Below are 70869 nucleotides of genomic sequence, written 5' to 3'. Positions count from 1 at the left end.
GCAGGGTCTGTGGGCACAACGATGCTTGCCAGCCTCTCCCAGGCACAGAAACTTCCTGGGCTGATGGGACCCAGCAGCTTAAGCAGGTCCTGGCTCAGGGGCCAGGAGGCGGCTGCAACTCCTGGTATGGCTGCCCTGATGCAGGGAAAGCCACAGACTCAGTTTCTTTGTGCTGGGTTCCCTGATTTGCAAAATAAAGCAAGGGTATTCTGCAAGTGAGTGCGTCAGGGGAGAGAATTCAGGGAGCAAGACTAATGGCATATGGGTCTAGAATTAATCGTATCTCCAGAGAAGAGCAGGGAGAGGGCTGAGCCATGGAGGGGGGTGGGGTGGGGCGGGGGAAGCTGGCTTCCATCACCCTGAACGCACAGCATCGTCAGAGCCATAGGAGCTCAAGCGTGGAGCGGTGACTCTCTGCCAGGCGCTGTAGGAAGCAGCTCACCCTTCTCAACCTCCCTAAGCTCTGCTCTCAAGTCTGAAGGCACGGCAGCAATGCCGGTGTGCAGGGATCACATGCTTTCCCAGCCCAATATTGTTCAGAGGTCACAGCAGGAAGAACAGGGACTCAGCTGAGGAGAATGTCCTGTTTCTCCCCGAAGGGCAGAGCGACCCTGCGTGAGGGACTCACAACTCTGGTCGGTTACCCCTGTCCCCCACAGCCCTGCAAGGTCGTCACTGTTTTTTTCCTGTGGTCACTGATTCAGAGAAGCAACGCTCCTTGATGTGGGCTTGGCAAGCCAAGGAGTCAAAAGAAAGATTTCTTGGACTCTCCAGGTCTGGCAGTAGCGGTCCTTTATTCCGAGAATAGCATGCGGACAGGACCCATGGGCAGTGAAGGGCTGCAGCATGGAGACAGGACCCATGGGCAGTGAAGGGCTGCAGCATGGGGACAGGACCTGTGGGCAGTGAAGGGCTGCAGGCATGGGGACAGGACCATGGGCAGTGAAGGGCTGCAGGCATGGGGACAGGACCTGTGGGCAGTGAGGAGCTGCAATGTGTTGAGGGCAGGGCTAAATTTATAAGGCATAGGTATGTGAGTTATTTCTTTAGCAGACAAAGGAAAGATCATGTAAAAAGTCGTTAAAATGGTGTCAGTGCAGGTGGGGTCTGTTATCGGGTGGTCCTATAACTTTGGATGGGAGTCAGGTCAGGACGTCCTATGCTCCCGGAGGACAGTATAGATCGGCGTGTAGGCCTGGACGCCTGGGCTTCTCTCCCTAGGGCAGCCTTGACTCTCATCTCTCCTCACCTCACCAGTATGTCTTGGAGCCCCAAACACCTTGGCCCTATTTTACAATCACAACGAAATACCAATCGTCCAGGGATGAAATCACTGACATTCTCGGCTGTGTGGCCAGCCGCCCCTGAGCAAGAGAAACAAATGACTCAGCGTCCCCTTTGGCACACGGGTGGCAGACGTTTTGATTTCTGCATTCCTAACCCATGGTTTGTTTTGATTTTTTTTTTTTAAAGATTTTATTCTTTTTTCCTTTTTCTCCCCAAAGCCCCACAGTACATAGTTGTATATTCTTCGTTGTGGGTCCTTCTAGTTGTGGCATGTGGGACGCTGCCTCAGCGTGGTTTGATGAGCAGTGCCATGTCCGCGCCCAGGATTCGAACCAACAAAACACTGGGCCGCCTGCAGCGGAGCACGTGAACTTAACCACTCGGCCATGGGGCCAGCCCCTTGTTTTGATTTTTTGAGTGGAACCCGATGCCCTGTGGGCAGTTGGACAAAGGCATTGGGGTTTGGGAGACAAGAGTTGAAGCAGGGCCCGGCCTCAGGGAGGTTTTCCTATGGAGAGATTCTCTTCTGTCTTCTAGAGTAAATAACTCATCCTCTCAACCTCTAGATGCTGCGTGGAAGTAAATCTCGAAGGATGTCCTTCGTCAGTGCTTTGGCTGTGGCATTTGGGGTAGAATCTGGAGGATGGGCATCAGGGAAACACAGCTAGCACGAAGGTTCTATGGGTGGACACTTCCAAATGCTGTTCTAGGCATCACCAGGTCTGAAAGGGCCACAGTCACAGAAGGAGGGAGGGGAACTCTATCTAATTAATGAGACTCTCAAAAAACCTCTAATTCCCACTACTGCCCAAGATTCTAGATGATTTCCGTCCTGGAGAACTCTGCCTCATCACATCTCAGCCATGTGCAAGGCTGCAGCAAAGCCTGTGGTTTATACTAAGGAGTGAATGACTGACAGAGAGCAAAGCAATCAGAGAGATAAGGAGGTCAGTGTGTACCCCAAAGGGGATGGGAGAGGTCAGTGTTGAGGGTGGGTGGGGAGAACGCCATACGAACGCCCCAGCCATCTTCCTCCATAGCCCCAAGGCATTTGAGAGACAACCGGGAACTTCCACTTGGGGGGCGTTTTCTCCCAACAGCAGCAGGTGAGACTCCAGGGTGGGAGTGACACTGGGCGGGAGGGTTTAGGGTCTGCACTCTGAGAAGCGAGCCGTATGCCGCGTGGGATCCTGGATGGGACCAGACAAAGGACAACAGTGGAAAACCCAGCAAAGTCCAAATGAAGCCTGGAGTCTGACTAATCGTCACGTCCCAGTGTCAGCGTCTCTGTTCTGACCAACTTACCAAGGTCACGGGAGATGAAGACACAACTCTCAGAACTATCTTTGCAACTTTTCTGCAAATCCAAAATTATTCCAAAAGAAGAAAATGTATCTGGTAAAAAAAAAAAAAAAAAAACAAGCCACATGTGAAAGTGCCAGGAGGCTGGAGAAAGTGGAGCGGGGCAGGTGGGGTGGGCAGAGGGCAGAGGGTGGAGCAGGGGCTGGAGAGCACAGGCTACACATGGTGGAGAGGGACGTGCTGTTCTGTCTGCGGGAGGTCCGGAGGCCACCAGGCTCTGGTTCTTCCCTCACTGGGACGGAAGAGATGATAATGTTGACAGTCAGGATTATAAGAACGCAACTGGCCTCTAGCCTGAGCACTTGGCAAGGGGGTTCCTCACCTGGCAGGCAGAAGGAAGGATTCATTCTGTGCCCACTTGTTTTCAGAACAGTTGAGCAAACAGTAATTGATGGGTTTCCATGGACACCTAAAGACATGGGTGATGGTGACACCAGGGACTGCAAACGTCCTGTATCTGGTTGGTCTCCTTTTCCCCCGGTGCTGCTCTGTCCTTCTGCATTCTGAGAGCCTGGCAGACTCCACCAGGGTCCCAGGGCTCCAGCCGCTGCTCCTGTGTGCTGTGCGCATGCGTGTGAGAACCACAGGCTCCCCTTCTTCCCTCGATTAGTCCTGTCTGTGAAACTACTGCTCAACCTGCACTGAAGGCCCTCTTAAAACACAAGGAACAAAAATGCAGCTTCTAACACATTATACTTGTCTGAGAGGTAAGAGTGAATTGGGAGAAGTCACTTTTCGAGCCATCTCCATCCCGGCCCCCTCACGGCCAGCCTGCAGGTGAGGCAGGGCAGCAGGCTGCACGTGATGCAAGGTTAGCATGTCGTGCCTAGCCCCGGCTACGCCATCTGTGTTGAAGGGCTGACGTCTAGTGGCTGGCTCTGATATTGCCAGGCTTGGTGCTTCTACCAACTTCTAAGCAGTGTTGCATCAGCCAAGAGAGCCTAGGAAAACTGAGGCCTGGCCGGCTCTGGTCATGGGTGACCCAGGCTCACCGCCACCCCAGAGGCACCTCTGAAGACTGCTGGGTTATGAGGGTGTGGGCGGTGGGGGAAGCTCAACTCTCAGGCTCCTTTTTCATTGTTGTGGGGCCTGGGTTCACAGCCCCGTAGCCCTGGACCTTGCTACTGGCCATGAAAGCTAGTGATCCACTAGGACCATGGCACTGCCCATCACCTCTAACCCAGGCCCTGGTCTGCATTGACCTCGCAGCCTTCTGCCCTTTGCCCACGTCCTCAGCCCAGGGAAGGGTCAGGTCATCTCTGTCTCTGCAGTGGCCAAAAGGGGCCCACCCTGTTGTGCTCTGGCCATCTGGAACGAGGACCAAAGTGCTCTGATGCTGATAGAAAACAAGACATCATCTTTCACTCTCAATAATATTATCACCAAGTAATGATTGTTATCACCAAGTAATGCATAGGACAGACACCTTCAAGGACTCTTCCTAGTCAAGGGTCGAAGCTGATCCCTTTGTGTTGTTCTCTCAGCGTTGCCTGTGTTTCCAGGGTCCGCTGATGCAGAATTCCCCTCTGCCCACCCCAGGCCTTCCTTCTCAGGCTAGAGCAAAGAATAAAAGGGAAGAAAGGAGGCAACCAGGCAGGGAAATACGAGCTAAGAATCAGTGAGAGCTGACACCAGATTTGTTAATGGGGACGTTAAGGATCAGGATGAAAGGTTGGCAATGAGCCTGTGGGGCCTTGCGCGGTCAAAGTCGGCTCACAGGGAAGACAGGCTTTGCATCTTATTCAAAATGCCTCAGAACTGGCTTCTCTCTCATTCTATCAACTGTAAATTTATTCATCGGTCCTGCATCCCTCTGCTAGGTCCTTCTAAATCTTCGTTTTTATCGCCCTGGAGTTTTGATTTTAAATGTGTGTGGTTCTCAGTCTTTGGAAATGGACGATCTGTCTACACTATATTATACTAACTAAAACATTTGACCAACTGAACTGCTGCCCTCCTCTGACCATGCTGGATAAACGTTCTCTGGGTCCCTTTTTGAGTCACTCGGGGACTTTACTCATTCACCATTTATTCATAATTTATTAATATTTAAGCAATAGTGCAGGATTCTTGTCCTGGGGATACAGAAGTGAATAAGACAAGGCCTGAGGGGATTAAAGTCTAGAGGAAGAAAGATAGAGCACGTGGAGCATTATGATGCAATAAGTTTCTAGCATATTCTCGGGACCATTAGAGGAAATGCGTTAATGGGAAAATCTCGGCTTACCTGGAAATCAGATAGCATGAACACTATTCACGGCATGTCTATTGGCAACCCATAACCAATTCTCCAATGCAGTTTCCATGTGCCTCTTCTCACATACCAGACCGCAGATTCTGATGTGGAAGTCTTTGCACTTCCCCTGCTTTGTACTAATTGCATCATTTACAAGTGGGCCAGGAACAGGAAGACGTGGTTAGGTCTGCGCCCAGAATGTAGGTTTCAGAACTGCTCTTGCCCAGAAGGGGTAACACCTGGCATCCTCTAGACGGCCTGACATTGGAGCCAAGTGGATGAAGAGAGACAGAAACGAGAATTAGGAGGCTTTAGTGGACATGATCTATTTTCATAGTCAGGCAGCTGGAAGTTGAGGGGCTACTGCTATGAACCCTAAGACTATAGGATGACTGGGCTAGAAAACCGAGCTGGTTCCTGAGTCAGGCAAGATTAAATAGCCAGATGCTCAAAATAGTGACATTATAGGGATTTAAAAAGTCAACTTATCTTAAGGACCATAAATATTTGGTCAAGAAATTTTACAGCATGACTCGATAAGCAGTGCGTAGGGCCACGCCAGGGATCTGAACCCGTGAACCCCGGGTGGCTGAAGTGAAGTGTACAAACTTAACCACTGTATTTTCTCTAGTCTGTTGTTTCCGGTCACCACAGGCAGGAAAACTGACTTTGGGCTGTGTTTGGTGTCAAAACTGACTATAGTGGAGCCATTTTAAAACGGAGATGGAGCTGCCTTTCCAGAGAAACTGCTTTGCTGTCTTGAACCTTATGGACTGGGCCATAAGAGCAATAATTTTTACAAGCAATTGTTTGAGACATCAGCAGGAGAACGGACGTCCTGATCACAAAGACTGAGGATGGTAGACTTTGTGAAGATGGCATCGATAGTCAGTCAATGGTTACCCAAGACGAGCTTCTGCCTCCAACTCAAATTAAAATTCTTCGTAATACAACCTCCTTTCTTTGCCTTTAAAAGCCCCTGACTTTTACTCCCTAGAGGGATGCTATTTGGGTTTCTACCCGAGTCTGTACTCCCTGAATTGCAATGCTTTGAACCCAAATAAATGCCTCTCTGCCTCTCATTTTGGCTTTTTATTTTTAGGTTATCATTGGGTGAGTTTAGGGGACATTCCTGCCAAGAAACAGACACGAACCTGTAGGCTCACAGGGGTAGAAAACAAGGCGCATGGCCTCACTACAATCTGCCAGACAGGTGAGTGGGACGATAGCACAGATCTTTGCTCAATATTAGTCAGTAGGAAATTCCGCCAATGCTAAGAATGGTTGTGTGTGGGAGGGAAGACTATGAGAGACTTTCTGGTTTTCTTCTTTTACGTGTCTGTATTTCCCAAATTTTAAAAATTAGCATATATTAATTACACACTGAAAAGCACCATTTGAAAAATGAAGCAATGCCATAATACAGTATAGACTGCATTATTTGGACCAATCCTCCCATTCAAAACAACTAAAAGATGCTGGATAAATGTTGAAACGAGTCTTCTCAAAGGCTTTAGAAAACTAACATGGAGTAACAAATCACCAAATCAGAACCTAATGGAAAGTAGAAACAAAAAAAAAAATGGGTAGAAACTGGGCTCTGGGATGGCATTTGCTTCCAGGCATGAGCAAGCATTGCGACCTTTGACTTTGGTTTTGACAGCCTCAAAGAGCAAGGGAAAAAATCATCCAACCCTAGACTGCCCCTGGTGGGATCTAATCGTCCAATCCCAGGCTGCCCGAGGTGGGATCTAATGGTCCAATCCCAAATGCCTCCGGTGGGATCCAATCATCCAATCCCAGGCTGCCCGAGGTGGGATCTAAGAGGAGATCCCCTGCAGGTTAAGCTGAGATCCGAAGAGCTGTGCCTGCAGAATGAGGGTGAAGCAGAGTAATCCCACCCCCAGGCCCTTGGGAACCACAAGGAAGTTACCTCAGTGTTGAGCAGGGTGGGAAGACACTGTAACCGCTTCCCAGCCCTTCCTTGGATTGTCAGCCTAAATTTGCATCCCTTGGATTGTCCAAAAAACTTCAGCCACAAATCTGGACTCAGGGTGTCACGAACTGGCAGTGCCCATGGTTGTCTACAGAAGCAAAAGCAATGCCCCTCTGGAGAAAGACGCTTTCATTGAAATCTTTCAAAGGATGTTCACAAGTAGTTCTCCAAGAATAATGAACAGCATTATTGCAGCACAGACCGATTAAGGGACTTACTTTAAGGAATTAAAAGACAAGCTTGAAAATATCTGCAGGGAACAGGAAGCTATAAAAGTGACCTAGAGAAAAGAAACAGAACCTTTGAAAATATACTAATCATAATTAAAAATTATACGACGGATTAGACAGATTTGATGGGGCTGAGCAAAGAATCCATGAACTAGTAGATAAATCAGAAAGAATTATCCAGAATGCAGCACAGAGAGACAAACAGAAAATGAAGAGAGGTTAAGAGATCTGGAAGAGGGGCTGGCCCCGTGGCCGAGTGGTTAAGTTCGCCTGCTCTGCTTCAGTGGCCTGGGATTTCGCTGGTTCGGATCCTGGGCATGGACGTGGCACTGCTCATCAGGCCACGTTGAGGCGGCGTCCCACATGCCACAACTAGAAGGACCCACAACTAAAATATACAACTATGTACTGGGGAGATTCGGAGAGAAAAAGCAGGAAAAAAAAAAAAAGATTGGCAACAGTTGTTAGCTCAGGTGCCAATCTTCAAGAGAAAAAAAAGAGATCTGGAAGAGAGAATGGGAAGGGATATCATGTATTTCATTGGATCTCCAGAAGCAGAGGAAAGAAGGGAGCAACAGCATTCTCTGAAGACATGATAAAGCTGCCATCCACAGCTCATGAAGATTACCAATTCCCAAGCAAGATAAACAAAAAGAAATTAATATCTAAATATATTTTAGTGGAACTGCAGGATAATAAAGATGAAGTCATAAAAGCAGTCAGAGAAAAAAAATTACTTTCCAGAAAGATCTTTGCAAAATCTCCAAACATGTGAAACAGAAACTAACACATTTCTAAGTAACCCAGGGGTCTGAGAAGAAATCAAAAGGGAAATTAGGGAGCACCTCAAAGTGAATGAAAATCAAAACACAACGTACTAAAATCTGTAGAACGCCACCCAAGCAATATTTAATGGGAAATTGAGAGCACTAACCTCTTAGATATCTCAAATCAATGAATTAAATCAAAATAAGTACCAAAAAGATCTGCAAATAATTGGAAATTGAACAGCACACTTTAACCTCAAAGAGGAGAGAATTTCACTTTCAGCCACGCTGGAGCAACAAGACTGGGTTTACCCTTTTCCTCATACAACTAGGCAATCGGACCAAATATGTGAAATAACCGTTTGATTTCACTTTCTCCTTCCTTCCTTATGCCTTGCTTCATTTCACAAAGCATTTGAGGAACATCATTGTGTTTGTCTCATTAGAACAAAACCTCCTGGAAGCTGGTGGCTGGGTCTTCTGTTTTGTATCTCGTGTGTTCTGGTACAATGTTCATGTGCTGTAGCATCCAATTAATGTTGGTAAATGAAGTGATCACCAGCCAGTTCAAAATCATGGCCTCAATTCACAGCACAAAGACTCTCTTAAATTTGTATCCTTGTTTTTACTTTTCTAAACTTTTTCATTATTTCATTTGATCCTCCCAAGAATTCTGTGTGGTAGGTGGGCAATTTTAATATTCTCACTTTCCAGATGGGAAACGTGCAAAGAATCACCTCATCTGTATCACACTTGGAAGATCTTTCCAATTAAACGGATTATTTCCAGTGAGGGTGATTAGAAGTTAGGTGGGCCCGTTATTAGTATTTTTATTCTCTTATGGATTTCAACTTGAAGACAGCAGAGGGCGCCTTATCACACAAAAGTACACTGAAAGTGAATGATACATCACATTTAAGATAATCCGTTAAAGTTTCAAAATGTGAATTTCATGAAATAGGACCCTGTGCTTAATCTTTTTACTATTTTAGGATTCTGGTCTCATTGTAAATGTTCTATTCTCTTTCTTTCTGGCTAATGAGAATTTTAACCTTACGTAAATCACCGTGACACATATAATCCAAGAGCCTTCCAATTTAGCTTCAAGATTCTTTTGGATAATAAAAGTACTAAGCCTGCGTCTACTAGATCCTTCTAAATCTTCCATGGGGAATATGCCCCCCCTTTTGCAGCCCTTGAGAAAGGACCACTATAATGTATTGCAGACAGACGCACTATGACTGAAGGGCCATTTTACCTCAAGTGCATTGTCTCAAGGTTACCCAGTATTCTCAGGAGAGTATAAAAGGATTAGGTATGTTCTTAAAGCCGTATGGCACTAGAGGGAAAGTAACAATTTCCAGGGCAAAAGTGAAGACTTGGACTTTCATAGCTCATTGTTGAAGGCAATTATGTCTGGAGGCTCAGGACCAGGTTTCTGTGAAATTCTGCAGCTCCTTTCTGATCAGCTTTTAACTGGTTCTTTTCTTCCTATCATCACATATGTTCTCCGATTCTCCTGCAGGCAGTGCTGGAGATAGTGCCAGCTGAATCCTATTCTACCCTTTCTTCCCATAGTTTCCCCAAATTTTATTTTTCTTCTTAAAGAACTAGGTTTCTGGACAAGGCCTGGCGTTGGTTGGGAAAGCATTTCTCCCTGGCTGCTCAGTGATTAGTAACTGACTGGATCTAAGGTAATTTCTTTAGGGCTGAGCCCTGTGGCAGTTGACTTAGAAAGTAAGAAACTAGATCATTTCCTGATTTATGCTTTCCTTTTGCCAAACTTTTGCTTGTCCTTGTCCTTCATTTGTCCTACGTCCTTGACTAGAAGCCCAACTATGACATCTTCTAATGATAAGCATTTTCACTCCATGTCCTACAAATGTTTCCCCCATTTATTCCCATTTATTATGTTACTTGGTCAAATCCTAGAGTACAATTTCCTAGCAGGCAGTTTTTGTTTCTCAGGCTTAGGAAGCCGATTACCCTTGGAAAGGGCGTCATTAGCCCTGTTCTGCTGATGAAGAAATAAGTCCTCTAACAGAGGACATCCGAGGACAGTCACTAGAAAGTGGAATGGCAGGACCGGTTTTCATGTTGTCGATGAAAATAATCCATAACCAATCTATAAATGAAAATTTGGGAGAGTTTATTCTCAGCTGAAATCTGAGGACCATGGCCCGGGGCCTTTCTTCCCAAAGGAAGAAAGGGCACCAAAGAAGTGAGGTAAACAGAGTGGTTATATACCCCCAAACAGGACGTTTCACACATGATTGAAATGTCCCTCCCACAATAGTCACAAGATTGCCCTGTCGGCACAGCGCTTGATGGACACAGCAGGTAGTGGGTCTGCTGTCTCAGAGGGCGAAGCAGGAGGCAAGTCTATTGTCTCGAGCTGGGCGGTCACAGGTGAGGGCAGCAATCAGTTTCTAGCCTAAGGAAAGATGTTTAATCCTTAAGGAGATGCCAACGTTGGGAGGGGGAGGGAAGTTGCCCCTTTATCTCAAGGGCCTTTGTTCTTGCCATAGGGAATGTCTAAAGCAGATACAAAATGCATGCTCAACAGCCACGGTCAGGCCCTTTTGGAAAGACAAGGTCAGGCCGAATTAGATTTATACCAAATGGCTTCCTCATATTCTCCAATATATCCTATTGCTTGCCATTTTTATTTGTCAACGTTCAGCACAATATCCTCAGTACCTAACACAGCATCTGGCGCATTTTGTGTGGGAGAAGGATTGTCTTCACTGGCGGTTTGCAAATCCTTGATGTGTATGAATACCTTTCTGGGGGATGAAGCCACAGCAATCATTTAATTTGCAAAAGGGTCCAAGGAAAAAAGCCAGGGGTCAGTCCACATAGGGCTAAGTAATTGCCTAAATACAGCAAACACTGCAGCCGGCCTTCCTGCCCAGGTCGCTCGGAAAACCACAGGTGCCGCGTCCCTTGGGACGGCTGAGGAAGGGCCGAGAGGACAGGGGTCACAGCCCGGCTACGTTCAAGCGGAAGCCACTCAGAGCCAGAGGACCCCAAGCCCTCTTGCACAGACCCCGCAAGAGAGAATCCGGGAACCGAGGCCTGTTGCCCGGGAGCATGCGCGGGTTGGGCCGGAAGTGACGCTATCTCCGCGCGCCCCCACGAGGACGCACTTCCCGTGGCCCGCTCCCGTCTCTCCGTCTTGCCAGGAGACTCCCTTTGGAGCCGTCGCGATGGGCAAGAAGGGCAAGAAGGAGAAGAAGGGCCGCGGGGCGGAGAAGACGGCCGCCAAGATGGAGAAGAAGGTGTCCAAGCGCTCGCGGAAGGAGGAGGTGAGCGGGCTCGGCGGACAGGCCCCGTGCGCGCTGCGCCGCTCCTCTCGGCGCTGTGGCCTTGGTCCCCGGTCCCTCTCTCTCTGCAGGGTCCGCAAATGGGTCGGTCGGACTTAGAGTTGAGCGGTCTGCTTTCTGTTGACTGTTGCTCGCGTGCTCCCTAGCCTGGGGCGATTTATGATGGTTAATGAGTGTACCAGGCTCTGTGCTGGCTGGGCTCTAATCCTCACACTAGGTGAGTTGGGTAGCTTTGGCGTCTACATCTGGCAGGAAACCAGAAGCTAACAGGTTCCACAGGGCAGGGTCACAGCGCTGTGAAGCCGCGTGGAGCTGGAATTAGACCAGACCTCCCCAATCCAGAGCTCTTGACCACCTTCCTTTGCCTTTTTCTTCCTAAATATAAATGTCTCCATTTCCTCATCTGTCAAATAATGGGGTTGGGCTTTTCCTCCCACTGTCTCTGGGCTCTAATGTTCTCAGCTTCTTGACCACTTAAGTGCGTGGGCTTTGCAGCCACTGGGTGTAGATTGAATCTCGCCTCTGCCACACCTAGCTTGCAGACCTCGGAGGAGCATGATCTCTCTGTGCCCCGGTTTCTCATGTGTGAAGTAGGGGTAGTGACTGCACGTTTGTGGTTAGGGTTGTGGCACAGGAAGCCAGTTAATCTATGTGGCATCTTTAGAACAGTGCTTGGCACTTGGTCAGCACTCCGTAACTAACTGTTCATTGTGATTTTCACTCATCTTTGTATCTCCCTGCAGTGCCTAGTACCTGGGTGACCATAATGGTAGCTTCCCTGTGGGGAGAGCCTATCAGGTCTGGGTCCTGGGACTTTCCATGTTATCTCCATTAATCCTCAGAACAAACCTTTAAGATCACTGGTCATCTGATTAGGTCAGCAGAAGATAATCTCCCTCTCTTAAAGCCGGCTGTGTCATGGAACATAGCTTGATCCCGAGAGTCCTATCCCATCATTTCACGTCTGGGGGACTAAGGGGGTGGTTTTGGGGACAACTTGCAATTCTGCCTCCCACAGAACTCATGTCTCAGATGTGTGTACGTGGTTGACACCTTTGCTTGGCTGTTGCACGGATTCCTCCCCCTTCTGCACTGTCTGTGTTGAAGCTCCTGTTCTTTTTTTTTGTCGAGGTAATATTGGTTTATAACATTACGTAAATTTCAGGTGAAGTCCTGTTCTTCATCCTGGCCTCTGCCTGCCTCTCCATCTCTGTCTCCTCGGGCTCACTCCAGCCACACAAGCTTTACGTTAGTGTCTAGTGTTATGTTAGTGTCTCAGACATGCCAGGTTCTTTCTACTTGGGGTCCTTACCTCTCCCCCAGCCACATTCTTCTTGTGACTGGCTCCTTTTCATCTTTCAGCTTATTGTCACCTTGGAGAGGCTTTCACTGACTAGGCCACCTGTGCCACCAGACCCCGCTCTGTCCCAGCCCCCCAGCTCAGTAATCATGACGCCCAGCTGTGTGAGACGTGCTCCTTCAGAGGAGTAGGAGTGAAGCTCACCTGGCTCACAGACCTAATTATGGTCTGGTGAGAATTTGTTCAACGTGCAAGGCATGTGGAGAGGCTTCTGGATTAATTGGCAAGAAGTGGAAGAGGTGGGAGTTGAAACAGGGTGCCCAGTGACAGAGCCCATGTTCCTAGTGAATGGAGCAACCAAGCCTGCTCCCACCCTAGACACCCTGGAAGCCCCCGTCCTCCTGTGACCAGGGTTGAATGCTTGACGGGCCAGCTTAGCCTGGTGGGCGTTAGTGCCAGCTTGCACCGGGGCTGATGAAACAGCTCTCCCTTCAGACCTGCTGTTCCCAGTTCCGGCCACTTCTTTCACCTACCTCATCCGCATCTTCCCTTCTGCCTTAAGGAAGATAATTTCTCAGGTGAATGATAGAGGATCCGGAGCTCTGAACTAATTGCGACTCCAACAGTCCCTTCTCCATGCAGGTCTTTCTGTGACGTTTCAGTCGCTCAGTAATTTGTCCTGAGTCCCTAATGCGGCGTGCTTTGCCTTAGGGATGTGGTGGTCAATAGGACAGCTGTTAGGCACCTACCATACAGAAGTGGCAGGATCTCGGACGCTTCTGTGAACTGCTGTGAGGGTGAAAATTGGTAGAGCCACTTTGGACCCTAATTTGTCGCTAGAAAAGTGGAAACTACAGCCCAGCAGTTACACGCCTAAAGGTTTCCCTTGGAAAAACTGCCCCCAGCTACACAAAGACAGGTACAAGAATGGGCATAGTAGTTTTGCTTGTAAAAACAAAAAATTGGAATTGACCCAGATGTTTTTCAGCAGGAGGGATAGAGAAGCTGTGTGGGGTGGTAGCTCTGCCACAGTGCAAGCAAATGGAGGCAGAGCATCAAATTGTTCATTCGGCAGTGCTGAACAGAAAAGCAAGTTGCAAGAGCATATGCAGTATGAGACCATTTACGTGGAATTGAAAAATGTAAAACTATATATATATTAGAGATATGTAACATGTAGTAAGAGTATAAAGAAATGCTTGAGAGTAATGAGCACCCAGTTCCAGACAGTGGCTGCGTCCGGGGAGGTGAAGGGGTATACACGAGGTGGGGGCAGGGGGAGAGCTGTGAGTGGCTCTTCAGTCTGAGGGGATGTGGCATTCTGGCTAAAGGAACTGAGAAGCCAGTGCAGCTGGGAGAGTGAGGAGGTAGGGTGGGGCATGAGGCTGCAGAGGGAGGAGGAATGGTCTGGAGGTGCAGGAAGGACATCTAACCTAGCTTCAGTGCAGAATGTGGAGCCAGGAACCCTCAAGGGCTGTGTGCATGTGAGAGAGGCAGGGGCAGGGGGAAGGCAGGCGGCGCAGATCCCATGTCAGCCTGAGCAGGTGAGGGCAGTGAGCATTCAAGAAGAGAATCAGGAGAGGAGCCTTTCCCCGTGACAGGCAGGTCATCCGTCCCTGGGGGTGGAGGAAGGGTCACTAGCAAATGAAGGGAAACTGCCACTGAACTGGGGGTAGGAAGACCAGGTTTCACTGCTGCCCAGCCAGGCAGATCAGTGGGCACCTTCACTTCTAAATCTGTTTCTGCAGTTGTAACAATAGAAACCTCCTTACACAGATTGGCTGAGTTGATAATTGCCAAGCCCCCACCGAGCAGGTGCTCTTCTAAGCAGACTGCCAAGTCTTGCTTGGAGCTTATATTTTATTATTTTCGTGGGAGGGAGGAGGAAACAGAAAGTAAACAAATAAATGAGCAAGAGAAATATCAGACATTGCCATGCCGACAGCACAGCAGGCTGGTGGGGTGGCCTAGGCCTGGGTTTTTGGGAGGTGGTCAAAGGTGCTGGCCCGAAGTCAGGCTGGGCTTGTCTAAGTGGAAGACGGTTTGGGGGCAGTGTGAGGGTTTGGAATGAGCCGATTCATGCAGTGTGCATGCATCTGTACTTCCAAGAAAACTGCCCGTAAGGTCAAGCTTGAGTGTTTTTCATGGGTCAGATTCTGTGTCTTTGAAATGTGATTCTGTGTCAGCGTGTTCGAACTCACTGATGTGACTGGACCCCGGTCAGGTCAGGTGGACAGTGGAAAAGCTGACCCAGGCTTTCCACGACGTAATAGGGTTTAGGGACGTGTCTCACCTGTGACTGCTTGTCTGCCCTTAGGAAGACCTCGAAGCTCTCATAGCGCACTTCCAGACGCTAGATGCCAAAAAGACTCAGGTCGTGGAAACGCCCTGCCCTCCACCTTCTCCAAGGTAAGCGAGCACAGACTCTTCGTGAGAGCTTCTGTTGGTTTCCTTGTATAAACTGGAAAACTGCTTTAAATCGGCACCACGTTTTCATAAATAACCAGGCACTGGGGAGATTTTCATCATTAAAACCCATTCCGGATCAGCTCCCACGAAACTTTTTTTTTCCTTTTCTGAAGAAGGGGGGCGAGGTTATTCAGCTTTATTATCATGCAGAAACATGGAAATGAGGTCTCAGCGCAGCTGCTCATCAGGGACATTGTGCCAGGTTTGAAAGTTCTTCAACTGGTGACACTTTGTGAACTCAAGTGTTGTCCCAAGGAGGTTTTCTTTGGTTCCTAAGGTTATTTTAAGAGTGCCTATCACAGGTGGAAAACTTAAAGGCATGATAACTCTTTGCTGTGTTCGTTCATAATGCTTTTACATTCTCATGTGAAAAGTGTGATTATTAAACATAATTTGTGTATAAGCCATTTTAAAGGAATTTGTAAATTATGTGAAGAAGTCCAAAGTCTTGTAGGATTTCAAGCACTTGTGGAATGGGCTGAAATGAGCAGGCTTTGGTTTCTATCTGACTTCTTATTCCTCTGCTTCATCTTTGCTCTTGGCTTCTGAATTTCCAGTTTTTTTATAATTTGATTTGGGGCTTTGTAATTTTTATATTTGCTGCTGAATAGAGGCAGCACACCTAGGAAAGGCTGGATGACCCTACTAACGAGATACACGGCCTTCAGAGAAGGGGAAACATTAACTGCACAGGCATCTGGGACTGTGTTGTTTAGTTGAGAGATGATTTGCTTTGTTTCCCTTCTTACTGGCGCTGTCATCAGCCTGAAGGAGGCATGGGGTCCAGCGCTTCAGGAGGGGGCTGTTATAGTGCCGCCTTGCTTCAGTGAGGTGCGGGTGATGGCTCTGCTCCTGAGTCCCGGCGACCTGGGTCACGGGATTCGGTCACTGTCACCGCCTGTTCAAAGGAAGGGAGCAACGTGATTGGCCCCTGAGCCCAATGAGCTGACACAGCAGCTTTCCGGCAGCTCCCAAAGTCGGCAGTCTCTCCTGTTCTTCATTTAATAAATCCCTCTAGGAATCTGGTTTTATTTTCCCCTTTATTTGGCATATTGTCACTAGGACCAAGTTCCACACGTTGTAGCTGTGCATTTTTGTTTGAATTGTTGGAGCGAGTCCATCCTTCACATCCTTAGGCTCCACACGCACAGCCCTCTTGAGGGAAGCCACTTTGGACGTGGATTGATTTCTTAGGGTGTGATATTGCAGAACTTTTCCTAAAGTAATGTTGCCCAAAAAGCCAGGTTTAATGCCATGATATAATTTGAAGTGTTGGCTGTTCCCTGGGTCAACTGGGAGTGCTTTCTGACAGAAGGGAGCAGTTTGTGGAGCCCAGATATAAAAGGATTGAGACCTTTTGGTCGGTGACCGTAGTAACGTCTCACCTCCTACCTCTCCATCACATGATGAGGAGGAGACCGTGAAGTTGCCCAGATTGGTAAGTGTGTGCAGCTCCGAGTGTTGCTCGGGTGTAATTTAACGGGGAAGGTGAGGAGACGCTCAGCCGCGTTGGTGCTTCACGGGGCCTGTGTATCTGTGACCCAGGAGAGGTGGCGGACGGGGTCTGGATGGAAGTGACCCTTGGGTACCCTGGGCTGAAACTGGATTGTTGTTTCTCAGGTCGTGTTCATTACTTTTCCACAGAAAATTAATGAGTGTTAAGTGAAAACAAGATTCAAGGTCAAAAAACTTCGGTAAACACTAGTTTCCTTTCTTTGAATTGTGGTAAAATACATATAGAATTTGCCATTTTAGCCATTTTTAACTGGAAAATTCAGTGGGATTACTTAAATTTACAATGCTGTGCAACCGTTACCACCATCTATTTCCAAAAATTTTCTTAAGCCCAGGTAGGAACTCGGTGCCCATTAGGCAGTCACTTCCCATTGCCCTCCCCCAGCCCCTGGTGACCTCCCCTCTACTTTCTGTCCTTCTGACTTTCGTATTCTAGATGTTTCATGTAAGTGGAGTCAGAGAACACCTGTCCTTTTATGACTGGCCTCTTTCACTTAGCATAATGTCCTTGAAGCATTTGTCCGCGTTGTAGCGTCAATCCGAAACTTCATTCCTTTTTAAGATTGAACAATATTCGTTGTATGGATAAAGCACATTTTGTTTGTCCGTTCATCCTCTGATGGACACCTGGGCTGTTTCCGCCTTTGGGCTGTTGAGAATAGTGCTGTGATGAACGTTAGTTTGCAGGTATCTGAGTCCCTGTTTGCAGTTTTCTTGGCTGTATACCTAGGAGTGGAATTGCTGGGCCATGTGGTAATTCTGTGTTTAACTTTTTGAGGAACCACCAGACTGTTTTTCCACAGCAGCTGTACTATTTTAACCCTGATTTCTTTACTGCAAAATTTCTCAGCCTATAAAATGTTTCTGTGTACAGTAAATCCCCAAGAGAAAAATAGAGTTTTCAGATTTCCCAAACTTACTTGACCGTGAAACCTTTTCCCTTTGGAATGAGCGTTATGGGATGCATCTTGGAGGACGCCATTCTAGGGGAGTTGGAAAGAAGTGGGCTTTCCAGCTGTTGCCCTCGCAGTCACCACCTTTCCCTACATCCTACTGAAGTAGTCAGGACGTAGTTAGAATTTCCTTCTAGCTATTCTTTTGTCTTCACGTGTGAAATAAGTAGAAATCATTTGCATTTCTGGATGGAAGGTATCTGGGATGTATTTTGAAATGCTTAAATACTGGACTTTGTAGATGAGTTTTGATTGTGATTTAAGTGGATGGACCCTTAAAATAGGACATTTCTGGAAAATTGGGCACATAGGAAGGAGCACTGAGACTTCTCACTGCCTGATGATTTTCAGCAGGTGGCTGTGTGAGTAGCCTGGGTCCTGGACCCTCCTGGGAGAGGAAGCCTGGGTGTTCGTATCGGGGCCATGAGGCTGCTTTGAAGGGTGGTGCCTTAGCCTCCGTTCTCAGCCCCAGGTTCCTCTTTGGCGGGAGTTTAGAAACGCTCTCCCGGTGGTGAGGCGCTCCAATGGGAAGGAGTGCAGTGGCGGGCACACTGGCCGTCAGGTGCTTCCTTTTGTATTGATCTCCTGCTTTTGACTCTTGCAGGTTAAATGCCTCGCTCTCCGCTCATCCTGAGAAAGATGAATTAATCCTTTTCGGAGGTGAATATTTCAATGGCCAAAAAGTAAAGTATTTATTTTTTCTTTTCCCCCAAATTTCCATGGGTCTCATTTAGAGTAAAATTAAAGCAGTGATACCAAATATGCATTTCTCCTTTAACTCTCCTCCTGTGTGTCCCACCCTCTGAGCTGTCAGGACTGGCATACAATGTTGTCCTTGATAAGCCACCAGGATCCTTTAGTGACCTTTACGGTCACACCTCTTAGCACCTGCTTGAGGTTGCCCAGCACACTGTTCATTCAGGTTCATTGTTCATGCTGTTCTTCTTCATGATGGATTTCCACAGTTGTTTTGAATGGGGAAAGTGCTGATAAATTTAGAGCTCATTTTTATTTTTGAACAGGCCAGAAAAACCTGTATTTCAGCGTTGTAAATGAAATAGGTACAAAAACAGGAGTTCACCTTCTCTGTCTGGTGGAGAGACGCTCTTTTTCTTTGTGTCATCATCCCAAAGGGTCCAGGGGGCCAGCTGCACGGTGCTCTGCATTGATACCATTTACATTAGTGTAGGAAACACGTTTCCCAGGGTAAGCTAGTAATGGAGGCCCTTCCTCCCCCTCACTGTCGCTTGTGTGGAAGCATCACTTGTGACACTAAAGCTCCTCCTCTCTCCTGCAGACTCTCTTGTATAATGAACTCTATATCTACAACATCAGGAAGGACAGCTGGACCAGAGTGGAAATCCCCAGTGCACCTCCGAGGCGCTGTGCTCACCAGGTGTGTGTCTTGCTGTGTTGGGGCTTTGCTCAGAGGATTCTGTTAGAGACTTTCAGAGTTGCTGAGTGACGGGCTGCCTCCTACAGAGAGACCAGGCCTTGCACATCGTCCTCACTCTGCTGTTTTCTAACTTGGACTTGTTACCAAGCTTCTTTGCACTTCAGTGTCTTCACCCATACGGCTGGGAGAGGACCACCTCTTCCAGGTAGTGTGAAGAGCACATGAATAATCCAGGTAAAAACACCTAGTGTGGTGCCTGGCATGTCCAGTCAGCAAGGTGCTCCTTCTCCATTTGGGTGAGAGAGGCCGATCTGGTGACTAGAGAGATGAAGTTGATAAGACAGCATTCAAGGATATGTGTCAATGGTGTTGGAAAATAATTATTGTAGGACGAGATGAGTCGTCACTGGGGATAATGCAGGAGCCACACTAACTCTGCATGTTGTTGGCTTGTCTCTCACCTGGGAGAGCTCTGTGAGCTGTGAGCCTGTCAGGGAGGGGTCCTGGTGTCAGGTTGTGTCAGCTCCCGGAGAACAGGCACTTGGTCTTCCTCATTCATTATTATAACCCAGTACTTGGAGCAGTGTCGGGCTCAAAAACCAGTTTGAATGAGTGATGCCTCTTGAGTGTGGAGAAAGATCACGGTGTCAGCTGACCTTGGTGTCATTAAAACATCCCTCCAGTGTGTGGTTCTCCCTTTTCTGATTCTGTGCTCAGGAGTAGCTTCCTGATCTGAAATTGGGTCTGAGAGGAGGCCCTGCCTGTCTGCCCTGTGTGAACGTCTTGTGCACATGAAGGCTTGCAGGCATTAGGGCTGCTTCGTCCTCTGGAAGAGAGGAATGCACTTGCTTTCTCGTTTAAAAATCAGATCTTAGCAAGCTTGGATTCTGATAAACAAATGGATTTTGAGACGTTTGAGTCCGTTCACCAGGGCTCACTCTCGTTCTGGAGAATGAGTAATCTGTCCCAGGCCTCCAAGCTGAGGACCGAGCCCTGTCCTGTCCCATGGTGAGCACTGCAAGTCCTCAGCCCTCCTGAATGCCTTGTCAGAATGCTGCTGTTGTATTTAACTTCTTATCCATTTTCATCACAGTTAGTAACTGTGTCCTTGAAGAATTAGTGTCGTAAAAGTCTTTGAGATTTTTAAATTCGGTTGTTTTGGCAGGGTGCTCAGTGGGCTCTGATTCATAAGCGTGCCTTAGGAGGACTTTATTATCTGCAGCTTAATGATCTCCTTGTATTAAGCTCAGCTTACTGTTTACTCATCAATTTCCCAATGAATCCGAGTGATGGGAAATAGTAACTTGGTTATAAAGTCTTTACCTAAAGGTCATTACAGTTCAAATTCTACTACATTAACTTCTGAGACGTAAGAGTTTCCTCGTCATAGGCTACTTTATGAATATGGTGTTAGAAGCTGTGTTCCTTGTCTTTAATCAATTAGGAGGCAAAAGGAGTAGAAAGAGAAAGCTTATACGTACACCTTGCATTCTTTCTTTTCTTCTAGATCCTGGATTGGGGGGGCGTGAAGTTCTTTTAGTGTAATTTGAGAGTTGAGATGGCCTTTTCTAAAATGAATACAGCCCAGGGAGAGACAGTAAAGGGTCATAATGTCTGCTGAATGTGGGACCGAATGACCCGTGCCGGCTTCAGCTGCTTGCTCTTCTCTGTGCACCGTTTTCTGGGAGAGAAGAAGGGAGTGCTCGTACTCTTCTTCCTGGGCTGTTGGGGACGGTTGGCAAGGAGCGAGACTGTTGACGGTTGAGGGTGGGGGAGGAGGAGGTGAACATCTTGAGTTCACGTGCTCGTATCACTTGATGGTTCGTTTCTCCCAGAGTGACAACTAACTCACTCAGTGACAACGAAATGCGTTCTCATGAAACAGAAAAAATGTCGGCTGTGTTCCTGTTGGCCTTCGTGCGTTAACGAGCAGTAGGTACTTGAGGGGAAGAGTTACTATAGACAAAAGGTTTATTCCTGAGAGAAACGAAGTTCTGCTGACGGCGTCCGTTTGAGCTGCAAGTGTTAGCCTCCAACTCAGTAAGCTTCATTGCGTTCCATCTGAGCCGGCCTACAGAAGTCCTGCGTTCGTTCACTCTGAAAACACCGAGTATCTTTTACACGTGAGGCTGTGTTCCAGTGCTGGGATACGGCAACAGAAAAGACAAACTTGCCATTCCTGGTGACATCCCGTATTTTGTGTTTTCTTTGCTCTTGATGGTATCCCTCCTTTTTATGACTCGTCTCTCACGAAGCTGAAACACATGGCTGATGTCAGAATCCATTCATGGAGTCTATATGTGATCCTGGACTCCATTGGGCTTTTTTTTGGCATTTGGAGGGAAAATTGTGAACTTGAGGTCTTCCAGACAATTTTATTCCAATTAAGACAACAATAAACAAACCCAAACACCCGGGAAGTATTCAGCCTCATGGGGCGAGTAGGAAGGTGGTTGTTGGCGAGGATGGCCTCACCTGGCACTGGAGCGGTGCTGCCCATCTTCCTTCACTTGGTTGCTGGCTGGTGCTGCCCCTTCCTTGGATCTGGAGAATGTTGGTTGTCAGTTGGTTTAAATAGTTGCTTCAAAACCACTGTGAGTATATGTTCATGAATATATATATTTAAAGCTGTTTTATTTTTGTTGCTTTATTTCCCAAACACATAAATTAATCACCCATGAGAGAGCCTGGGGGCATGAACTCTCGGTAGGTTTGACCATGCAGAGGCCAGCGAGCAGTGAGTGGGGGAAAGCCTGGCTCCAGCCCATGCCAGTCCCGTGATGCCATTCCCTCCAGAGTCCAGCCTGGTTTCTTCTGAAGAGCAGCATGTAGTCCAGCTTAGACCTTGACTATCTCCTCTATAAGAGGAACCCTTATCTTAGGATGTTGTGGGAAGTAATTTTGTTAAAGTGCCTCGACTTATCGTAAAGTAACCTCTTTAAGACATCCTTATTGGCCTGAAACCTATTGTTTTTGTGTTATGATTTGAGTTTTAAGTATCTTTTAGCAAATAATTTTTTTCTTACACTGCAGGATGTTTTAGAGTATTGCATATTTATTATGAGTTTTTACTGACAGTGACCTTGATAAAAATAATTTCTTAGAGAATTTAGGCACTGATCAGTGATCTGAACTAGATTCGCTCTCACCAGACTGTATTCCATTCCATTCACTTAACAGTTAGGAAATAGAAATAATTTGGAAATAACATTTAACTTGGATTAGATTAAAACCTTTGAGTTTGATATAAGATCCTATTGCTAGTTCCCAGGTTGGGTATTTCATACGTTATTGTTTTCTTACCCAAGAAGTTTTTCTTTTTTCTTGTTTTGTTGCTTTGATATGGAGCTGTATAATTGGTTTTACCGCTAAATAGTTGGTTAAAAATATTTGAACAGGGCTGATTATTTGAAATAACTACAATTTTTAAACATCCCTTGTTGAAGGTGAGTGAACTACCTATTTTTACAAGACTTCTCTTTGCTGTCTATTTTGACACGTGCATGCAAACTAGTTTTCCATAGAAAATACTAGTAAAGATGTTTTAGTTTATCATCAGTCACTCTAGAAAACAAAGTGCTAAGCAGATATGTAACACATGCTTTTTTTGCGGAAGAGGAGAAAACAAAATGAATTTATTTTTCCCTAAAATCCGCTTTCTTCGTCTTTAGGAATGGCAAGTAAAGAGACACTTTATTATTTATTTCCGTAAGAACTTTAAAACAATAGTTTAGCAGGAAGTACAGATGTGTTTTATCATGATTTGTCTTTGCCTGTAACATTTTAGGGGCTCCTTCTGGGGTATTGTTTGTACTGGTGTGAACTGGAAGTATGGACCCTGGGTTTTAGTCTGCCAGTGCTGCCCACCAGGACACTAGTGACCCATCAGTTTCTTGATTTCTTTGGCTTGAATTTCCTCATTGTATCAGATGACCAGGGTTATAGTAGGTGATTAAGGTGCCTTCTGCATTTTAATCTTCAAAAGCTGGTTCTTGTTTGAAGTTGTTAGGGAGATATTTTGGCTGGTACCTCTCACGTAGCAATTTTGAAATCATTCTTGAAAGTGGGTAGAAAAAGGTGACTTAAAAATCTCAGCACTAGATCCCAAACAGAAGTTGTGTTTAGTTCAAGTATTTCTGTATAGTTTTCCCTATTTTCTTAACTTTGGGTTAATTGATTTTTTTCTCTATTGTTTATATATTTTTCTTTTTCAGTAATTTTTACTCCTTATTAAGTTTCCTTTCTTCCGCTTTGGGTTTAATTTGCCCTTTCTGGCTTTTTGAGGTGAAAAAGTAGATCGTTTGTTTAAATCTTCTTTTTTAATGTAAGTATTTAGAGCTATACATTTCCCTCTAGACACTGCTTTAGCTGCATCCCACAAATTTTGATGTTTTATCATCATTCAGATTGAAATGATCTAATTTGGTTGCAGATGTCTTCTTCGACCCATGGGTTACAGTATTTAGATGTGTGTTGTTTAATTTACAAATATTTGGGGATTTCTCAGTTATCTTTTTGTTATTCATTTCTAATTCTGTTACAGTCAAAGAACACTTTGTACGATTTCAGTCCTTTTAAATTTTTTGAAACTTAAACTATGGCCAAACATATGATCTGTCTTGGCACATGTTCTGTGTGTATTTGAAAAGAATGTGCAATCTCCAGTTGTTGGGTGTAGTGTCCTCATTAGGTCAAGTTGGTTGATAGTGTTCACATCTTCCATATCCTTACTGGCTTATCCCTGATAATCTTCTGAAGTTTACTTTGTCTACTATTAGCACAGCCACCCCAGATTCCTTAGGATTAATGTTTACACGATACATCTTTTTCCATCCTTTTGCTCTTAACCCATTTGTGTCTTTACACTTAAAGTGCATTTCTTGTAAACAGCACTATAGTTGGGTCTTGTTTTTTAATCCAGTCCAGCAGTCTTTGCTTTTTAATTGGTGTATTTGTCTGTTAACATTTAATGTGCTTATTGACGTGGCTATCAGTAATATTTTTGATATTGCTATTTGTTTTCTGTTTATCCCATCCATTCTGTATTCCTCTCTCTTTTTCCCTGCCTTCTTTTGGGTTGATTGTATTATTTATGTATGTATATATGTATTTATGTATGTATGTAGCTAGCTAGCTAGCTAAGGAAGATTCGCTCTGTGCTAACATCCATTGCCAATCTTCCTCTTTTTGTTTTGTTTTTTTTTTTGCTTTGAGGAAGATTAGCTGTGAGCTAACATCTGTGCCAGTCTTCCTCTATTTTGTATGCGGCTTGCCACCACAGCATGGCTGACAAGTGGTGTAGGTCCGTGCTTGGGATCCAAACCCTTGAACCCAGGCCACTGAAGTGGACCATGTGGAACTTAACTACTATGGCACGGGGCTGGCCCCCTGGGTTGATTATATTTTAACGTCCCCTTTTTAGCTTCCCTGTTGGCTTATGTTTTGTTGCATTGGTTGCTCTAGGGTTTGCAGGGTCCACCTTTAACTTAAGACAGTCTGTCTTCAGGTGATATTATGCTGCATCTCATAAACGGTGAGAACCTTACACTAGAACACCCACATTTTCTTCTGTCCTTTTCTTCCAGCTTTTTCTCTAAGTGAAAATGTCTTCATTTTACTTTCATTTTACAGGATATTTTTGCTAGATATGGAATTCTAGATTGACAGCTCTTTTCTTTTAGCGGTTGAAAGATGTTCTGTTTTCTGGCTTACGTTGTTCTAGTGTGAGGTTATTGGCCATTCTCATCTTAATCTCCTGTGTCCAGCGTGTCTTTTTTCCCCTCTAAGGCTACTTAAAAGATTGTCTCCTTTTCATTGGTTTTTCAGCGGTTTGATTTTGATGAACCTTTGTGATTTTCTGGGAGTCCTATTATGTGCACATTAGACTGTTTAATATTATCCAGCAGGACAGTGAGTCTCTGTCCTTTGTTTTTTCCCCAGTCTTTTTTCTCTTTTGGCTTCATTTTGGATAGTCTTTATTACCTTTCAAGGTCAGTGAATGTGCTGTGAACTTCTGGATTTTTCATTTTACATACAGTATTTTTCAGTTCTAGAAGTTGTTTGGTTTATGATTATCATTTCCATGTCTATTTATTATATTCATGTTTTCCTTTAAATCTTTAGGCATTATTTAATAACGGTTTTGAAATCCTTATCTGCTAATCCTCACCTCTGTCATTTCTGAGTCTCTTTCTGTTGACTGACCTTTCTCCTTGTTATGGCTCACATTTTCCCACTAGAACTGTGTGGTGAGCTGCTGGAGTTTGTGACTGTGCCTGTCTGGATTTTGTCTTCATGTGTCAGTGGGTGGTGAGTTGTGTCCTGGCAGGTCGTTTAGTCGCTTGCACATCATTGTGATACTTTTGAGGCTTTCTCTAGGAATGGCTTAGCCCCAGGGTGTGGGCTTTCGGGATCTCTACTAAGTGGTGTGGGTGTTCAACGACACCTTTCACTCTGGTTGGAACTCGCCTATCTCTGAGCCCCGGGTAAGCCCAGGTTGTTTTCAAGCTGTCAGCCCCACAGTGGTGGAGGTTCTTTGCCCAGCTTCCCATGCTCTTGCCCTGTAGATGCGCAGCTTAGTGTTCAAAGGCTCCAGGGACCCCATGTGGATTTCCAGGGTGCTCTCTCTCCAGTACTCTGCCCTGCAAATTCCAGCTGCCTTGGCATCCCTGAACGCTGACCTTTGTGTCCTCAGCTTAGCAAGACCACCTGCTCTGTTGGGCTCCTTTCCCACACCAGGGTGCACACTGCCTCCAGAGTCAGAGGGCTTGCCTCGCTCGGTGACCGTCCCTTGGGACCACGGTGCTGCACTTCCTCTGTCTGATTCTAGTTGTTCCGTGGATTTTGTCCAGTTGGCTCCTTGTTTACTGTGCGAGAGCTGGTGTGGTGCCAGTTGCAGGTGCTCCATCCTGGTCAGGAGTGGAAGTTTTATGCCTCTCCCTTTATGGTTTTAATCTTCTCTTGAGGAGTATGTTAGTTTTTTCTTGGTGCTCACTATCTTTGAGGAGGAGGTTGATACAGAGCCCTCTGACCACTGACCATTGATCCACCTTCGTGTGGTCCCTAGAGTTCTGATGTCATGGCCTGATGATGTAACAGGGATGGGGAATGGGATGTGGAAGATGAGCTCTGGCTTTTTTATAACTCTTTTTTCTTGCCTGGAGTTTGACTTCATTTTTTTAAGAATGGCTTTGAGAACTGATTATATAACTAATAAATATTTGTCGCGAAAAAAATGAAAAGAATAAAAGGAATGTAAGTCCATGTCCATTCTTGGAGAACTGCTAATTTATGTTTTCTGCATCTTTTCTCTGACACATAATTTGTATTTCTACACATCTGTATTTCATATTAGTTAGAAAACATACATATATATGTGTGTGTGTGTGTATATACATATTTACACACATTCTTTCTAGACTGTTCTTCCCAGCTGGTGCATTATTTGTAGTAGTATCCTGCAACACTAAATATATATTCTATTTATATTTGTATATTCTATAATATAGTGTTGTAAAACTCCATTGTATTGTGTAACGTGAGTGTACCACCTAACTTCATTGAAACTCAGCAAATGTGATAGCTTTGGGCCTGAGCTCATCAGCACGTCTGCTTCAAAGACTTGAGATGAGGAGTTTCTTTCCTGTAGCACTACGGGGGTTTTAGAGTGATAGGAAACTGGCTTGTCTCTTTAGAGGTCAGTCATCTGTGCTGAGCTGATGCACACAAGACTGACTGAAAATGGGAGTGGAGGAGGCTGTGTCCCCCGTAAGGCTACCAGGGACCTCTAGTTAGTCAAGGGCGGGAGCAGCATTGGTGACAGAGCCACGGTTCTGCAGCGTTCTTAAGTGCCAGGCAGGGCCCAGGACGTGCACTGCAGCGGAAGCTCTGGGGTGCTCGGAGGGTGCCTGGGGATGGAGCCTCCTGGGAACCACTGTCTGACCTGCCCAATGGGTGCCCTTCTCTGGAGGTCTGTGAGGGCAGGTGGGCGCTCACACAGAAGGCTCAGGAGCGTCCTGGCTCCAGCGGCACCCGACCCAGTCCACTGCCCAGCTATACCACCCCTGCTGCTGTGGCCACTGCTTCCACTCTCCTGGCAAGAAGGCCCCTTGCTTATTTCCCGTTTGCACCCCCTTGGCATGAAGGGCATGCCTGTGTGGTCCACTTCACTGCTTGGACCTTGCGGCTGGTGACTCCCAGGGCGGGGTGACCCAGCACCTGCTGTGTGCCAGGTGTTGACTGAGTGAGTGGCACACCCCACGTTTGCAGAGTGCTTGCAGGAGAAGTCGTTTCCATGAAGTCTGTCGCCTCACACATGCAGTTTATTGGTGAGCGTCAGCTAACCATAAAAGCAGCCACATTGTGACTGTCTTTGAAACAGTGAACCAGATGGTGCATCGCTGAACAAGTTCTCAGCGGAGGTATCTCTTGGTTCCTGGTCAGCCGGTGGGTTCTGTGGCTCTGGTGGGTCCAGGCACTCATGGGTGCTTCTGATGTGGCCTCTTGAGTCCTGGGCCTTCAGCAGAACCGCAGAGAGGGCAGGCCCTGAGAAGGAGACTGGACGGCGCAGACTTCCAAATGAGGTCAGGGCTTGGAGCCGCGTGTCTGTGGAGCTAGGAGGAAGTGAGCTTCTGGCGTTCCAGGGGAGGGCTTCCACTTTATCTGTGTTACCCTTTATCGTCACCTGGGCTTTTGTTTGGAGGCAGAGTTCCACTTCTTCAGCAATCCATCCCAAAGCTCCAAAGCCCTGGACCAGATAGTCTAGAGATTGCCCTTAAAGTTCTCCAAATCTGTGGATTTTTTTTTTTTCAAGATTGGTACCTGAGCTAACATCTCTTGCCAATCTTTTTTTTTTTTCCTTTTCCTTCTTCTTCTCCCCAAAGCTCCCCAATACATAGCTGTGTATTCTAGTTGTGGGTCCTTCTGGCTCTGCCATGTGGGACGCCGCCTCAGCATGGCTTGATGAGCAGTGCTAGGTCTGCGCCCAGGATCTGAACCCAGTGACACCCTGGGCTGCCAAAACCAAGCACACAAACCCAACCACTCTGCCGCGGGGCTGGCCCCTGTGTTTCTTGTGTTTGCATTGACAGGAGTTTTCTTGTGTGAAGTAGCATTTGCTCTTATTTTGGCAGTCTGAGATACATTCCCTTACATGATGTTTTTCCTTTTCTGGAAAGTCCTTTTTAGTCACACACTTTGACTTGCTTTTTTTCTTCCTGTGGGGGATTTGGCATGGCGATCCCCAGTCTAGAGTCCAGAAGATCGCCCTCACCCCGTGGTGATGGAGAACGTGCCCCGTGGTCACTGGAGGAACACCAAAATGACTTGGGCAAAGTTGTGTGTTTTCATCATTGCATTTCTGAGCGTGGGATGTTGGGTGTTCTTGCTTCGTTTTCGTTGAGTTAGTGGGTAGCCTTGAGAATGTGAAGTGTGATTCTGCTCATGGGATGTGAGCCTTGGAGTTCCCGTCCTCGGTCAGCTCCCCTCAGATCCGCACATTGCTTCGTGCGATGTGCCTGTGGACCGTTTGTTCTGAGTGTTTTGGTATTCTGCTAAGCCCAGTAAGACTTTGAAATGTGTCCGTGTGGGTCTTGAAAGCTGGCGTTGCACGGTGCCTGGTTGGAACGGCTTATGTGCTGCTCTCTCTTCTCCTGTGCTGATGATGGCTGCTCAGGGTAGGAGAGCTTCCTGCGGCGGGTGGCCCAAGGAGCATTGTTTTCACTGCTTTCATTGTTTTTACTGTTATGCTTAAATCTTTTAAAAATAAACATTAATAACATTATGTAAGGATTCCATGTTACACGGATATTTGTTAGTGTGGTTTTAGGTGTAGAGTGCTTAATAACTAGAAGAGGGGTCAATGAGGGCAGGTAAACAGCTTTATTATGGATATTTAATAGAAAGAAAATACTCTGTCAGTTTGTGTTACAGCTACTGTGAACTTTTGACATAATTGTGTCTTTTTTGTTTAAGGTATGCTTTTTGGTGAGGAAGATTGGCCCTGAGCTAACATCTGTTGCAAATCTTCCTCTCTTCTTTTTTCTCCTCCCCCAAGCCCCAGTACATTGTTGTAAGTTGTTCTGGTTCTTCTCTGTGGGATGCTGCCACAGCGTGACTTGATGAGCAGTGTGTAGGTGTGCGCCCAGGCTCTGAACAGTTGAACCCAGGGCCACCGAAGCAGAGCACACGAACTTAACCATTCAGTCATGGGGCCGGCCCCAATTGTGTCCATTTTAATGCGATATGGGGTTGTCTAAATATGAGCGGATGTTAATTTTGCAACCTAGGAATGCATGAAAGTTTATTAGATTTTTTACTTTGGAGGATTTGCTGGATGAGGGATTTTTTGGGAAGTTCCCCCTCAAAGGCAGGAGAAGATGATGGCTGAGTGTGGGTGCTGGCTGAGACTGCCGTGTGCAGTGCTGTCCTGGACGGTGCCGATGCTGGTCTGCACTCGCGGCGCTGGCCAAGAGCTGTGTGGTGTGCTGACCTGTCGCCTCTCTCAACAGGCGGTGGTGGTGCCTCAAGGCGGCGGGCAGGTGTGGATCTTCGGAGGGGAGTTTGCTTCTCCCGACGGGGAGCAGTTCTACCACTACAAGGATCTTTGGGTCCTGCATTTGGCCACCAGGACCTGGGAGCAAGTCAGGTAAGGCCTGGGTGACGGGACCGGTCTCTGGGCCAGCTCCTGTCCCGTGCCAGCATTCTGAGTCCACAGAGACGCGAGCGGATCTCGTAAAACCTGGGGCTGCGCCGAGCATGGGCCGCAGAGCCGCACGAGGCCAGGCCTGCTGGTCTGTGGGGGAGAGCTCGCATTTGCCCTGCACCTTTGCAGAGAAGCCGGGCCTGGTGACGGCTGCTTTCCGCCTGGCTGGTTGAAGGTGTTGCCGGGATCGAGGGAGCAGGGCCGCCCCCGGGCTTGTTTTCTCGTTCGTCCCCTCGTCAGCGTCTCCGTGTATCATATTTTACTGCAGTTCTCCTCCTGGGCCATCTGTTTATCGCCTTAGAGGCAGCGCTGTGTTTCGGCTTGCTGGAGATGGAGCTGTGGTATTTACTCAAAGGGAGTGCTCTTTCTAGGTCTGGTTGACGTAAAATAGTGGAGCTGGTGAGAGGAAAGAGGGGAAAGCCTTTACAGTGCTCTGCAGCAAACTGCCATCGGCCATTGTGGGCGCTTGGCTTCTGCACCTGTCACTGGCATTGATATGTGGTTGTTGCATTTACCGCTACACATTGACCACGGGTGTCTCGGTGGCCAGAGCTGCACGCCCACCTCTCTGTGTAGAGACACAGACAGTTCATCCACGTTTAAATTATTTATGAGAAGAATCCTGGTAGAGTGACTGACTGAAAGTGGAGTTTGTGGCTTTGTTCTGGGGTAGGATGCCCGATGGCTGGGCTCCGCATGCCGTGATTGCAGGGTGCTGTCTCTCACCTGTGAGGGAACACAGCCCGCGGAGTTCCCGGCCTCAGCGGAGCCGCAGCTGGCCTGCGGAATTCAGGAGTGGTGCTGAACTATTTCCGGGTCCTAGGACTTCCACCGGGCGGGAGTGTCACGCCCCGGGGGACGTGCTCAGTTGTTTGACAAGGAACCTTTGTGGAGGCCGCTGATGGGGCAGTTGAGGCCTGCTCCGATCTGCGTCGGGCCTTAGCGCACAGTGCCAAGAGTCTGTTGTGCAGGTGGGCAGTGTCAGTAGACGCCTCCACCGCGGCTCACTGCCCGAGCAGGACTTGTTGGCAATCTCAATGCGTCAGAACCAGCAAGAGCCTTGTGTGCGCTCCCCATTCCCGACTGCGTCAGTGCACTTTGTCCTGCTTGCTTTGGCAAAGCTTCATTATCTTATAGGCACAGCAGTCAAGAAATAATTTTATTGAGATTGATTTTGTTATGTATATGTTGAAACTTAGTCATTTTCCCCTTAATTTAAAAAGTATTTATATATTTGGGCCCAGAGCATGTAACCTTTGTTGTCTTTCTTGCTGCGCTTCAGTTATTCTTTTCAAAACCCACTTGTTACTTATTTGCTTGTTTGTTCATTTTTGGCAGATTGTTGATATTTCCATAGCATTTTCTTTAGCTTTGGTAGCTTGTGTCCATAATGGATGGGCGAGGGACAATAAGGCTCTCCATGAGAGGAGGTGTCCAGTCTAAGAGGTCCTCGGCAGGGCCTGTCTTGATGATAGCATTTCTGTGGGGTGTTTCCGCAGTGGCATTCTGAGCTCTTTTGTAACATGTACATTTTCTCGTGGCCTTCAGTCTTTTCCAGTTCTGTAACTTGTCTTGTGGGTGTTTGTTCCCAGGAAGCAGGGAGGCACTATTGATGTGAGGTCACTTGGGAAGCGTCCTTTGAAGAGCCCACTTGTGGCCGCTGTCCCCCGACCAGCCAGAGATGGCCACCCTCACCTCAGTACACGACTCGAGCTGCGTCCCAGTGCCATTGGCTCCGTTAGGCTTACGTGGCATTTGAGGCATCCGTCCTACATCAGAAATTGTCTCTGAGAAACGGATCTCTCATTACTTGAATACTTCCTTATTGTCATTAAAATGTGAGAATTTTTTTAAAGGTGTATTGTGGAATGTATTAAAAACTAATATGAAACTGCGAAGATAAAATTCAGTTGCCGTCTTAATCCCTCTATTTTAGTCTAGATAGAGTTGTGGCACAGGAAAAGGATTGTGTGCTTTATTTATTTATTTGCCTAAATCACTGTTTTTCGAGCCTTTCCTCTGGATGATGATCTCTGGTTCTTTGTGGGTGAGATGAGCAGAGAGGCCAGCAGAGCGTCGCTGAGGGGTCCCTTCAGTGGCCAGGGTTCGATGGGTGCATTTCAGCGGCACCCATGGTCCCTGAGGGCCGTGTGGGAGTGTCCCTCTGACTAGAAAGGTGTGGTCTGTTGAGTGCAGATCTGCAAGTCAGGAACTCCGGACATTCCCGGCTCTGCCTCTTGCTTTGTGTGCCAGGAGGTTTTAAACGAGCAGCTGACTTCCTGTGTTTCTGCTGCTAGCAGTTCAGCTACTGCTGCTTCACGTGTTTATGGCTGTGAGATGCCTTATGTTTGAGTCTCGCTCAGTTTTTAAGGCTCCTGGTGGGATGCAGAGAGTCATAAGTGGTGTGCATGGGATATTGTGTGATGACAGATGTCCACTTCCCTGTCCTTTTTGTCTCCCACGCTGAATCGTGGGAGGCTGGGCGCCGAGCTCTAGCCTTCCTAAAGTACTTGGTGCCTTGACCCCCACCCCGAGGCCGTGGCCCTTCCTCCCCCTCCCCCATCCACCGACCTCCTCTAGATGTTGTCTTTGATACCGTCAAGGAACGTGTACTTCTGGTGTAGCCCCTTCTCTTGCCATGACAGCTGTCTTCAACCCATTGTGTACAGGAAACAAGCTTATGTCGGGAGAGGTTTCCTAAGCAAGTCACTGCAGCAGAAGACAAGAGACCGGCAGATCTGACCGTAGGAGATAGTAACGGTCCTGTATGGGAAGTGGCGCCCCAGGAAGGTGGAGAATAGTGACAGATGGGGAGGAGGCACTGCGCTCAAGCAGAGGCCTTCTGTAAGGCAGTGAGTAGGAAGTGGCTTGAGGAGAGCTGAACAGGGGGCGGAAGAAGGCAAGCCGCTAACGGCAGACCCTGGAAAGGGAGTGCTGTGCAGTGCTGGCGAAGAAGGCGGGGGCTCCTGTGGTCAGAATGTTGGCAGCATCCATCACTCTGTCATCATTTTAAATGCATGTACCCTTTGGCCCCAAATCCATTTTTAGGACTATACCCTAAAAAAATACTTCCTCTCATTTTGTACAAAAAAATATACAAAAAAACAAGATGCAGAAAAACATGCCTGAGAAAAAAGCTTGCGAAGTGGGCCAGAGAACCTGGTGTTTGCTCACTTGTGTGCACACATGCAAACACGGAAAGGTCTGGGTTGTTTCCAGGGTTCTTCTGACTCGATCTTTTCTTGGCACCTGTTCTAGCATCACTGCATTCTAATCACTACCACTTCCTGGTATATTTTGATAGTTCAGAGGTTTTTCTCATTTACTTAAAACACTTCTTTGTCATGCACTCGTTTTTTTCATATGAGCTTCGGAATCAGTTTTTGAAGTTCTGTTTTCAAACATTCCAGTGGGATTTTGATTGGATCACTTTCATTTACAGATTGCACTTAGAAGAACTGACATCTTTCTAATCCTCAGTCTTCCCTGTCAGGAACATTGTACTTACCTCTGTTTAGTTAGGTTTATTTTTATCCTTCAGTAGTGTTTCCAACAGCCTGGAAGTAGAATTGCAAAGTCAAAGGGCATGCATGTCCCTCAAGCCTTTCACCTCGTGTCTGACTGTTCTCCTGAGGGCGCCCCTTGGCGCTCCCACGCCTGGGGAGAGGGGCCTGTTTCCCTGCACTCTGTATTCCCAGTGCACAGTGTCCTCGTTTGAGCGTTGTTCCTACTCAGCGTCCACCCTCACTCCACAGTGTAGCAGAGATAGATTGCAGGCAGCTGCCCTGTGGAGTAGCAGCTGTTCTGGCCTTAGCTGCCGTTGGAAGAGGTGCCTAAAAGAGTGGTCAATGTTTCGCAGCAAGAGGTGGTGGTGTAGTGGCTCGGAGACGTGTCGGCCTGTGGAGATGGCTTAGAGCTGAGAGAATGCCTCTGTTAGTGGTTCTCTGGCTCTCAGGCACCACGTAGCACCTGGGAGCTTTTAAAATGTGGATTCCTAGCCTCCTCACCCCAAACATCAAGTCTGATCCAGAGCAGGTTTAAAATGGGGCTCAGGAATCTGCATCTTACATTAACCCCACGACACCCCTCGGGCACCCTGACTCAGGCGGCCCTGGACTATGGCTTGAGGCCTCGGTTACTGGTGGGCCTCTTGCTTATTTTGAGCACTGTTCACTGATGTGAAAATGTCTGCTGCCCTTTAGAAGTAGGAAAGTTCACGTAAAATGCCTCGTAGATCCTTAACAATTAAAATAGTGTAGGTATTGCTTTTGTAATTTACTAATTATTGTAAAATGAAAACGTCGCCCCGACTGTTGTTCGGCAGGGCTGTGCGGGCTTGATCGGCGCGGCCAGTGTGACTGTGGGAAAGTGCAGGTGGGCTTGTTGTTGAAGGCTGTGCTGCCTCCCTGGACTGGTTGCAGCGTGTGGGATTTTGACGTAGAGCTGCTGCTGCTCGTGATTGGACTGGGTTGTTCTTAATACACTGATGTAATGGTTGCTTTTGAAAGAGGATGACTGCTGGCAGTTTATCCTCTGATTTTTTTCTTACTGATCTAAAAGAAAAGGTGAGGAGACAGCTAGAATGCTCAGCCTGGTAGAATCCACATGATGTGGGTTCGTATTACTTGAAAAATACAGGAAGAGTTCACTATGAGCTGTGTTCATTTAGTTCCCAGGCTTTGGCCTGGCACTCTGCAGGCATTTTTTAGTAAATGCTGTTCGCTCCCGTGGGGGTAGTTTCACACTGGGAGACTGGGAGTGGGAGAGGTCACATATTGGTAAAGGCCGGCAGAGGCCAAGTTACGTTAGCATCTGGAGTATTTAGTCCCTTTCTTGGCTTTTAAACAGATTGTTCTTGTGAGAGGGCAGGATGGATTCCCTCCTGAGAGCTGGTAACTTCTGATTTACGGTCGTGCATTGCTTAACGGCAGGGATACATTCTGAGAAACGTGTCGTTGGGTGATTTCGTCATTGTGCAAACATCATAGATGTTTGTTCATCATAGATGTTCTCACACAAACCTACATGATAGAGCCTGCTACCCACCTAGGCTAATCGTACTGATCTTATGGGACCACTGTCATAAATGTGGTCTGTCGTTGACCAAAATGTTATGTGGCGCACGACTGTATATTTGTGGTTTTAATGCTGATGTTGTGACTCGGGTTAGGTTTCTGATATAGCAAGTGCATCCAGCCCATCCCTGCACGTGCGGGTCTGAAGAAACTGCCTTTTGGGGAAGCGACAATAGGAAAGGCAGGGTCTGCCCCAGAGCAGCTGGGTGAGAACGGTTCTTCCCGAGTCTGAGGATAGTGATGCAGACTCACCATCAGGCCGCGCCCGGGTGCCCTGGGCCACCAGGGCCTGCAGTTCCCGTGTGTAACGGTGGGGCTGTGCACTGGATGCTTAGTGTGGATACAAAAGCCTCATTTTACACTGGACCTGAACGACCAGCTTTTACAGATATTTTGAGATTCCTTCAGTCTCTATCTTCAGTGGGAGGTGCCTGTAAAAAAAAAAGGCCTGATTTGGAACATCTATTCTGTATATGATGGTGTTTTCATTTTTATAAAATATACAATCTTTCTCCCCTTTCCCAACCGCATGTCCTCTAGGGGGTAGGAACGAAGGTGCGGTGTGTTTGTTGTAAATGTGTGTGCACCTGTGTGAGTGCGAGGGCAGTTAGACAGCAAAGGCAGGACTCAGCGTTTGCCTGCCTCTGTCACTTACAGTCCAGAAGCCTTTATCGTGTTTGACAGAGCAAGACGCGCAGAAGGGCTGGGAAGAGGAAAGGACTGGAAGAATCACCTTTCCCCTCCCGTTCAACGAAGAACTGGCTGACAGCTGAAGGTCTGTCTGTGATTATCAGCAAAAGCTACCTTGAAATAGCAAAACACTAGAAAGGCTAGTGCCGTGGTCAGCGCGGGCTGCTGTAACAGAATACCATAGACCAGGGACTTAAACAACAGACAAGTATTTCTCATAGTTCTAGAGGTGGGAAGTACGAGATCCAGGTGCCAGCAGATTCGGTGTCTGGTGAGGGCTCGCTTCCTGGCTTTAGACAGACACCTCTCACTGTGTCCTCACATGGCCTTTCCTTGCTCATGGAGAGATTTCTCTCTTGCTCTTTGTATCAGGGCACTGATCCCATCATGGGGGTCCCACTCCCGTGACCACATCTAACCCTAATCTCCACCCAAAGGCCCCACCTCCAAACCCCATCACACTGGGTGTTAGGGCTTTAACATAGGAACTTGGGGGTTGGGGGGACACAGAAACATTCGGTCCATAACAGCTAGCATCTGGGGTTTGCGAAGCTCTTTCCTTTGACAAAGATGGGCATATCAGTGAGGGTCTGATGAGGAAAGCATGACGGAGTGGTCACACCTGTGGTGAAGGCTGGGCTAGGGAGGGGGCGTTCTAGAGCTGCAGGAGATGCCAATGCTCCTGAGAAGGGCCCGAGGCAGGGGAAGGGGTCTGCCCTGGGTCCTTCCCTCTCCCCCACATCCCCGTCTCCTGCTGGTCCGTCTCGCTCTGGTGGGACTTCTCTGTGTTGGTGGCAGAGCTGGGGGGCGGTGGAACCCACGGGAGAGGAATTACCTGTGTCACAGTACGGAGTGTTTGGGCCCTTTGATCCCCTTCTTCAGTCATGGCAGGCCAGCCCTACCCTTTCAGGGTGCCTGTTTGTTAAGGTCTGGTTAGGTCAGTCCGCATCCTTAAAAGCCAGCATTTCTAAAGGTGAACCACACTTTCCTCCCCTTCCCCTGGAGGAGGTGCAGTTGGGCAAGGGGAGGAAGGTTTTGGCACCCTTCCTCCGTTTATTTCTGAAGGCCTGGCCGTCCTGGCTCGTCCTCTGTGACTCACACACTGCAGGCAGAGGGGGGCTAGGCTGCGCACAGAGACTCAGCTTTCTCCAGCTGTCGTTCACGTACCGTAGTCACCCTTTCAAAATGTATAATTCAGTGGTTTTAGCATATTCACCGAGTTGTGCAGCCATCACTGCTGTCTAAATTTAGACTGTCTCCATCACCCCAAAAAAACTCCATTCCCACTCACCGCACATTCCTCTTTCCCCCTAGTCCCTGGGAACCTCGAATCTGCTTTCTGTCCCTGGATTTGCCTATTCTAGGTATTTCACGTGAGTAGAACCCCACCATATTTGTCCTTTGGGGACGGACTTTCACTCAGCATCATGTCTTAAGGTCCATCCATTCTGCAGCATATCAGCATTTAATTCTTTTTTTATGGCCAAATAATATTCCACTGTGTGGCCAGAGCACGTTTTGTTTATTTATCCATTGATGGACATTTGGGTGGTTTCCACTGTTCCACTCTTGTGAGTGATGCTGCCGTGAACACTTGTGTACAACTGATACATTTTTACATGCCTTGGAGCACTTAGTAGGTGATCAGTAAAAATTGGTTGAATGGAAAAATAGACATCATTGAGTAAGTGCGTGTACTGTTTTCTCTTGATTTGAGAAAGGAACCAATATTTGGTCTTCAGCTAAACCCACTTAGCGTATATTTCTTAAAGTGTGTCTGAGAAAAGTTAACATTCTAGGAAAGAAGAATCGTTAGCAAAGTGATTCAGTTATTTTTATGATCCTGTAGCAAAGGGCAATAATGAGTTAGCTGAAATCAGACCATGCCTCATAATTAGAAAGTCTGTGAATCTTGGGGTGTGACACATGCGTCTGGAAATAGAAACACATGTGCTCTGTTCCCTGGGTTCTGCAGTGAGCTGGTTGGGCTGATGGTCTGAGGGCTCAGTGCTCCCCCGTGAGGCGGGGCTTATTAACAGCACGCGGCACTGTGAGTGAAGCGGGGCACCCGCAGCAGTGGGAGCTGTGTCGGCCCTGCTCCTTCCTTACTGGCTGACGTCACTCCGGGTGAGCTTGTGCGGAAGGAGGGAGGCCGGAGGCGCAGCACACGAGTGGAGTGTGACTGATTTGGGGTGAGGCAGGAGTGTGACAGCAGAAGCTGCAGTTGGGTGAGTGGTTGGTGCAAAGTCCTTAGTGCCGACACCTCCGCCTCCATTTCCTGTAGTTTGGTGTCTTAATTGCTGGTTGAAAGTGTGAGTTCTGGGACCAGACTGCCTTGGTTTAAATTCTGGTTCTGCCGCTGACCTGCTTAGTGTGTTTCTTGACTTCTAAGTCTTGATTTTCTTATCTGTAAATGGGATTAAAGGTCATATCTGCATCATGCAGTTGTCGCGAGGAATAAATGCACATAAAAGGGCCCTGCCTAGCATAGAATAAACATTCCACAATTGGTGGTTTTATTATTAAGAGTGATAGTTAAGATAAAAATAAAACAGGGACACAGTTTGACGGGCTGCTGGGATTCTAGAGACTGAAGTTATTCCGTACAGTGTGCTTACACACCCTCTACTTACTGAGCTCACACGTGGGTGACTGATTTGGTACTTGGAGCAGTGGGGCTGAATTCCAAAGGCAAACTGTCTGAAATGCAAAGGGAGACGCTCTTGCACAGTCTTCCTGCTGCGGCCGTGCTGTGACCATTCTTGGAGGAGGGACCTTTTCTGCGTAAGGATGAGCCGCTAGACCACTAGACGAAGTTCCCTGTCCTGTCAGTCTGTGTGACCTGCAATCTCAGGGATTCGGAAAGAAGTGGTCCCTTTGCTCCCTTAAGGGTCTCGGGGCTGTCTGGTTTGGCCTGGTACCATAGCGTATACTTTTCTAAGGTGTAGACTTGAACATAACTCAGGGAAGCGTTTGCATACCAAATGCTTAATGCTGTTTGTACCCTATGCCCATGGAGTTTTTTGTTGTTTGTGCATTTTCTGTAAACGTCAGCACAGCGGCCCATTGCATGGGGCCTGGGTGACGGATGCTGAGTAGCAGCCCGCCCTGGTGGAATGCCATTCTACGCAGAACTCAGATGCACCAAAGCACTCATCCCACAACATTACACATGCATTCTTTTGCCGAATATAGGTCTGGCCAAGTAGGACATGTTAATTTTTTAAGACTCCATATTTAGGAGTGATGGCAATTGAAAAGTGCCTGTTGGAGCTTGAAATATAAACAGGCTTTTTTGGTGGCTTTATTTTTCTAAAGGGGTAAATGGAGTCTTTTTATAGAACATTTTTTCCCTTTTTGGTTACAAAACAAGTGGTACTTAGCTGCTGCCACAAAAAGTGAGTTGACAAAACACCCCTTGGATTCGTGGACAGGAAGCTGACAGGAGGCCACTAACCTGGCCCATCTTGGCTGCAGGGAGTCATTTGTAGATGACAGCTTGCTGATGCTGTGTCCGCAGGTCACGGGCCCTTAGATTCATGGTTACTGGACTAACATTGGTAGCATTCAAGCTCTCCTGTGTGTAGCTTGTTTTGAAGTAGAATTGGAAGCAACCAGACAAGTTTAGTTGTTGAATGAAAACCTAATCCTCAGATTGTACTTGTAAAGCATTCTGTCAGAAAACTTCTCACAAGGGGGGCTTGCTTCTTGCCCAGCACACGGGGTGTTTTTCTTCTCATTCACCTTCTCTAATGTGCGGCTGCACAATGTGGGGCCCGTCTGCTCAGCCACCCAGCACAGAGGGCATGGAGATGTCATGCCGTCCACTTCAACCTGTGGATCGGGGCCAGCCCTAAGGACAGTGTGCTACCCCCACCCCCCATGCAGAGTGTGCAGTCAGGGTCAGCGCCCAGCAACCCAGCGATGTTGTGGACCTGTGGGTGGTGGTGTCATGGCGTGCCCAGACCCTTCTTCTGAGCCTTGCCCATTTGTTTTTTTGGTCATGAATTTGTATAAGAAAACATGCTTACTAAATTTGTGGGTGATACAAAGCTAGGAGGGCAGATAAATTGGTTGACAAATTCAGCATCCAAAATTATCTTCCTGGACCAAATCTAGCAAGATGAAATCGAAGTGGGACAAGTTTCCCTTGTAGGTTGCCTATAAATAGAGGATTAAGAGATATGACTTTAAAAAATGCCCTTGCTAGTAGAAGAGAGGGGTTTTGTACCTTGCAATCCTGGTAGGTGTCAACCTATGAGGAGGCTCCCCAAAGGCTAGTGCTTAAAGGTTGGATGGAGGTGCTGATTGTTTCCTTGCCTTTCCATGGACAAGTATGGTGGTCATTTTGAGTGACACATTAAAAGAGACATTAATGAACTGAGAGAGCAAGGACTTCTGGTATGATGTTGAAAAGGAATGTTAAGATCAGACATCCTTGCCATCTTCTTGATCTTAATGGGAAAGATTTGAGTTTCTCATCAAGTAGGACGTTAGCTGTAGGTTTTTATAGATCTTTATCAAGTTCAGAAAGTTCCCCTCTATTCCTAGCTTACTGAGAGGTTTTTTTTTATTATGAATTGGGTGTTAGATTTTGTCAAATGCTTTTTCTGCATCTATTAATATGATCACGACTTGTCTTTTTTAGTCTTTTGATGTGATGTATTATATTAATCAATTTTCAAATGTTGAACCAGCCTTGCAAACCTAGGATAAATCCCACTTGGTCATAGTGTATAATTCTTTTTTGGATTTGATCTGTTAATATTTTGTTGAGGATTTTTGCATCTCTGTTCATGAGAGAGATTAGTCTGTAGTCTTGTTTTCTTGTAATGTCTTTGTCTGGTTTTGGTATTAGGGTAATGATGGATAGAGGATAGAAGCTATGTCCTTAAAGAGATTGTAGAGGATTGGTATAATTTCTTCCTTAAGTGTTTGGTGGAATTCACCAGTGAACCCATCTGGGTCTGGTGCTTTACCTTTCAGAAGGTTGTTAATTATTGATTCAATGTCTTTAATAGATAAAGACCTATTCAGATTGTCTCTTCTTGTGTAGGTTTTTGCAAACTATTTCTTTCAGGGAATGGTCCCTTTTATCTAGTTATCAAATGTGTGGGCAGAGAGTTGTTCATAGTATTCCTTTGTTATCCTTTTAATTTCCATGGGCTCTATAGTGTGAGGTCCTCTCTTTCATTTCTGATGTTAGTAATTTGTGTCCTCTCTCTTTTTTCCTTAGTTAGCTTGGCTAGAAGCTTATCAATTTTCTTGATCGTGTCAAAGAACCAGCTTTTGGTTTTGTTGATTTCCTCTATTTCCTGTTTTCAATTTCAGTAATTTCTGCTCTAATTCTTATTATTCCTTTTCTTCTGCTTACTTTGAGTTGAATTTCCCCTTCTTTTTCCAGTTTTCTAAGGTGGAATCTTAGATTATAGATTTTAGATCTTTCTTCTTTTCTAATACATGTGTTCGATTCTGTAAATTTCCTTCTAAGCATTGCTTTTGCTGCATCCCACAAATTTTGATAAGTTGTGTTTTCATTTTCATTTAGTTCAAAATATTTTTAAATTTCTCTTGATATTTTTTCTTTGACCAATGTGTTGTTTAGAGGTGTGTTAATTTCTGTAATCTTGGGATTATCTGGTTATCTTTCTGTTATTGATTTCTAGTTTAATTCCATTGTGGTCTGAGAGCAGACAATGTATGGTTTCTATCCTTTTAAATTTGTTACGGTGTGTTTTATGGCCCAGAATATGGTCTATCTTGGTGAATGTTCTACATGCGCTTGAGAAAAATGTGTATTCTATTGTTGGATAAAGTAGTCTGTAGATCTCAGTTATAGTCAGGTGCTGCATAATGGTGTTTTGGTCAACGACAGACTGCATATACGATGGTGTCCCGTAAGATTAGTATATAGCCTGGGCGTTTAGTAGGCTGTCACATCTAAGTTTGTGTAAGTACACCCTATGATCTTTGCACAATGACAGAATGGCCTAACAAGGCATTTCTCAGAATGTAACCCCATGGTTAAGTGGCGCATGACTGTGTGTCCAGTTGATTGATGCTGTTGTTGAGTTCACCTATGTCCTTACTGATTCCTGCATGCGGCATTTGTCCATTTTTGAGAGGAGGAGCATCGAATTCTCTAACTATGATAGTGGATTCATATTTCTCCTTGCAGTTTTCTTAGTTTTTGTCTCACATAGTTTGATGCTCTGTTGTTCAGTGCATACATGTTAAAAATTATATCTTTTTTAAAAGTTGACCCCTTTATAATTATATAATGCCCTTTTAAATCCCTGATGACTTTTCTTGCTTTGAAGTCCACTGTGTCTGAAATTAATTTAGTTACTCTTACTTTCCTTTGATTAATATAAACATGGTATGTCTGTCGTCCATCTGTTTACTTTTCATTTATACGTTTCTTTATATTTAAAGTGGGTTTCTTGTAGTCTTCATATAGCTAGGTCTTTTTTTTGATCCACCCTGACAATCTCTGTCTTTAATTGGTGCATTTAGGCCATCGTCATTCAAAGAGATTATTGATATAGTTGGATTAATATCTGCCATGTGTGTTACTGTTTTCTATTTGTTGTCCTTGTTGTTTGTTCCTTTGTTTGGATTTCACTGTTTTTCTGCCTTTTGTAATTTTAATTGAGCATTTTTTATATTTCCATTTTCTCCCCTTTCTTGGCATATCAGTTGTACTTCTTTTTTTACCTTTTATGGTGGTTGCCCTACAGTTTGCAATAGACATTTACAACTAATCCAGGTGTACTTTCAAATAACACTGTAACACTTCATGAGTAGTGTGAGTGCCTTAGAATTATAAAATAATCCTGATTCCTTCTCCCTGTTGCTTTTATCATTGCTGTCACTCCTTTCACTTATACATAAACATACGTAAGTGTGTGTGTGTATAAAAGCATACATAATTGAAGACATTGTTGCTATTATTATTTTGAACAAAATGTTATCTGTTAAATCAGTTAAAAATGAGAAAAATAAGAGTTATTTTACTTTCACCTATTCCTTCTTCATTGCTGTTCCTTTCTGTAAGTACAGAGGAGTTTCTGACCTCTATTATTTTCCTTTTCTCTAAAGAACTTTTAACATTTCTTGCAAGGCGGTTCTACTGGCAACAAATTCCTTTAATTTTTGTTTGAGGCAGTCTTTCTTTTTCACTTTTGAAGGATATTTTGCAGGGTATAGAATTACAGGTTGGTGGGTTTTTTTTCTCACTCTTTAAATATTTTCCTCCAATCTCATCTCGCTTCCGTGGTTTCTGAGAAGAAGTTGGATGTAATTCTTATCTGCGTTGTTCCATAGGTAGGTGTTCTTTTCCATTGGCTTCTTTCAGGATTTTTTCTTTATCTTTGATTTTCTGTAATTTGAAAGTGATATGCTAGGTGTAGTTTTTTGGCATTTATCCTACTTGGTTTTCTCTGAGCTTCCTAGATCTGTGGTTTGGTGTCTGAGTTTAATTTGAGGCAGTTCTCAGTCATTATTGTTTCAAATATTTTTTTCTGTTCCTTTCTCTCTCTCTTCTCCTGGCATTCCCCTTATGTGTGTGTTACACCTTTTGTAATCGTCCCACAGGCCTTGAATATTCTGTAGGGTTTTTCTAGTCTTTGTTCTCCTTGCTTTTGGTTTTTGAGGATTCTATTGATACGTCCTCCAGCTCAGAGATTCCCTTCTCAGCCATGTCCAGTCTACTGACAAGCCTGTCAAAGGCATTCTTCATTTCTGTTACGGTGTTTTTTTATCTCTAGTATTTCTTTTTGATTTATTCTTAGGATTTCCATTTCTCTGGTTACATTGCCCATCTGTTCTTGTATTCTATCTGATTTATCCATTAGAGCCCTTAGCATATTGATAATGGTTGTGTTGGATTTCTAGTCTGATAATTCCAGCATCCTTGCATGTTTGATTTTGATGCTGGCTCTGTCTCTTCAAATTGTGTTTTTTGCCTTTTGGTATGCCTTTTAATTTTTTCTCATTAGTGGGACATGATGTACCAGGTAAAAGGAACCGCTGTAAAGAGGTCTTCAGACGTGTGAGGGATCTGCCAATCCTCCTCTTTTTTCTGAGGAAGATTGGCCCTGAGTGCACATCTGTGCCCATCTTCCTCTACTTTATATGTGGGATGCCTACCACATCATGGCTTGACAAATGGTGCCATGTCTGCACCCAGGATCTGGGCTGGCCCCGAAGATTTTTATTTTGATGGAGTCTAGTTTATTATGTTCTAAGAAATGTTTATCTACTCCAAGATCATGGACATTTCCTCATATTTTATTGTGGAAGTTTATAGTAGCTAGCTAAACTCAGGACGGTTTTAATAGATTGTCAAATTAAAGGGTACTCAGTAAGTGCTCATGAAACAGAAATTGGTCTAAAAAATGGTCTTTTCATTTTTTTTTTTCACTTTAGATCACCAGGGGGTCCTTCAGGTCGGAGTGGACATCGGATGGTAGCCTGGAAGAGACAGTTAATCCTTTTTGGTGGCTTCCATGAGAGTACAAGGTTGGTACCAATAGCAGGAAGATAGGGGTGAACTTTTTATGGAAAGAACCATTCTGACTACACCTGGATAATGCCACCCATCCCCTAAATCCAAGGCCAGCTGTGTGGGTATGTGGTTCAGGCAGCTGCACAGGGCCATAGTCAGAGGGCTCCAAGCTAGGTTTAATGCTCTCCTGTCACTGTCTTGAAATTCTTAATAGTTATTGAACAAAGGGCCCCATATTTTTATTTTGCATCAAACCCTGCAAATGTTGTGGGCAGTCATATCTAACACAGGATTCTCAAACTTTAGCTGGTTCAGAATCCCCTGGAGGGCTTGTTAAAACTCTGGTTGCTAGGCCCTAGCCCTGGGTTCCTGACTCAGTAGACCTAGGATGAGGCCTGAGAATCAGCACTTCTACAAGTTCCCAGGTGATGCTGATGCTGCTGGCCAGGGGACCTCACTTTGACACCCACTGGGCTAAAATAATTTAAAAACTCCCAGTGCTGGGGCACACAGCAATGGCCATGTTCTGCAGGGGAGTCTGAAGAGAGACCTCAGTTTTGCTGGGAAGCTGCAGTGGGTTCTCAGGCCAGGCTTGCAGGCTCTCTGATTATTCTAATCCTGTCATCTATACACATACCCTCTTGAATGTCCTTAATTCAGTCCAGGAAAATGAGACACATGGTGAACAGGTTAGTATTCCTGTCACCATCATAATACATAATGTTTTGGGTAAAACGTCTAGGCTGTTGTAATGGCTGGTGAGGCTGTGTTTGCAGGGCTTTTCCTCTCACCATGTGCCAAGTCAGAGAAGTGGATGCCTGTCTTTCTTGCCGTGTGCTTGTTTTATGCTCTCTTCTCTCTCTCGTAGTCCTTGAAAAAATAACATAGTGGTCAATCTATTAATTGTGGTGGCACTCCTCAGACTTTTATCACATTATGGATCTATTTGCACACATTTTTTTCTGATAGTTCCTGGCTCATGAAAATAAATCCTCGCACACGTGAGGAAGAAGGCATTGGTGAGTTAGGAGGAGTGACTGGTGCCACTTTTTCACATCCCCCATCTTAGGTGGAGGGTGTGGTGTAGATTTGGCTCAATGAAAATTTCAGTTTTTCTTTATGAATAAAAAATAGTTTCATTAGTTGAGAAAAGGGGATATAAATTCTTAGATGCTTTTGGAGGAGTTTTTAAAAGTATAATTCATGTTAAACAGGGAATGGTTTTGCATCCTTAAAGGTGTAACTTGGCTGTAATAATGCTTGAATTTTATGTCTTGTCATGCAGTTTAGCAAGTGGAGTTTACACATTCTCTTAGAGACCAAGCAGTTGGTAGGGCAGTTATTGTCTCAAACTAAAGATGAGACCAAGCTAATAAGTAGTCGAACTTGTCCTTAACAAGAGATTGCTGATTTTCAGTTGGTCCCGTGTTCCCCCCTCCTGCCCCCACCTGTTCTCTGCTGCCCTGACTGTTCTCCTTGCTGTGCAGGAGTTTGTCTGGTCATCACCATTTTGCATAGGAGAGCTGGGGCTGTTTTTAGAAATCTATACCTTAGGATTGTCGTTTATATTTATTCTTGAAACTTAAAAAAAACAAACAATTATTTGCCACAAAACAGACATGGAGATGCATGGGTCTGTCAGTGCATTACTTTTGGCACCTACTGTGTGCAGGACAGCAAGTTAAGATCGACACAGCCTCTCCTCCCAGGAACTCAAGGGTATAAAGTGAATCAGGTTTCACAGTGGCTGTAACTTGAAACCATTTCAAAATCAACTCTTTTCAAAGCTGTTCTCATCTGTTACCTTGTTTAAAATTATTGTTTATGAAGTATTTAAAACATACAGAAAAAATGAAGATATTAGAACAAATATCTGTGTAGTCACCATACATGTTAAATTAGTTTGACTTTTAAAAACCAAATAGCAGTTGCTGTTTATCTCAATGCAGAATAGAATTTCTTTACTGAAAATCTGCAACATGGAATCTGTGAAAATGGTGGAAGATAGTGAAGTTTTTTAAAAACTACGAGCCTCCACGTTCCTTGCTTCCTGGGCTAGCTGCAGTGGCCTAGTGGTTGAATTTGGTGCACTCTGCTTCAGCAGCCCAGGTTCGTGGGTTTGGTTGCCGGGCACAGACCTATACTGCTCATCTGTTAGCAGCCATGCCCTGGTGGCAGCTCACATAAAAAGAAAAAGAAGAGTGATGTGAGCATCATGGCAGAGTCAGCTCTTCCCTTAGACTCCTCCCCTCCAAGATACAACAGAAAGGACATTCATAAACCAACAGAGCACATTCACACAACACAATAGAGGCCTGAGAGACCCACGCAGTCATATGTCTGAAGGTGGAGGTGCTGGACGCCCTGGGAGGAAGAGGAAGGACGTAAGGAGATGTCCTTTCCCTCCCCAGACCAGCACCCAGAAATCATTCCTGAAGGCACTGAGATTTGCAATCTAAATGACAGAAAATTAAACACAGCTATCATAAAAAAAACTCAAGTTAAAAGAAAATTCAGAAAGACAGTTCAATGAAATCAGGAATAAAGTTAATGAACAGAGGGAATTCTTAACAAAAGAGATTTGTTTTTCTTCAGTTTCAGTCAGAAATGTCAGAGATGAAAAACACAGTGAATGAGATTAAGAAAAATCTGAAGTGCTTGAATAACAGAGCTGATATTATGGAGGACGTAATTAGCAATTTGGAGGACGGAAATATAGAAATGCTTCAGATGGAGGAGGGGAGAGAATTAAGACGAAAAAGACATGAAGAAATTTTCTGAGAAATATCCAATTCAATTAGGAAATGCAATATAAGTATCATAGATATTCCAGAGGGTGAAAGGAGCAGAAGGCTTGTTCAAAGAAATAATAGCTGAGAACTTCCCAAACCTGGAAAAGGAGCTGGAATTACAAGTAAAAGAAGCTAATAGAACTCCTAATTATATCAATGTAAAAGGACCTTCTCCAAGGCATATAGTAGTTAAACTGGCAAAAGTCAATGACAAAGAAAAAATGCTAAGGGCTGCACAGCAGCAGAAAATAACCTACAACGGAACCCCTATCAGGCTTTCACCAGATTTCTCATCAGAAACTTTACAGCTAGGAGAGAGTGGAATGATATATTCAAAATTCTAAAAGACAAAAACTTTCAGCCAAGAATACTCTATCCAGCAAAAATATCCTTCAGATAGGATGGAGAAATAAAAACTTCCCCAGATAAACACAAGCTGAGGGAGTTTATTGCCACAAGACCCGCCCCCCCCCACACACACACGAAATGATCAAGAAAGCCCTCATACCTGAAGAAAAAAAAGGATTTATAAAGGCTTTAACAAGGAGATAAATAGATAAAATCAGAAAATTGCAACTCTTTATCAGAACAGGCTAGGAAACACTTATAACATTAAAGATAAAGGGAAGGAAAACATCAAAAATAACTATAATCTCATCATTTTAATCACAAACTCACAACACAAAATGGAATAAGTTGTGACCCCTGTAACTTAGAAGGGGAAGAGAAAAGGGATGCAACCTGCTTAGACAAGGAAATAAGAGGCTATCAGAAAATGGACTATCTCATCCATGAGATTTTTTATACAAACCTCACAGTAACCACTAAACAATAATCAGAACAGAGACACAAATAATAAATAAAGAGAAAACTAAGAAAACCATCATAGAGAACTACCAAACTGAATTGGTAGTCCAAAATAAACAGGACGAGAAACAAGGGAAATAATACAGAACAACTGGAAAACAAGTGATAAGTTAATGGCAGCGTTAACCCCTCATATATCAATAATCACTCTCAATGTAAATGGATTGAATTCTCCAATCAAAAGACACAGAGTGGCCGAATGGATTAAAAAACAAGACCCAACAATATTCTGCCTCCAGGAAACACATCTTAGCTCTAAAGACAGACACAGGCTCAGAGTGAAGGGATGGAAGATGATGCTCCAAACTAATGTCAAATAAAAGAAAACAGGTGTTGCCATACAGATATCAGACAAAGTAGACTTCAAGATAAAAAAGGCAATGAGAGACAAAGAAGGACATTATATAATGATAAAAGGGACACTCCACTAAGAAGACATAACACTTATGTATGCACCCAACACAGGAGCACCAAAGCACATAAAGCAGCTCTTAACAAACCTAAAAGGAGATGTTAACAACAACACAATAATAGTAGGGGACGTTGACACCCCACTTACCTCAATGGATAGGTCATCCAGACAGAATTCAACAGGGAAACAGTGAAATTAAACAAAAAACTAGACCAGATCAACTTAATAGATATATATAGAACACTCCATCCAAAAACAGCAGAATACACATTCTTCTCAAGTGCACATGAAACGTTCTCAAAAGATAGACCATATGTGGGAAACAAGGCAATCCTCGATAAATTTAAGAAGATTGAAATCACATCAAGCATCTTTTCCAACCATAATGGTATGAAGCTAGAAATACAAGGGAAAAATGGGAAAGTGACAAACATGTGGAGACTAAACAACATGCTACTGAACAAACCATAGGTCATTGAAGAAATTAAAGGAGAAATCAAAAAATGCCTGGAGACAAATGAAAATGAAAGTACATCATACCAACTTTGAATGGGATGCAGCAAGATTGGTCCTAGGAGGGAAATTCATAGCAATACAGGCCCATCTTAACAAACAAGAAAAATCTCAAATAAGCAATCTTGAACTACACCTAACAGAAAAAGAATAAATAAAGCCCAGAGTTAGCAGACAGGGGAATAATAAAAATTAGAGAAGAAATAAATGAAATGGAAACCGAAAAGCCGGTAGAAAAGGATCAGTGAAACTAAGAGCTGGTTCTTTGAGAAGATAAATAAAATTGACAAACCCATACCCAGACTCACTAAGAAAAAAAGAGAGAAGGCTCAAATAAATGAAATTAGAAATGAAAGAGGAGAAATTACAGTGGATACCACAGAAATACAAAGGATCGTAAGAGAATACTATGAAAAGCTAGATGCCAACAAATTGGACAACCCAGAAGAAACAGATAAATTCTTAGACTCATACAACCTTCCAAAACTGAATCAAGAAGAAACAGAGAATCTGAAGAAACCAATCACAAGTAAAGAGATTGAAACAGTCCTCAAAAACCTCCCCAAAAATAAAAATCCCGGACCAAATGGCTTCTCTGGAGAATTCTACCAAACATTCAAAGAAGATTTAATAACTATCCTTCTCACACTATTCCAAAAAAGTTGAAGAAAATGGAACATTTCCTAACACATTTTACAAGGCCAATATCACCCTGATCCAAAGCCAGGCAAGGACATCACGAGGAAGGTTACGGCCCAATATCACTGATGAACATAGAGGCAAAAATCCTCAACAAAATATTGGCAAACCAAATACAGCAATACATTAAAAGGATCACACACCAGGATCAAGTGGGATTTATACAAGGAACACAGGAATGGTTCGTCTTCTGCAAATCAATCAGTGTGATAAACCACATTATCAAAATGAGGAATAAAAACCACGTGATCATCTCAGTAGACACAGAGGAAGCATCTGACAAGATCCAGCATCCACTTATGATAAAAACTCTCAGTAAAATGGATATAGAAGGAAAGTACCTCAACATAATAAAGGCCATACGTGACATACCCACAGCCAACATCGTACTCAACAGGGAAAAACTGAAAGCCATCCATCCCTCTGAGAACAAGAACAAGACATGGGTGGCCACTCTCACTACTCTCTTTCAACATAATACTGGGGGTTTTGGCCAGAGCAATTAGGCAAGAAAAAGAAATAGAGGATTCCAAATTGGATGTGAAGAAGTGAAACTCTCAGTGTTTGCAGACGACATAATTCTATATATAGAAACCCTAAAGAATTCATCGGAAAACTATGAGAAATAATCAACAACTACAGCAGAGTTACCAGGTAGAAAATCAACTTGAAAAAGCAGTTGCATTTCTACACCCTGGTAATGAACTAACAGAAAGAGAACTCAAGAACACAGTCCCACTTACAGATGTGAAACCATAAAACTCCTAGAAGAAAATATAGTCAGTATTCTCTTTGACATCAGTCTTAGAAGGATCTTTTCAAATACCATGTCTACTCAGGCAAGGAAAACAAAAGAAAAAATAAACAAGTGGGACTTCATCAGACTAAAGAGCTTCGGCAAGGCAAAGGTAACCAGGAACAAAATGAAAAGACAAACCACCAACTGGGAGAAAATATTTGCAAATCATATATCCGACAAGGGGTCAATCTCCAAAATGTATAAAGAACTCACACAACTCAACAGAAAAACAACCTGATCAAAAAATGGGCAGAGGATATGAATAGACATTTTTCCAAAGAAGATATACAGATGGCCAACAGGCACATGAAAAGATGTTCAACATCATTAATCATCAGGGAAACGCAAATCAAAAATACACTAAGACATCACCTTACACCTGTTAGAGTGGCTGTAATCACTAAGACAAAAAATAACAAATGTTGGAGAGGATGTATAGAAAAGGGAACCCTCATCCACTGCTGGTGGGAGTGCAAAATGGTGCAGCCACTATGGAAAACAGTATGGAGATTTCTCAAAAAATTAAAAATAGAAATACCGTATGACCCAGCTATTCCACTACTGGGTATTTCTCCCAAGGACTTGAAATCAACAATTGAAAGAGACTTGTGTACCCCTATGTTCACTGCAGCATTATTCACAATAGCCAAGAAGTGGAAGCAACCCAAGTGCCCACTGACTGATGAATGGATAAAGAAGATGTGGTGTATACATACACAATGGAATACTACTCAGCCATAAAAAAGACAAAATCAGCCTATTTGCAACAATGTGGATAGATCTTGAGGGTATTATGTTAAGGGAAATAAACCAGATAGAGGAAGACAAAGGATATATGATTTCACTCATATGTGGAAGATAAACTAACACATGGACAAAGAGAACAAATTAGTGGTTACCAGAGGGGAAGGGGGCTGGGCGGTGGGCATTAGGGGTAAAGGGGCACATTTATATGATGACTGAGAAATAATAATGTACAACTGAAGTTTTGCAATGTTATAAACTATTATGACCTCAATAAAATAAGGAAAAAATAGAAAAAAGAGGAAGATTGGCAACAGATTAGTTTAGGGCAAATCATCCTCAGGAGAAAAACAAACAAGAGCTCTCCTCCCATAGAAGGGTGCATTGGTCATGGGTGCCAGTCAGAAAGCTCATGTTGTTTGTGTGTAGTCACCAGCCAGCTTGTCCTGTTTCGTGTATCCTCTCTGCGCCGCGTCCAAGGGTGTAGCAGAGCAGACTGGCCTCGCCCCAGCGCTCTCTTGCAGTGATCCTCTGCGCGTTTGCTGAGGAGCTCCAGACGTGGATTATGTGAACACAGCGTGAAAGACAAAAATCCTTTCAGACCTGTACTCGAGCTTCTCACTTCTCCTGTTTTCTTTTAAAAATCAGTCCTTGCTCCCCGTTTTGAATAGCCAGAGGGCATCTCTTATTCTGGTGTCACTCTGACCCGAGGCCCCTGGGCATTGCCCATGGCATCTGTGAAATCCCGCGTCAGGGCATGGCAGAGGCGCTGCTGCTTCCCCGCACGTGCGGCTCCCTTCTCAAGGCCCCATCTGTGCTGTGAGTCCTTGCCACTTAAGTCCCAGGAGCATCAAGCAGGGCAGGGCCATGGTGCCTCCTGGAAGCCTCCACCACGCCCTCCTATCCTTGCCCTTGCCCAGACTTGTGGAGTCAGAGGACTTCCCTCTGGCGTCCATCAGTTTCAGGGCTGCTTGACCCCATCTCTCCACCCTTGCCACGCTGTGAATGTCTCCCTTCTGAGTATTTGCTCAGGTCTGTAATTCACTGTTGACCTTAAAATTACACATACAGTAACTTAATGTAATTATTTGAAAGATTGCTATTTTGTAAACTGAGAAAAGATGGTGTAACTTTCAGATTGAAAAGGCTTTCAGATACAAATTACCATGCTTCTGTGCACTAGCATTGTTTGTACTTTTCAAGTGCAAACTGACATGTGCTTCCAGTCCTTTCGTATGAATTTAAACTTTAATTAAACCGATAACTTAGCACAAATGTGAGGAAATTTACCTTTAGCTTAAATCGGGTTCGCTTTTTAACATCAGTCTTTTTGTTTGTTACTTTAACAGGGATTACATCTATTACAACGATGTGTATGCCTTTAACCTGGACACATTCACGTGGAGCAAGCTGTCCCCATCAGGGACAGGGCCCACACCCAGATCGGGCTGCCAAATGACCGTCACTCCCCAGGGCAGCATTGTCATCTATGGGGGCTACTCGAAACAGGTGAGATGTGTGTAGAAAAACAGATGAACTTGTTTGTTGCCTTTCAATTCCACCAAAAATGAAAGCTTTCAAATAAGATTGCATATTGTTTTAATATAAATAATTCTCTTTACTGAATTAGAAATGGACTGAGAGTATTAACCTGCTCCTCTGTGAATATATTAAGATTTTGTACAGCCATGTTACATTCTAATCCGTTTCCCCTTAAAAGGCTGCAATGTGAATAGTTCTGTATTTGGGGATCTGGACTCCTGATCCGTGGACACTCCCCACCATGTGGTGTTCCCTGGTAGATACACCACGACTCACTTCTCCTTTCTGCTGTCAGTGGGCTTGTTCTGTTTTCGTTTGCGAGCAGGGCTGACCTGACTGTTCTGCACATCTTAGTGCACCTGCACTGGAGTGTCTGATTGGCTTCCGGCTTGTTTCCTCACACGGCGTGCCTGCTCACGCTGTCAGCAGCCACCGCGTTGCCCTTGCTCCATTCCTCATCAGCACTTTACCAACCGGTCAATGTCTGTGTGTCTGAGGGGGATGAAATGGTGTCTCATTGTAGGCTTTTTTTATTTTGAAAATTTCCAAACATAGTAACTTGAAAGAATTAGTGATCACGTATGTATCCCACCTGGATTCTGCCTAATTATTTTACTATACTTGTTTTATCACATATCTGTTCATAGCTCTACACTGCTGTCACCCATCATCTTTTTTGATGTATTTCAAAGAAAAGTGCAGACATCTGTACACTTGCCCTGAATATTTGAGTGTGCATATCATCAAGTAGAGTTCAGTGGTTAATTTTTAAAGTAAAATCGACCTTCAGTGAAGCACACACATTTTAAGTGTCTCCTCGTCGATGGGGGCAGGTGCCTGCATCTGTGCGCCCCAGCTCCTCGTCTGCTCTGCCCTCCCAGCCAGTCCCTGCTCTCATCCCCCCAGGGGCAAGTGCCCCTTTGATTTTCCCACACATACTTGATTTGCTCTCCTAGAGCTTCTGAGTGATGCACTCACACAGTATGTGCTCTTGGAAGGAAGCCTTCTTTCACTTCACGTGTTTTTGAGGTTCGTCCACGTTGGATGTTTGAGTTCATTGCTTCTACAGGCTGAGTCGTATTCCATTATTGAACACAGCACAGTTTGCTTTTCCATTTTGTGTTCGTGGACACCTGGGCTGCTTCCAGTTTTTGAGTATTCTGAATAAAGCTGCTGTGAACATTCTCGTACAGTCAATGTGTGGCTATAGGTTTTGATTTCTCTTGGGTAAATACTTAGAGTGGAACTGCTGGGTCACAGAATGGGTGTAGGCTTGATTTAATAAGAAACTGTCCCACCTCTTCCCAAAGTGGTCGCACCAGAAATGTCTGAGGGTTGTGGTTGCTCCACATCCTTGCCAACACTTGACAGTGTCAGGTCTTTTTATTTGAGCCATTCTGGTGGTTGTGTGGCATCTCATTGTGGTTTTAATCCTCATTTCCCCCAGGTAAAACAGGCTCTCTGATTTGCTGGCTGAGCAGGTTGCCTCCAGGCTGGCCAGGACGACTGAGGCAGGAGGGGTGCCCTGCAGCAGGGCAGCGCCCTGTGTGTGCTTTCTTCCACACTCCCCACTCCACCCCAGTGAGCACATGGCCCTGCAGCTCCCTGCATGGCTGGAGCTCCAGGTGGATTCTACAGCCCAGGGAAAGAAGGGGTTCCAGCCTTCAGTGGCAGTTGATCAGAGATTGAATATCCTCTTAAATTTTTCTTGGTCAGTCTTTGTTCTAGAACGAGAAAATGGACTCATTTTCAGCAGTTGTGACCTGCCCAGGCCTCTGCTGTCTGTGTGACAGTCAGCAGGGCCCTGAGGAACAGGCTGGTCTTGCCAGAAGATGCGCAAAGTGCCCAGATCTAATGCTTTATCGCAACAGATGCTTCACAGAGTCAAACAGGATGATAAGCAGAGTGAAGCCTTGTTAAGCTGATGCCACTAATCAAAATCATGCCTAATTCTCAACAGCTGCTCTTCCCCAGCTGGGCATACCAGCCAGCCTTCAATCTGATGGTGGATCATCCGAGCCCACTTAATCCAGTGGCCGCTTACTCCAGGCCTTGGCATTTGAACTGCAGTGAAAAGCTTGTCTGTTTGGATTCATCAGAACTAGTGAGAGATTTGAGTTGTGAATGCTACGGAATGTTAAGAAGTGTTAGTCTAAGTAGGCGATGGGCTGCTCAAGTCCCGACTGGAGCGCCTTTCACAGTCCTGGAATCTGGATGGGAGTAGCGCTCCTCTCCACGTCACCGCCTGCGAGGGGGCTTGCTGGGCGACCTGCACGGTGAGCTGAGAGATGCCAAGGGCAGTGTCCAGTGAAAATGCTCTAGGACCGTCTCAGGGCAGCCTGCATGAGCAGGGGGTTAACTTGAGGCGTCAGAGAGAAAGGCCTCTAGCGGTTTCCGTCTTTCACAGCTGTGCAGCTGGGCTGCCACACAGTCCTGTGTCAGGAGACCTCACCCATCACCGTGCCTGGTTTTGAAAAATTACTCCCGTTGTAAATCCAGGGGAACCAGGATGAAATTCTGATAACTTGATCAACCCGACCTCCTGTTGGCCAAAATGCTGAGGGTTTCTGGAAGCTGGTCGGTACCATTGGCAGGTTAGAGAAAGGAAGGCAGCATGCTCTCCATGCTCCAGACATGTGAGCCCAGAAGAATTAGGACTTTTTAAAAGTAGCTCACCCTGGCCTGTCCAGGAGGGTGTCCCTAGCGCACATCGGATTGGGGTGGTTCTGTCCAGCGCGCTGGCTGGCAGGGCCTCTTGCTCAGACTGTCAGCTGTTAGCATTTCTCAGCCTTCGGGACAGAAGCAACGGCAGCACCTGGCCTCCCTCCCTGTGCTCTGTGACAAACAGCCATGCTGCTGGCAGCTCTGTCCCCCTCACCCCGTCTTCTCCCCAGCACCTCCCCAGAACCCACCCAAGCAGTTTCTCAGGCTTCTCCCTGTCAGTCCTTTTCATTTTGTTCAAAGCTTGACCAGGTTGCAGCTGTTTTACGTGGCCCCCTCTCCGCCCTTCAGGGATAGATTCGGGCAGGCCCAGAGAGCGACACGAGGCGGCGCGGCTCCACAGCGTGAGGCAGGCGAGTTCGGCCCGCAGTACCGGGGTCTTTGCTCCCCTCGCAGCTGTCGCCGCCCCTTCCAGGGACTGGAAGGCACGGAGCAGGGAGTCGGGCGGGCCTGAGAGTCTGTTCCCCTCACAATTGAAATGGCTCCGTCTTTGAGTCGAAGGCCAAGGGAGCGGGAGCTGCTGACATGAGCACAGAGCGCTGGCTTCGAGATGGCCCGGGGCGAGAGGACGGTGTATACAGCCTCGAGCTGGGCTCTGGGGTCGCAGACAGACACTGAATGATTTCAGAGCCAGTCGTGTTGTTTTTAAACTGAACGCTGGAACACTTGCTATGCATCTCTCACATGTCTTTGGATTCTGTTAATACCGCGTTGGACAGAAATTTCTGAGTGGAGGAGTGAATTCTCTGTGCAGCGGACCGCGACTTACTGCTGTCCGGCATTAACATCAGCTCCTGAGCTGCTTAAGGAGGCGGCTCCTCCTCAGAGGAGAGCTGGACCCTTTTCAGGGCTTCACACTCCTGGAGGGAAGTTTGACAGCTCCAAAAACTCATGCAACTTCTGTTTCGTCTTCTGTGCCGTTGAATGCAGTGAAAAGACTGTGAATTACAGCGGCTCTGCTCTACGTTAGTGAGAGAGTCTGCGACACAGGTCATCCGAAGTGCAGAACACGAGGTAGCTTTGTGCTGTTCCCTTTGAAGACAAGGAGATTGGATCTGGGGGAAGTCACAACACTTGAAGAAGAGAAACTGTACTGTGAAAGGAGGAGCTAGAGAGCCGTTGGGGCGTGCAGACCCGTGAACTCGTCAGCTCCTGTCAGAAAGTGGGTAGCTTCCAAACCTCGCAGCCAGCCAGGGCTCTGCCCCGGGTGGAAGCGTGGCCCCGGCTCAGCTGAGCAGCCCTTAGGAAGGCTTCTGGCTCACAAGGCCTTGAGGGGGGTGTCTTTGAATCTTAGGGCATAACAGATCCCCCCTTTCGCCTGTTGACCTAAGAAGAAATCATTGCTGTCAGCAAAACAACACGGTAATGCCTGCAGGTGCAGTGATGACAGGGAGGCTGGCAGAGAGGTTGGCTGAAGTTCAGCCGTGATCTGAGTTTCTGACAGCAAATAGAGATGTCACTGAATTCCTTCAGCATCCCCTCCGCGGGCCAGGCCTCTGGGTGTGAATTTAGTTCCTGAAAATGCCAGGCCTTTTGGTCTGGAAGGGTAGGCGTGGAAGTGGTAGGTAGTCCCTTGGTCTGTATTAACCTGCTAGAAAAAGAGCAGAATGTCTGGTCCTTTTTTTTTTTTTTTAAAGCTGAGCGTCTCCAACCTCTTTTTTTTTTTTTTCCTGAGGAGGATTTGCCCTTAGCTAACACCTGTTGCCAGTCTCCCTCTTTTTGTATGTGAGCCCCCAGCACAGCATGGACCACTGACACATGAGTGGTGTAGGTTCGTGCCTAGGAACCAAACCTGGGCTGCCAAAGTGGAGCACACTGAACTTAACCACTAGGCCAATGGGGCTGGCCCAAGAATGTCTAGTCTTAATAACTCTGTGTGATGTGCAGAAGGTGTGCCTCTCGAATTGCACAAATGTTCCAGGAGGACAACAGAAGGGCACACACCAGATTCCACTTCCTGAGGCTGTTCTCCACGAGTGACTGAAGTTGGACCTCCTTGGTTTTAGGGTATTCAGGCCCACATGTTCAGTCCATGAACAACGGGCTTGTTTGTTTTGTTTTGTTTTCCAAAAGGAAAATCAGGTTTTTTTCCCTTTACAGTTAACACAATACATACTCATTAGTTAAAAGAAAAAGAATTATGTATGTATTTCCTGGCTCTGTCAGCCGAGAGAGGGCATAGAAGCAACAACACCCAGCAGCACTGAGTGCACCTGGTACCCAGACCTTAGTTTCTGATGCCACTGCCAATAAAAGGAGCCAGGGCTCCTTGGAGAAACGGCCGATTTTAGGACTGGGGCAGGAAACGTACAAGACGAGTCTGCGCGTCTCATAGTGCTGGAACCTAAGGAGGTGCTTATAAGAAACCCACGTTGATGGGGGCTGTCAAAGGGATGCGGGAGCCAGCTGAAAGAGTTCCCAGGGCCAAAGCTGGAACCGTTTGAGCAACAAAGTAAGTGAAGTGGCACTGGCATCTAGCTCAAAGTGTGACATGAATCTCCATGAGTCCATACTCTTATAAACAAACGCTTGAATAGACGAGTCAGGAGGAAGAGACCAGTCTCCTGTGCAGAGTCCTGCATAATTGTGTGGACACTCCGCCCTCAGGAGGTGCAGGTGACTCCCCTCTCCTCAAGTAGGGGCTGCGCAGAGTGATGTCCTTCCCAAGAGGACAGTGTGGAAAGTTGGGAGAGTGGTCACTTGACCGTGGAGAAACCTGGCCAGTGTGACCTCAGCCAGGTGGTGAAGGTCAATGTCAGCAGTGAAAGGTCACGGTGACAGCATGCACGCTTAACATGATGAATGAAAAGAGCACTTTACCTCTGGGATCCAGAAGCCAAAAACGCACAGCCCCATTCTAACCATGAGAGAAACACCAGACAAATCCCAACCGTGGGCATTCTACAAAGCATCTGTGCAGTCCTCCTTAAAACTGCCCAGGGCACCAAAAAATGGCACGGACAAACCGTCCTGGCCCGGAGGAGCCTGCGGACTCGTGACCACTACACCTGACGTGGTGTCCTGGAACAGAAGAGGTCAGTAGGAGAAACTGAGGAACTCTGGATAAACTGGGGCCTTCATTTAATAGTAGTTTGTCAGTTTTGGCTCATTAATTGCGACAAACCTACCACACTAACGTAAGGTGTTAACAGTAGGGAAACTGGGTGCAGGGTACGGGGGAACCCCCGGTACTATCTTCTCAATTTTTCTGTAAACGTAAAACTACTGTGAAATTAAAAGTTTATTAAAAGTAGGGAATTTAAAGGACAAATACAAAGCAGAAATTAAGATTTCCTGAAATCCCTTCACCCAGAGTAACGTTTTGCCCAGTAGCTCTCTGGACAGCCAGCGCTCAGGTACGAGGCGTGGCGTGAGGACTGCAGGGTGTTGTTCCGAGAGTGAAGGAGCTGGTCTGGCTGTGCTGCGAAACCTAGTTCAAAGCTGAGGAATCAAGGTTAAGAAACCTGGGCTTTGTTGTTTGAGAAGCTCAAAAGTTTTTAAATGGCGCAGTGCTGGCTCCTCCACGGAGCGTTAATTTGATCCTTGCACCAAAGCCTGAACTGCATTATTTGAAAGATGATGGGCGTTGAGGATACACAGGAGTTGAAGGTGAAGGATGGCTGTAGACCGATATTAGAGGCCCCTGTGGGGTCTCCAGCAGGGTCCCCGTCCTCCTAGAACAGGGATCGCTGCAGAAGCTCTAAGGAGAGAGAGTGCCGGCATATTCCAGCATGATTGTGGTCATTGGAATGGTGGGTTTTTAAATTTAAAATCTGTTCTTAATTAATAAATTATACCCACACTTTTTGTTAGTCTGTTCAGATGAGGTCAGAATTGAACCCGCTGTGTTTCAGATTCTCTTGGAGGCTGGTCTAGAAGGCGGGGCTCCTTGTCACTTCCATGAAGACTGAGATCACTAGCCTGAGGGGCTGTGCCGGGGTGGTAGATGGCCCCCGGCTGTTCTCACATGACTCCCTTTCCTCTTGCAGAGAGTCAAGAAAGATGTGGACAGAGGCACCCAGCATGCAGATATGTTCCTGCTCAAGTCTGAGGAAGGAGGAGAAGGTACTTGCATTGTGCAGATGTGGATGGTCTGTGTGCTGCTGCAAAAGGTGGGGCAGACAAACAAGCCCACCTGCCCTTGGGGCCGTGGGGTGGCGGTGAGCCCCCTGCGCACTATGCTGGAGCTGTGGACAAGCCCCCCTCACCCCCAAGCTGGCCCGGCCAGACACTCCGCGTAACCCTAAGTGTCCGCCTGTGTGCGCAGCAGAAACGGCTGTGGTCCTCACCCCTGGGTGTGTTCACTATCGACACTCCCTGTGTAGAGAGTGGGAGCCACTGCTTTGCAGTCATTTCTCTTGTTCTTGCTCAAGAGCAATGACTAGAGTTAGGATGTAGACTTCTGCAGTACGCATTGGGTTGATAACCCCAGTGTTCATTTTTTAAAGCTCCTTTTCAAAGAGTAAGATTGCAGTTTGTATGGAGCAAGTCTTGGGATGAGAGGACTGGACTGAGGCCAGGGGATCTGGTCTGATCCTGGTCTCATTGTGACCTCCAGCATGTTCTTTAACCTCCCCATGAGGTCTCTTTTATAAAATAAAAAGATTGTTGTGCAAAACACCTTACCTCTTTCCCACTTGAAAATTCTTCAAGCCGAGTCTTCAGAAATGCTGTGTACCCAGGCGCTTCTCAGGTAGCCAGCCACCAGCAGTGACTGATGGGGACACCTGTGTTTACCAAGTGGGAACCAAGGTTTAGAGCCGCGCAGTCTGAACTCAAAAGCCGGACTGTGTTCCAGGCAGCGGGACCCCGAGCGTGTGTGCTCAACCTCTGTGTCCTGACCCTCAGGCCCTCGACCCCCAGTGAGAAGTACATAGTGCCTCGTGAGCTGGCACACACTTGTGTGCATGTATCGTGTGACTGAAGCAAGCACATCTTAGCTGTGTTCGTGCAGGGCACTCTGATGTTTATTCTTTTCTGTTCCTCACAACGTTAAAAGGCTGGTCGTAATGAATCCATCTCATGGCCCACTAATGGATGCCCCCGGAGTCACGCCTGCGCTGTGGGTTGATGCACGACAGTTGGGCACAACACTAGAATGTGTGCCGTTTGATGTTTCTGCTAAGTTTTTTTTGATGTCCACTAAAGGAAAAATGTCAGTTCTTTTTTCTAAATGTGGTGGAAAGACTTCCCTGCATCTCCCGCTAGGTTTCATTTGGAGGGTCAGCACAGAGCTTAGGACATGCCCGGAGCCAAGAGCACACAGGGCCACGGCCTGCGGGAGAGCTGGCACTGCCTCTGCGGCTCTGATGAGACGGAGCAGCCCACACAGGGGCCACCAGAGCACGGCCTCACAGCGGGTGGGCTGAGATGCTGCCAGAAATAGGCGTGCCCGCTCCCCACATGCCTCTTCTGGCTCATTCCGGCTCCTGAACCAGCTCGAAAGTGCCCCTTGTGGGGAGGTGTTCGCAGGGTGTGTGAGAAAGTTACTTCAGTGCAACTGAACCATCATAGAAGGGTTAAGCTTTAGTGGGGGGCGAGTTGAAGTGTTCCGTTTTGCTGCAGAGGGAGCAGAATGAGCGAGCTTGGTGTTTTACCTGCAGTCGTGTTTTCTCATTTCTCGTAGTCACTGGGGGCCCCTCCCTCCCTCTTACCCCACTTCCCTTCTCCCCTTTGACAGGCAGATGGACATGGACTCGCATTAACCCTTCAGGCGCCAAGCCAAGCCCGAGGTCTGGCTTTTCAGTGGCTGTGGCCCCAAACCACCAGACGCTGCTCTTCGGGGGCGTCTGTGATGAGGAGGAGGAGGAAAGCCTGCAGGGAGACTTCCTCAATGACCTGTACTTCTATGACGCCGCCAAGAACCGCTGGTTTGCGGGGCAGCTGAAGGTAGACTTGGGCTCTGGAGCGTGTGCCACATGTGTCAGAAGCGCACCTAACACGGTGGAGCCGCGCCTGGCTCCACTCCATCAGCGTCGGCCATTCTTCCTTCCAGGCGAGGTGTTGGGGTGCCGGGGCCCTGTGCGGTCCCTCTGTGAGGCTCTATGTGAGCCGTCACGCCTTTGCTGTCATTGTAAGGAGGGAACTGGTCACCTCTGCCTCTGCTGCCGGCAACAGCCCAAGGGAGGCAGCACAGGGCCTTGGGCCCAGCATGGGACACCCTGGGGCTCTGAGCACAGATGAGCTCCCCGGGTCAGCAGCCTAGAGGCAGGGCCCCGAGGCTGGGGGAGGGCCATCCGCTGGGGCAGGGACTCCGAGCTCTCCCTGAAGTGCTTTGGCCCCTGTGGTGGGCATCACGTATGTGTGAGAGCACACATCTGGACTCTCTGCCCTCTTCACCTTTTCCTGGAGGGGTTATACCAAGAGAGGGTGAACCCCAGCAGAGGATTGGGGCGCGGGTCTCCAGCTGTTGGCCCAGCTCCCCTTGGTGGCTGTGCTCACCGTGCTGCTCCTTCACTTGCCTGCCCTCCGGAGTACCCGTGGAGGCCGCCGGCTCGCCACTGTCTGTCTGCTGCTGAAGGGCGCTGCCTTGCTTTGTATCCACAGGGACCTAAGTTGGAGAAGAGGAAGCGCAGGCGGGGCAAAAAAGTGGAGCCCGAAGGTGCTGACAAGCAGGAATCTGGGGGGGCCAGCACCCAAGCACCCCTGGAAGTGGTCAGAGAAGTGGTTGCAGAGGATGGGACCGTGGTCACCATTAAACAGGTGCTCCCTGCCCTGAGCCCGGCAGGACGACCACAGTCCGACGAGGAGGGCGGCCCTGATGAAGCAGAAAGCCCCACGATCGAGCCGAGCCCCCGCTCCAACGCCATGCTAGCGGTGAAGCACGGACGGCTCTACCTCTACGGGGGCATGTTTGAGGCAGGTGACCGCCAGGTCACCCTCAGCGACCTATACTGCCTCGACCTCCACAAGATGGAGGAGTGGACGGCCTTGGTGGAGATGGATCCAGGTGAGCTGCGATGGGGGTGAGCAGCTCCTCAGGTCAGGTGGAAACCCCATAAAAGCATGTTCATCGCCGCTGCCCATGGTGCCTGCCCAGGTCCACCCCGTGCCAGTGAACCGGCAGTGACCTGGGCCGTGTGCTCTCGCCTTGTGGCCGTTCACATAGGGCAGGTCCTGGTCCTGGTGAGGGGCGCATCCTGTGCGCGTCCGTCCCTGCTCTAGGAGCTGAGGGGGAGTGAGACTGAGTGCCTCACAGGACACGGGCTCCCTCTTGACACCACTCGTCTGGGTCTCAGACTGTCCAGCGCTGCTCGTGGGTGCATTGTTCTAGAACAGGTTTACCCGAGCCTTCCTCTGCTGACTGTCAGCAGCCTGCCGTCTGCACGTGAGAGCAGACCAGGCGGGTGCACCTCTCTGGTCTGTCACTTTCCCGTTGACCCTCTGGGCCTCATTCTCTTTGCTCCAAACTGCTGTCCCTTTGGTTCTCACTTCCACATTGCACCACGGCCACTGCCGGACTCGAATCACCACTCGTTTCTTTAAGATCCAAGACTAAAAGTAAAGTTAAAATCCACATTTTTAGGGAAAGGTACCAAACAGCTGGTGCGAGATTCATTACTGTCTTTTAGCAAAACGAGGTTAGAGCTGGGGCACCCGGAGAGAGTCCTGGAGATGGGCTGTGTGTTTGCCAGCCTTTCTCTCTCTCACTCCATCACTGTTTTAAGATCCAGGGGAAACGTTTTCGCGGAGCATCCAGCTACATTGGGGGCAGGGGACTCACTTTCACATTGCATTTCTTTAGTACGAAGGTGGACTCCTCAGAGGGCTCCCCGCTGCCCCCCAGCTACACTGACATTCTGTGGGTGCTCATTTTTGCTTTAAAGAAACTCAAGAGTGGCTGGAGGAGACTGATTCTGAAGAGGACAGTGATGCGGTCAAGGGTGCTGAGGGCAGAGGCGAAGATGAGGAGGACGAGGACAGCGGCGAGGACAGCGGCGAGGAGGGTGGGGGTAAGTGGGCGGGTGGGCCTTGCTTGCCTGTGGTTAGTGCCGACGGGAGGAGTGCTGGGAACGCGGGGGGCTGAGCCCCTGCAGAGCCAGAGCGCTCCATGCCAAGCTGAGAGCTCGGGGGTCCCTTCTCACCCAAAGTCCTGATTCTTACTGGTAATGACAGGCTTTCAAGTTTTACTAAATGTTTATTAACATCTGACTTGGCTTTGTAGGTGGGCTCCTGAGACAAGCTTAAGTGTTTAAAAACTACTTGTATCTGGAGGGCTTGTGAGCAGCTTGCTGTTTAAGGAATGTCGTTGTGGCTCCTTTGATAAAGCGTGGAATGCCCTGCGAGTCGTTTCTGCGAACCCAGGCTCTCACGTGTTCGCTTCATCAGGCAGCAAGCGGGCAGCCTCCTTCCTTGGCTGAACGTGTCTCTTTCTTCTTTCCCTCCTTCCCGTGAAAGAGCAACATCACCCCTTGGTGAGGCCTGGCGAGCAGTTTGCAGACTACCTGCCCCGGACCGAGCAGTACTGGGTGCAGCTCGCCCGGGACGCCGCCGGGCCTGGCGCACAGGAGAAGAGCGTGCTGAGAGCAGCCCACGCCACGGCGAGCGCTTTCTTTGATGACTCGGCGTAGGCCGCCACACGGGGCCCAAGCGACCCGGAGTGAGGTGTAGTGGCCTTCCCTCAGCCTCGCTGGCACGATCTAAAGCGAACTGGATCTGGAGCGAGGCTGCTGCAGAGGTGGGCTTCCGTGCAGCCCTGTGTGCACCGTGGTTCTGGTGGGGCCTCCGTGCAGGGCAGTGCCGAGCCGAGCCAAGGCCACCCCACACAACAGGTGGTACCTGGAATTTGAGCTGAAACATTGGTACTTTGTGGGGGGTTTCCCTTCTGCAAAACTCAGAGACAGATGTTCTGATTGACCGCACGTTGTCGACCTGGAGATGGTCTCTGATTCCTAAAAATGGTTGGTGGTGGTCCACCTACTGCCTGTACACGCTTTCCGAGTTGTCTGTGAATAAAGCCCCTGTCCGCTGGGCGGCTCTGCTCTTTCTCTGCCACTCACCTTGCTGGGGGTCTCTGGGTGCCTGAGGGCTCCTGACTTCTCAGAACTGCTCCCATAGCCCTTGCGGGAGGAGGTGGTGGAGCCTTTCTCTACTCTTTTCTCTTCGGGCCCAAGGTTGTCATCTGCAAAGTGACAGGAAAGGAGGTTGGAGGGCAGGGACCCCACTGTCCCCATGTGGCGTCGCTGTCCAGCGCCTGGCTCAGGAGCAGTGTTCATTGCAGTGGAAGTCTGGTGCATTCACATGCCGACTGGTGCCCGCTCCAAAGTTAATGGCAGGAGACCAGTTTTCATTTGTATAATTGGGGTCAAAAGTTGGGCTTTGAATTCACACCTGGTGCATTTTCTCATTTTAAATACAACGAGAATGTAGGATTCTTAGTTTTCAGTGATAGGGCAACATCCCATTCATCACCTGGAACAGGTCATCCTCTTCATTACCTGGAAGTTTAGGGGAAAAAAAGTGGCAGCACCCACCTCCGGCAGAGCAGGGCGTGGGCCCGGGAGGGCTTTAGTGCAAGGATGTGGGCCGATGTGCCCAGAAGCAGCCCCTCACCCCACCCAGCCTTTATCTTCCCTGGGTGCTGGGCCCCCAGCTCCAGTGGGTGTGACCTCACTTGTCAGACTTCTCTCCCTTACGAGCTGCTGTGTATCGGGACGAGGGGCGTGGGCTCCTGCAAGCTGAGCAGAATTAGGAAGCTCTCCCCCTGCGGGAGCCTGCGTGCTGCATCTGCGTGCCGGAGCCTTGCTCTGAGGGCAGTGCCCATGGCAGCCGTGGTCATCGGAGAGGACAGGCCGGTGGCAGCAGCCAGCACCTGCCTGGTTGACATGGGTTGTGTTGCTGGAAGGCCTGGCTTCAGCGGGGTGTCTGTGCACTTCCCTTGGGTGCTGGGGCAATCTGGGTTTTTTCCTGACATTCTGGGCAGAGTCCAGCTGGAAGATGCTAGAAACGCCACAGAAGCCCTCCCGGTGCCCACCCCACTGGCTCCGGGATGCAGGCGCTCCAGGTCTGACCCTGTGGCCACCTCTTTGCTGCTGCTGTGGGAAGAGGTAATTAATTGGAAGATCTTGTCGGTTCCAATGCACTTGTGTGTTATCAGAAGCCATTTTCTTACCAGGGGGCCTGTACTAGATGAGATTTGAAGGAAGATATTTTTGAATCAACGATGTTGAAAGAAATAACAAACCCCCTGAAGAGGAAACTTCTCATACAAACAAGTCTGTGTTGCTGTCATGTCCACAGGGTTATTGCCAAAAGTGCAGTTTGAGTGAAAGAGGCTGGTCTGAACCCACAAGGATTAAATAAACAAGGTTCCAGAAAAGGAGCTGCCTCTCTGTTTGACTGCTGTGATTAAAACACCAGTAAAGCCCAGCCTTAAGTGTGCAGCAGCAGGGCAAGGGGGGGACAGGACCCAGCGCCACCCCGGGAGCAGCAGGGTGAGGGGAGGCTGGGGCCCAGGGCCGCACCGGGAGCAGCAAGGAGAGTAGAGGACGGGGCCCAGCCCTGGGCTGCTATGGGAGCAGCAGGGTGAGGGGAGGACGGGGCTCAGCACCGCACTGGGAGCAGCAGGGCGAGGGGAGGACGGGGCCCAGTGCCGCCCGGGAGCAGCAGGGAGAGGGGAGGACGGGGCCCAGTGCCGCCCGGGAGCAGCAGGGAGAGGGGAGGACGGGGCCCAGTGCCGCCCGGGAGCAGCAGGGAGAGGGGAGGACGGGGCCCAGTGCCGCCCAGGAGCAGCAGGGAGAGGGGAGGACGGGGCCCAGCCCTGCGCCACCATGGGAGCAGCAGCCAGCATGCCATCCCGCTCCCCTCTGTCTGCTAGTGACTGTTTTGCTGAGCTGAATGCTCTTGACACCCCAACAGCCATGAGTGGCCAGCATGAAACCCCGAGGCGTCCATCCCTGGGTTGCTGAAGGAGACGGCTGTGTTTAGGGTCAGCGAGGGCCCTGCGGTCACCCATCCCGTTTGCCTGCTCCCTGGTTTGCCGAGTTGTTGGGGTACCCCTTTCCTGCTCCCCATTGATGTGTTCTGCCCCTCTACTACAGGTCCTTGTCACTTGGCCACACCTCCCCTGTGAACACCTGTCCAAGCAGGAAGTCAGTGGCTAGGGGACAGTAGAAGTACATGAAGGGACCAGAGACTGGATGAGCCTGCCCAGGAGACAGCCTCTCCACGGCCGTCCCACTTAGAGAGGGAGGGAGCCCTCAAGAGCCGCCCCATGTGGGATCCGGGGCTAGCTCAGGGACAGGTGAGGAAACATCACTGAGAGTCACCCATAGAAACCCCCAAATGTGTCGATGAGGAAGTGGTGACACAAGTGGATGGCTGTCCCCTAGCATGAAGGAAGAGTGATCACATGACACCCGTCTGCATCTGCTGCTTCCTCCGTGAGCACTGAAGGAACTTCCTGATAACTGCTCTTTCCCCTGTGTTTTAAATCGAGAAGCAAAGCTGTGTGTGGGCCGTCAGTCAGTAGACACGTCTCGTCTCGTCGGCCCAGGGGGCTCCCGAGTATAGACCGCAGTCATCTTCATTTCTGTTTGGCAAGAGAGCTTTGCCTTTGCTGTCCAAGTCCAGACCGGGCCTGGTCACCAGGGGTCTGACCATGGGGGTCCAGCAGGGGAAGCTAAGGCACCGGGCAGCACGGCCGGTGGCCACAGGTGCTGGGACCAAGGCGCCTCCGGCTCCCCAGCGCAAGCCCATCCTTGTCCTTGTCTCAGCCTGAGTAGCCCCTCCAAGCTCCCCACTGGATTTAAGCCTCTGGGGACTTGAGGAGCCGCCGCGGGCACAGCCAGCACCCAGCCTGGTTGGCTGGTGCCGTGCGGGAGCAGGAGCAGAGCTGGGGCTGTCACCATACGACCGAGATGGGCTCGTGGAGCACAGAACCATGGGACTCCAGAGGCAGGGTCCTCCCCGCCGTGAGGGCAGGGGTAGGGGTGCTTCTCATCCAGGGAGCTGGGCCTGGAAAGACCAGGGTGTGCCAGGGGAGGCTTTTCAGGCAGGAGAAACTCTAATGGGAAAAAAAGATACTGAGTAACTGCCCCGTGAGAAACACAGATGTTGCAGTTTAAGAAAATTAAAAATAGGCTCGAGGAAACAATACTGTGAGGTCCTTGGGGCAGAGCCTGTCTCGGTGGTCACCTCTGTGTCCTCCGTCAGCTAGTAGAGGGGAGTGAGTGGAGGCGGGACGCAGAGGCCTCGGACACCCGGCTTGCAGTGGGGAACCTGGGCCCTGGGACAGTGGATGTGGGGACTGCTACGTGGGAAGATGGGGGTGGGGACACGTTCCACATTCGTGTTCACAGAGGTCTCCTCAAAGAGTAATAGATCCTCCAAATGTGACAGAGGGATGCTGTCAGGTAACTGCGAGCTTGGTTCCATGGAATTTGCATTTATCCATCTCGAAATTTTGGGAATAGAGGGAACTTAGAGGAGAGACACTGACTTAGAATGAGATGATGCGACTTAGCCAAAGTTTCAAATGACGACGTTTATTACTAAAAGGAGCAAAATTTTTCTTGAATCTCGACAGTGTCCTTTGCTTTCAGATAATGAAATATATAGTAATGGTATGATTTAAACAGTTACATTCATTAAAGAAAATTATTTTATTTTCATTTTGTAAGTAACCAAGCTATTTTTCCAGCTAAGAGAAAAGAAAAAAGGCCGAGGTAACGTTTTTAGCCGCTTCATCAATAAGAAAAATCAGAACATAGTCAACATTCCCTTTTTGTCAATGCACAGAATGATCGCACTGTGGTAGCAAACAGTTTACATGCACCAGGGGAAAACGGAAAAAAGAAAGTGCAGATTGAGACCGATTTCTGTTAGAATTCACAAAAAGGCATCCACGTCAGGGGTAGTGGTTTCATGTCTAGAGTGCGGGCAGGGTCCCACAGCCACCCACCCGAGCGGTGAGGGCCATGTTGGGTTATTTCACTCTGGCTACATGGGATGGCGTGGCTTTGGAAATGGAGAATGGCGCAAATAAGAGCCCGGCCGGAGAGCACTGTCGGGTGTAGCTCAGCGTACGGGGGCACTGGCAGGTCAGCGGTCAGGGGGTGCGTCTGCTCATGGAGCCACTGTGCGTGCGTGGGGGCAAGGGCCAGGAGGTTCTGCAGCATGGGGCCCAACGGGGCCACGCTGCTTTGATGGTGGCAGTGACAGCACTCAGTGGAGCAGGGCTCATTCAGAGCCCCAGTGGGAGGAGCTGGGGGTCCTGGGCTGGTCATGCAGGAGCAGCCTAGAGTGAGGCATGCCATAGTGCTCGGCCCCACAGAGCCGACGCCCCTCCTCCTGCGCCTTCTCTTCCCCCTGAACCTGATCGCAGTGTCCTTCCCATTTGGGGTAACTGGAGAGGGGCCCTCCTCCTGACTGTGTCCTGCCTTTTACAGGCGCCACCCAGAGTGGGATAAGCATCATTCACTGAAGGTCAGCTGGCTGCATAATGTATCTGCCCCATTTGGAACTGATAACGTTGAGCAAGGGAGAAAGACCCTCAGGCTGTTTACGTGCTCTCCGCAGTCACGGGTGAGCACAGGATCCGATGGAAAACCCTTTGTCTGTTCCACGTGTCATCCTACAGGAAACACGACTGTAAGTGCTTGTCTTAAGGGACTAGAAATTCTCACAGCTGCTTGTGTGTATCAAGGACTAGACGTGCACTGACCTCTAAGGAGACAGCCTGGGCGCCTGTCTGACCTTCACAGCAGGCAGAGAATGAATTACCAAAGCGAGCTGAACCAAGCGTTCTGAATGAGGTGCTGCCAGCATGGGGGAGCAGCGGTCCAGCCAAGACCCATCTTGGCCATTCCTCGAGGCCTCCTGCCCTTCATGAGTTTGGACTGCCCCGTCACCATATCACCAAGCAGTGACGGCATAGTTGGAGACCTGCATCCATGTGGCACATACACGACGGGAAGGGCAGTGGGAAAGGGTGTGCACAGGCATGACAACAGGTGTGCGCAGTGTGGGGCCCGGGCCCGTGACGCAGGCGCGCAGTGAGGGGAGCGGTGGGGCGGAGAGAAGTGAGGTAGGTGTGTGAACTTGGCTGCTCTTGCCCGCCCTGCTTGCTGTCCCCTGCACCCCAGACTCCCCGGGGCAAGCACGTCCACACTCTGAGCTGCCCCCGATGGGGCTGCCTGCTTCTCGGAGGTACAGAAACAAGCTAGAACAAACATGTTTGCCCACTCATCTCTCAGGCACTTCCACGATGGGATGTCACGCAGAAGGAAGCTCTGAAGACAGCTTTTGTTCCTAACATGTGGGCCACGGTTCTGGAGAACATTTAGCCATCTTCCAAAGCATTAGCTCATCACTCCAGGGGTTCCACTGTCCGGGCACCACACCGCACCGTGTCTCCCTCTGCCGCTTCCTCTAGGGGCCCAGCGTCTCCCCCACGTCCTCAGAAAGGAAACATCTCCCCAGGTGTTTGAGTGACTGGCCGCTGCGTTTCCACAGCTCGCAGACATTCCGCGTACTCCATAGTTCATGTCCAGGCACACGCAGACACTGTAAAAACAGCTGCATTTTTCTTTTTTAAACAAAGGCAACCGTCCTTCCTCTTGTGTCTTTTAAGGCTGAGTTGCCGACACTCCTCAGCACTTGGAGCCGCTGGCTTCCCCAGTCTTCGCTCACTGACGGCATCCCCTGACACGTGGCCAGGCCCGGGCAAGAACCAGACCAACCGGACGCCCCGAGCTGACCGACTTGTTCCTCCTCCTCTGCAAGCTTGATCCTCTGACTTCACGTTATGCTTAACTGACTAGGAGCAAATCTTTGTCCTAGGCAAGATAAAAACGACTCCATCGTGGAGTTGACTCAGTATGAGGAAAATCTGAGGCGTCTGTCAGCTGTACTCAGTACTGTCGGTTGGTTGTAGGGTTGGGCGGCACATTCAGTTATGGAAATAGATGTCTTAGAATCTAGTAGGCACCTTTATGTGAAGTTTCTGAGACCAAAGGCAAGAAAAATTGGAAGACAAGACCTGTAAGAGTTAAAGAAGCTGAGCTTCATCTAGAAAAGAGGTTGCCCCTTCCACCCTTAGTCTTGAGAAGCATCTTACTGTCCGTGTGAAATGAAGTGACCCCCTGCAGGAGGGCCACTGGGGCATCTGAGGCGCCCACTGGGCATCCCAGCTAGAAGGGCCTCCAGAGGGGCAGTACAGGTGCTGATTCAGGATGCCTGGGAGTCTCGACAATCAAAACCCAAACTGAAAACTGCAGAAACCAAAGACAATTTCACTCGCTCCCCTGGTCAGTCACCTTCAATGAGTGCATGACGTCCCGGGCTTGGTGTCGCAACAGCGCCACTGGGCTCTCCGTAACGGCCTCCGCTTGTTAGGTGGGGTCGCCATATAATTTGTTTTCTAAACTAGGACTCTTTTGAAAGTGAAAAGGAGTACTTTTATGATGAGGTTGGGACATCAAGCGTTAGCCAGGAGCGGAGCTGCCCTAATTGTGTGCCCTGGGCACCAGACCCGGGCTGTGGGCTGGCGAGACCCAACCTGTGTTCTTCACGCTTCCTGAGGAATCTCGGGTTTGTGCACGTAGGAAAGAGCCCATCATCCTAAACATAGGTGTTTACTCACAGCCCATACAATGGGGTTTCCGTGAAGAAAGGAGTTACTGGTCGTTAGCTGTGGGCTTCTGAGGAGAGTGCGCCAGCAAGTCCTTGTGTTTCGCTAACTCTCCTCCCTCCCCTTGAATGATTTCAGCAATGGGGGTTGCATTTTTGTGACTACACCGGATTTTTATCAACATCATCCTCCTTGTCAATTATCTTGGCTTACGTATTGCATACCTGATCTGTGTCTTTGGGAATCCTATGTGCTAATGATTATGAAACTTAGAATTCAAAAGAACAGATAAGGAGAATTTTCCAGGTGCCCGAATTTATCCGAGCACTCTACAGGCACTGAGCAGACTTCAAAAAGCACGAGTAAATCCACATACACGGTTCCTCACATTTCTGG

At 47.5% G+C, this 70869-nt stretch overlaps 1 protein-coding gene across 2 annotated transcripts; it reads left to right on the top strand.

The window, feature by feature from the left end:
- The first annotated feature begins 11032 nt into the window (after nucleotides 1–11032).
- Nucleotides 11033–63874, top strand: KLHDC4 (kelch domain containing 4). 2 transcript variants are annotated; one of them, XM_046683723.1, is made up of 12 exons: nucleotides 11033–11186; nucleotides 14822–14913; nucleotides 18046–18124; nucleotides 18739–18837; nucleotides 29346–29482; nucleotides 43735–43827; nucleotides 51989–52148; nucleotides 58892–58967; nucleotides 60583–60791; nucleotides 61449–61851; nucleotides 62729–62854; nucleotides 63300–63874. In XM_046683723.1, the coding sequence occupies exons 1-12, from the start codon at nucleotides 11088–11090 to the stop codon at nucleotides 63470–63472; spliced, it is 1746 nt and encodes a 581-aa protein (XP_046539679.1). In that variant the 5' UTR covers nucleotides 11033–11087; the 3' UTR covers nucleotides 63473–63874. The 2 variants fall into 2 exon arrangements, with proteins under 2 accessions (XP_046539679.1, XP_046539680.1); XM_046683724.1 differs by having other exon boundaries at nucleotides 63067–63442.
- The last annotated feature ends 6995 nt before the right edge of the window (nucleotides 63875–70869 follow it).

The sequence above is a fragment of the Equus quagga genome, chromosome 13, assembly GCF_021613505.1.
Source record: "Equus quagga isolate Etosha38 chromosome 13, UCLA_HA_Equagga_1.0, whole genome shotgun sequence".
Taxonomy (NCBI): Eukaryota; Metazoa; Chordata; class Mammalia; order Perissodactyla; family Equidae; genus Equus; species Equus quagga.
Note: the sequence above shows the minus strand (reverse complement) of the source record. Positions and strands in the feature narration are given on the sequence as shown.

Coding starts and splice junctions, on each gene's coding strand:
- KLHDC4 (XM_046683723.1), top strand. CDS start 11,088: ATGGGCAAGAAGGGCAAGAAGGAGAAGAAGGGCCGCGGGGCGGAGAAG. Junction 58,968..60,582: donor GTCTGAGGAAGGAGGAGAAG/GTACTTGCATTG, acceptor CCCCTTTGACAG/GCAGATGGACATGGACTCGC. Junction 61,852..62,728: donor CTTGGTGGAGATGGATCCAG/GTGAGCTGCGAT, acceptor TTTGCTTTAAAG/AAACTCAAGAGTGGCTGGAG.